Genomic DNA, 72089 nt, shown 5'->3' with positions numbered 1-72089 from the left:
CTACCTCAGCTTTGTGAGAATGTAAGGATCCTCCATTCAGCCACCATCACACATCCTCTGACACAGCGAACATTTATTTATTTATATAGCGCCTACATATTACACAGCGCTGTACTGAGAATATTTAATAATCACATCAGTCCTTTCCCTAGTGGAGCTTACAATCTATATTCCCTAGCACCTGGACACACACACATGCGTGCGCACAAAGCCCACTCAAACACGGGGAGAACATACAAACTCCACACATAGAGCCCTGGTCAAGAATCAAACCCCACTCCAGCACTGTGAGGCAGCAATGCTAACCACTGTGCCATCTAACGCCTGCTGCTGTTGGTTACTTAGGGAAGATCCCACCCTTGGGTGGCTGCTAATCCTTGCTGGTTATAAGTAAAACTCTATCAGCTGAATCAGTCCACTAATGATCTGTGTGTTGGGGATGACATATTACACGCATTCGTTCACGTGTCCACAGACTATATATATATATATGTAAGTAAATTCTTCTGGACCTCTGAGCTGTAATATAATATTATTTCTACAGGTGCACAGAGGGGCCTCTGCTGGCTTCTTGCTCCATGGTCTGGCGTCGGTCATTGTGTGTTTCCTGGTTCCTGCCGCACACGGAGGTCCTTCATCTCAGCACTTGGACTGCCAGCGTTATCGGCCTTCCTCTTCTGGTCTTTTCGTTCTTCTGGCTAAGTGGTGACCATTTTTATTCAGCCAACCTGGTCCTCATCTCTGCTCTCCTTCTGGCCTCCGCCTCGGGGTACCTGGCTGAAGAAACTATGTTTGTGGCCCCTTACTTTACCAATGCTGGGGCCACGCTCAGCATCTTGGTGATCTCCATCTTCACAGGGAACAGATATGGGGTGCTGGGCAGCCTCGCACTGGGAACCAGGGGCCTCCTGTCCTTTCTGAGTGCTGCGAGGATTTTACCTTCTTCAACAGAAATTGCCTCAAACTGTGTCCTCAGCGCGGCCTTCCTGGCCTTTGAGATGGCGCTGAGGACCCAACTCTCCAACACAACCTGAACTCATGTCTCTACTGCATGGATCACACGTGTAACATACAACTATATTCCAGCTTCTTCCAGGATAATAGCACATCTTGCCTGGGTTCCCCAGTTTTGCAGCTTTCCCAGAACACTCCATGTTTTTCTAATTAAACATCTGTAATTCAGAATCTGTTTCCCATCTTCTAACATACCTGGAAACATAGGTCTGGAACTGTTTTACAGAATCGGACACAGAAAAGGAAGCGTAGGGTAAAAATTATTTTATTATAATTTTTCATTGTAGAATGATAAAGTGTTGGTATCAGTTGTGTATCCAGGTTTTATGGCTGAGTGGAGAAGCTGATGTATAGGAGATGTCCCAGCCCTGATGTTTGTATTTATATTATACATATGTCACAGTCTGATCTCTTATTTGAGGTTATCTTATTACACAGAAGTTATTAACACCCGCTATAAAACATTCTCATCATTAGGTTTATATCATAGGATGAGGTAATTGAGCTACTGGGAATATTAGATCATTACATGAAGTATTATCTTACATCACAGATGCAGATACGTAATAACCACAAATACAAAACATAGTATCCTAGGACAGCAGCTGGGTAACAATGTATCTTTATTACATGTACAGAGAGGTTCATGTCTTTATTAGTGGTAACTACAAGGTCAGGAAAAACAATGTTAAGTAACCGATAAGTTCAATGTGACAAATTAACTGTATTTGTTCCTATGCTCCTGATACGATATGACAAGTCTTGTACGTTATAGGTTCCTTGCATCTTATCTAGAAGTCAGTGCACACTTTACATTGGTCCTTTCTATCTCAAGGCGTCTTGTACCTGAGAACTGGATTTCTCCTATTAGCCGAGTCTCAGTTCTGTTTTTCTTGAATCAATGTGAACATCCTGAATATACATATTAGGATCAGTAATCTTTATTATAAAGAACATATATAGGTAGGGACCATATGAATAACTGTTAGTAATGCAGGTTAGGGCTGAGCTGTTGGGAGAGAGGACCAGTTAATGCCAGAAGGAAAATTCGATGTGAGATAAGGGTAGAATCAGCGCGTCCATGGCATGAGAAGATAAGGGGATCACTAAGCAGCAATGACTGTAAGTGGTAACAAAGAGTAGGACTGAGAAAATGGAAATGATATTAGTACCTGGGAGTAGGGGGGTGAGGTAAGTAGTTTTATATACTAAAAGTGAGGTCACGAACAACATAAAAATAAAGGTAAGAACATTGTGATGAAGCAGTTTAGGAAGTATGGTTTGTAAACTGTTTGAGTGTCCAGGCACTGCACAGAGTAGGTGCATGAGCTGGAGGTAACAGGATGGCACAGGAGAGTGTATGATGTTGTCTTCCCGTTACAGTGTTTGCAGGTAGAGTTTTCTCCTCACCTCCTGTATAACTCTATACAATAATCCTAACATACACTTAGAAAAAAACACGCACCAAAGACTAGACCAGCTGCGCCAAAATAAATTTGGTATCACCCTGACCAGACTGCCCCTTGTTTCTCACAAAATGTGGAGTATAACTAAATGTAATTTTATAGCCCTGTTAACGTTCTCCAGAGGGCAAGTGCAGTGTCTCATTACATGGGGATAATGGCACATTGTAGCCATGTCTATACAGGAGACCTTTTCCACTATGTGTTACTCATCTGTGTGGCATTTGCATGTTCTCCATGTGTTTGTGTGGAGTTCCTCCCACACTCCAAAAACATACTAGGTTAATGGCTGCTATTTAAATTAACATTTCTATATCAGTCTGTGTGTGTGATAGACTGAGAGAGAGGAGTAGAAAGGATATAACTGTACCTTTTATTACAAAAAAAATGAACATTAATGCAAACAATAACTACAAAAAGATCTATACTTTAAATCAACACCCGAGTACTTGTGTGGGTTAAACGCTGAATCAGGTGCAGGAGTCGTGATGAAGCTGTTGAGAAACAAAACACTACACCAAGCTCAAGAGATCCAGGAACTAGACCACACCCGATCCTTACCCATAACCCCACTATGCTTCAATTTTTTTTAAGAATAATGTATGACTGTATCATTGCAATATCAACAATATATATTTTTACAATCATCAGCAGCAGCTATTTATAAAGCACCCACTAATTCCACAGCGCTGTACAGAACTCACATCAGCCCTGTGGGAAATTGAGATATTAGAAGGGTAACTTTTTTAGCACCATTCAGTTGCAGTCTTGTTTTCACACACACAACAGGAAAAGAAAAAACACCAGGTCCAGGATACAAGGAATCTGCTTAATATTTGATTGAGTCCAATGTCATCACAGTGCTGCTGATTTCTTGGTGGTGTAGACTTTAGCCTGACTGTGCCAGACTCTTATAGCTTTTGAGGCTGCCCTGATCAGTTTGCAGAAACATTCTCCTCTTCCTTCTTGCTCCCAGCAATGCCTCCCTTACAGCTTCACAGAGGGTAGCACAAGATACTTGGCTACTCGTGGACAGCTCTTAAACTGAGTACACACTACAGAAGTTTCCACCAACTTTTTATGCCAATCGATTTTACATGCGATCGATGGTCCGATCACTCGGTCCGTGGACAGCATACACACTAGCCTTGTTTAAGACGATAAAGGGAAGAGCGGACGTCCCTTTAGCGACTTTTTACAGCCATGTTGTCGTGAGCAATGATTGCAATTTGTCGTGGATCGGTCGGAAGTTTATACACACTACACAACGGAAACGAGATTGGAACGAAAATATTAAACGGTACGACCAACCAAATGAGGCGACAATCGTCCATTTGGGCAGACTTTCGACCATCGTGTCACTACACACACTGACCCGACTTTTGAACGAGTGGTCGTATGTCAGCTCATTGAGCCGATTATTGGACGAAAACCGTGTAGTGTGTACCCAGCTTTAGCAATCAGAAAGCGTTATCTTGTTTTCATCATTCAAGAGTCTGTTTTACAAAGAATGTGGAACAACTTCTGTAAGAGATAAGTCTGTATATTGTCCACACAAAGATGAATTATATTTACTGACAATTCCATTCCTTGCGACACTCTGACAGCCATTACAATGGCTAGGTCCCTTCTAGCTTTAGGTATAGACAGGAAATTAGAAACTCTCCAGGTAGCATATATAGTGCAGCTCCTCCTCTTCCCTTGTGTCTGAGCAGCTTCCTAAAGCTGGGTACACACTACACTGTTTTCGTCCAATAATCGGCTCAAACAGCCGACATACGACCACCTCGTTCAAAAGTTGGGTCAGTGTGTACAGTTACACAATGGTCAAAAGTCTGCCCAAATGGACAATTGTTGCCTCATTTGGTTGGTCGTACCATTTAATATTTTCGTTCCAATCTCGTTTCCCGCTGTGTAGTGTGTATAAACTTCCGACCGATCCACAAGTGAGTATGAAATTACAGTCATTGCTCACAACATGGCTGTAAAAAGTCGCTAAACGGGACGTTTCGCTCTTCCCTTTATCGTTGTAAACAGGGCTAGTGTGTATGCAGTCCATGGACCGAGCGATCGAACCATCGGTCGCATGTAAAATCGCTCGGCATAAAGAGTTGGTTTAAATTTCTGTAGTGTGTACCCAGCTTAAGTTGTTCATAAAATATAAGCTTAAATGCATCTAACAACATGGGTAGGAATATTGGACTGCCATGGATTATTTTGGGGAAAAGGAATTATCGTTAAGTATAATTCACCTCTTTTCTCTCTTCCATCCTCCAAGGCAGCCATTACAAGCAATTATGCAGATGACATTGCGTCCATTATCTAATGTTTGTTGACGTTGCAAATAGATAACGATCCAGCTGCTATACAATGATCCGCTGTTGAGGCCTGAGCCCTATGAGCCCAAGAATTGCCATAGCTCTCATTGAGTGAGTTTACAGGTTTCTGGTACTCTACATTAATTTCTCTTGTATGCCTGTATAATGACTTCTCTGATCCATTGCAAGATGATCTTCTTGGATGGGGCACACCCTTCCCTGGGTACTTGCTGGGATCAACGAGAGTCAGAACAACTCTATCCCTGTTTTGATGAATACACAGAGATTGCGCTAAATACAATGTGTAGCTTTCTATCATTAACTAGTTGTGAACAAAAGGATGTCAATATGATTTTTGATTAATATGAAAAGTAGACACCACTTTAGGTAAGAAAGCTGGCTTAGTCCTTAGTGCATCCTTATTTGTGCATTCAGAAAGGGTTCTTTGCACCATAAAGCTTGTAGTTCTCCAGGCAGAAGTAATTGTCACTAGTAACAACACTTTCACTATAAGCCACATTATACCCTCTTGTAAAGGATCAAAGTGATCAGACATCAGAGTGCTGAGAACTAAATTGAGATCCCATGTTGTCACAAAGAGCTTAATACAAGGACAAATCCTCTTCACTTCTTGAAAGAAAAATAAACGGATAAGGTCTTCTGAAGCTATCTTGGCATCGAGTAAGACACCGAGTGCAGATAGCTGTACTTTTAAAGATGAGGGGGCAAGACATTTCCTAAGGCCATCCTGAAGAAAATCAAGAATATGTACAAATCTAACAGGCTGGATCCACTTTAGGATCACACAACACGATGCATTTATAACAGACCGCCAAATAATTCCTTTTTCAAGCCTGTACAAGTGTCAATCACCTTCCTTGAGATTCCTTTACTTCTGGGCAGGGACCGCTCAGTCTCCATCCCATCATAGATAGTGGATTTGGATGAAAAACTGGGTTGTTGTAAAAGGTCTGGTGGGAGAGGGAGAGGCCACTGTTGCTCCTGACACATCTCCCAAGCTTCACAATGGGTTTGGTGGCCAGAATAATAACATTACTGACATGTCTCTTTTATCTTACTCAGGGTGAGCACTGCAGGGAATGGAGGGAAGAGCTGCACTGCGTGATATTGGCAGGAACTGGTACATTGTGGTGGAAGCACCTGTACAGTCATTATATCTAGGTGATGGCGGCCAGGCTGTATTGTATACAAGGAGAATCTCCTGGATGAACGTGTATTCTGCTGAGATAATTGGCTTTAACACTATGTCCTGTTTATCTGTCCATGACATAACTGCTGCTCCGTCACCATGATCCTCAGGTAACTCTGTGGTGAGCTATGAACTCGTCTGAACATACCCTGAGACACGTTCCCTGTAAGAGCATAAGACGGAGCCATACTCCACAGTACCCGCGTTTCCACAACGTTATCTGTCATTTATTTTGAACACACGCCCTGAGCTTGAGGAGCAGCCAGTCTGTGGTACACAGAGCACCGGCTATGGAGGCTCTTGTGTCTAATGTATGAGGGAAATACCCCGTGACTGGGAGACTGCCCGGCCCCTGTGAGGGTGTGAGGGTGTGAGGGCACCCCCGGGGCAGAGCCACATCCGGGACACGGGGCTCCCGCACATCGGGCCGTTCTCCTCACAGGATCAGTGAGCGGGAACTCTGGCTCTGATTGCCTATTGGTCGGTAAGGGTGACGGGGGGGGCGGGTCACGTGACGTCAGGCGGGGTGGAGTAAGATGGCGGTGGATCACGTGACGTCAGGCGGGGGCGGGGCGCGATGCGGCGGGGACGGAGGAAGATGGCGGCGGCGGGTCACATGACGTGACGTCAGGCGGGGGCGGGGCGCGATGCGGCGGGGACGGAGGCGTCTGACCGGACATGTCGGAGGAGAGGGAGGATCAGGGGCCGATGGCCTCGTCTTCCTCCGCCGAACAAGAAGATATCCCGGGGGCCCGGCTGCTCCTTCTGCCCCCCGAGCAGGACACGGACTGGCCCCCCAAGAAGAGGCTGCGGGTGGAGGCTGAGCCCGGGAGTGTCCGGCTGGAGGAGAGGCTGTACTCGGTGTTGTGCTGCACGGTGTGCCTGGACCTGCCCAAAGCCTCGGTCTACCAGGTGAGGGGGCCCGTCCTGAGATCTGCCCCCCGGGACCTGCCCCCCCCCCCCGAGACTTGTGCCCCCCCCCCCCCTGGGACCTGCAACCCCCCCCCCCCGAGACCTGCCCCCCCCCCCCCCCGAGACTTGTGCCCCCCCCCCCCGGGACCTGCAACCCCCCCCCCCCCCCCCCCGAGACCCGCCACCCCCCCCCCCCCCCCCGAGACCTGCCTAAAGTCGGTGTACCAGGTGAGGGGGCTCGTCCTGAGATCTGCCCCCCGAGACCTGCCCCTGCGCCGCCCCCCCCCCCCCCGAGACCTGCGTGCCCCCCACCCTACCCTGGTACCTGCCTAAAGCCTCGGTGTACCAGGTGAGGGGGCCCGTCCCGTGATCTGCCCCCCGAGACCTGCCCCCCCACCCTGGGACCTGCCTGAAGCCTCAGTGTACCAGGTGAGGGGGCCCGTCCCGTGATCTGCCCCTGCCCCCCCCCCCCCGAGACCTCCCCCCCCCCCCCACCCTGGGACCTGCCCAAAGCCTCGGTGTACCAGGTGAGGGGGCCCGTCCCGTGATCTGCCCCCCGAGACCTGACCCCCCCCCCCCCCCCCCCCCCCAGACCTGTGCCCCCCCCCCGGGACCTGCCCCCCCCACCCTGGGACCTGCCCAAAGCCTCGGTGTACCAGGTGAGGGGACCCGTCCCGTGATCTGCCCCCTGAGGCCTCCCCCCCCCCCCTGGAGTCACCTCAAGACCTGCCTCCCTACCCCTCACCCCGAGATCTGCCCAGAGCCTCGGTATACCAGGTGAAGGGGCACGTCCCCCCACCCCGAGTCACCCTGAGATCAGCCCCCTACCCGCCTGAGATCAGCCCCCGCATCCCGAGACCTGTCACCCCAAGACCTTCCCCCTGAGAGATGTCATCCTGAGACCTGCGCTCCAACTCCCCATGAGACCTGCCTCCTTACTTGCCTGAGTCACCCTGACACCTGCACCCCTACCTTCTGGTTTCACTCCAAGACCTGACCCCTACCCCCCACCACCCGTCACCCCGAGACCTACCCCCTCTCCTCCTTCCGAGATTTCCATATGTCACCAGATACTATTTTACTTTTATACAGCTTTACACCCCCTGATCTTCCAGTAAGCCCCACCAGACTGACCTGCCCTCCTCAAAATTCTCCCCAAATACCTCATCCCCCCCCCCCCACACCCCCCAGATTATCTTTTGAGCACTTCAGATTGCACTGTCAAGTTTTCTTCGTAGGACCCATACATATTGCCCTACACCCTGGCATCACACCCGTATATTGTTTTGGGACTTTGAAACTGGTGTATTTTCCAAACCTTGTCTGAACCCCCTGATTACGATTTACATGTACCCCTTTATTTGAGCCAACCTAATGTTCCCCACACCACCAGGGCCATCCCTACATCGGGTCTTCCATACTATCCCAGGTGATCCTGATTCCCCTCGATCTTCCCGAACCCCAGGTCTTCCCTTGGACATCCTAAGCTGCTATGACCCTCGGATATGTTCTTGTGAGCCCAACAATACTGTTCTTTTACTCCTTTCTGTTCTGCTAAACTGCCCTGATCACCCTTCCTCTGAGCCCTTCTGGAATTGTCTGTACTTTCTGATCTTCCCCTCAGCGATTCCATATTTCCCTATGTGTCTAGAACTTTTACTGAACCCCTAAAATGACCTAATTCATACGATCTCCTGAAACTGCAGTGTACCAGTGGCCCATCGTCTCCTCACTCCTGGACTGTCCAGTCCCACAGATCTTTCCTGAATTGCCCCACAATGTCCCGTACCACCTAGTCTTCCCCTCGGAGTGCCCAAATTGCTGTTTGGTTGTCACATCTTCAAGAGAACCCCCAAATGACTATCCCCCTAGATCTTCTATTGCACTCCTTCCCAAAATGCCCTGCCACCACTGGTACATGAGACATAAAAATTAAAGTGTTATAGGGAGGTTTTAGGTTCCCCTGGGGGGTTCTGAGACACCAAGTTCTCCATCTTTGCCCTCATACAATGATGGTGTCCTGAGAGAGGAAGGCCTTTGCAGCACTCCCGAGAAGCAATTCCTCTCACAAGCTCAGGCTTTCTGCTGTAGTATGTTTGCTTTGTGCATGTGCTACTTAAGCTGTTGCCAAACGTGCAGAATGTTTGTGGCAGTTTGTGTTCTCTACAAACGATAGTGCTATTCAATAAGGTAACAATTGATGAGAATTGATCCGTCAGGGAGGAGTATCCTGTTGGTCAGCGCCTGTGTTGGCTGATGGTCGTCAGCTGATATGTAACGTGTTGCTGCATGTACCTGTATTAGATCTGGCTAGTGTGTGAGATATGTCCGTGTTCGCTGGTCTGGAGACTTGAGAACAGTCACGCAGCGGAGGCAGACATTTTATTCATTCAAGTTCAGCCAATTTCGCAGATGTTATTCATGAAGTGCCTCAGTGATGTCGATGGTTCCTGGTTAATTTGCTGCATTCCAGGGATATTAGTGGCGTCCTCCACACTGCAGGAGACATGTGACGTCTTCTAAGGTATCTTCATATTCATGGAAGTTATCTCACCGCTGCTGACAGATCTGTTTATTTCCCTGGTATGACCCAAAACTTCCCTGCATACAGTAATGTCTAATGCAGAGAGCAGAGCGGATCTGTGCCTCGTCCTAGGGCTTTAGAAATAGACAACTCTGATGATATGGATGCATGGCTGGAAGGCACAGAGTGAATATATATATATATATTCTAGTAAATATGAATAGAGGGTCTGTACAAGCCAGTAAATGAGTCATTTTTAATGACCGCGTTTATGTAAAACATTGCAAATGAGACGTCCACTGTAAGAAACAATGTTCTGTTACCCTGACGATGACTGTGTGTGCCGCTATTACTTGCTGCAGGCTACGTGAGAGAATAATGTAGGCGATAAGTTGTATAAATCGGACACGGGAATAAGCTGCATCACTCATCAGACTCTTATTCCTGGTCATTATTACATACTGACTGGTGCTGAGCACTTATAAAAATATGCTTAGAATTACATCACCTATGTCAGAGTCCCGCTGTATATAGATGTGTGTGGTTTATATATTTTGCTCTATTTTGCTACTTTCTACCATTCTGGAAGTTGTACAGATGAGTTTGATTGTCAAAGTATGTTTTATTTATGAGTATAAATAAAGTCTGGTACAGACTCAATCATAATCATTAATTATCTACTGAAACATTGTTATAAAACTTGTGCAAAAATTATCTTGTGATCAGTAATGTTCATGATTGTGTCCGATAGAGATATATATATATATATATATATCACACTGCTAAAATATTATCTAACTTAGCAGAGCACAAAAAGATGAGATTCCTACCCAGATTCAAAGCACCATTAATGAGCTTACATCAGGCGCAGGAATAACCTTAGAGTCATTGCTCTACCAGAGGACTTTCCTACTCAAGGTATAGAGGACGTATTGACCCAAATTTTTAATGAGGTGCTAGATAAACCCCCTGACTAGCAGATTAGATCTAATGGGGCACTGGGCTAAACCCACAAAGGGACAGACCTTGTTATATCATTTGTAGCTTCCACTATTTAAAAAAAAAAGTCAACCAGAAATCCAGGAGATTGAATTAAATGACCACATAATTAAAATATTTCATGACGTGTCCTGGCGTAGCGTACGGCACAGTCTGTTAAAGCCACTCACAAGGGAACTATGTAAGATCCACTGGCATTAGTCTACAGGTCTGTCAAGAAGGGAAAACTAGCTGCATAATGCGGATGAAATAGGTTATCACAGCACAAGAAATGGCAAACGGCCCAGAAACCAAAAGAAGAATCACCGGCAGTCTTGCATCATTCTCAAATGAACACCTGAAAACTTTATGTTGAGTTTATAAGCCACAAACCAACTCCAGTTATTGACAAGGAACTGGATCACGTAAAGGGCATTAAACCCCACAATAGACTCGATCTTCCAAAAACAGCCCTCTGCAAAGGATAAGGCACACGCTTCATGATCACCAGTTGTTAGATTTGTGGAGAATTCAGGACCCGTAAGGAGGAGATTATACATTTTATTGATACCCATGCATAGTTTGTTTTCCTGTGAGTCACAGACATCACCACTTCTCTAACACAAATATTGGGCAACTTGGTCAGATCACGGTGCCTTTCTCATCAGTCCACTTCTTCACCACTGTTACACCTAAGACCCCACGATTATATCACCTTTAAAACTTTTCAGATAACTTCCTTTTACTGCGTAAATGCATCCAAATAGGCTCCCATCTTAACAAAGAAACCCCAAAATGCTTCAGAAAATACGCAGTCCTGAGCGTCTTCTCTCTATAGACATTTGTGGTCCACTTACTGAAGCTTTCCCTTAACAGACTGCTTGGTGATAGAAGGAAATTTGCCCCCTGCCAATGTAAGAGGTATTTTTTTTGACTGGAGAAACTGTTAGGCCCGTAGATTGCATTTACATCTATACACCCATCCTACCCCAAAAGCTTTATATCCTAGGGGTAAATTCTACCTCTGAAAAAGTTATTTACCTTCAGGAAGTATGTTTCTTTAAGATATCAGATGATTGAAGCAATTACACAATACCATTTTAGTAAGAGCCAAGATAGCTACACATCACCTTTTACAAAACCTCTAAAGACCATTTGGCCCACTACTACGGGATTTTAAAGAGATTTCTAGTCCATTATTTCTCCTAAACGTAATCCACATGGATCAATTGGGCTTTGTTCCTAGCAGGGAGGCCAAGGATAACACCACAAGGAATGTTAATCTTAACTTTTGTGTCCCTACTTCCAGCGTCCCTGCAGTAGTGCTGCCTTCTGTCCTATGTTACAATGGAGGCATCCTGGAGAATAGCGCATAAAACCTTTTCCCCTTCCCACAATTAAACTCTGAAGTTCCCTCTTGGAATTACACTCATAACTTGAACATTGGTCTCCAGATGGAGTGGGCTGGCTTATAGACATAAACGCTCTGAGTGGGAGGAGTGGACAATGTTTTAAATGCAGTAAATTTGAAGCACACATCCATTTCTCTAGTTATAGTCTTAACACCCCTTAAGCTTCTTTGCATTCCCCTTATGATCCTACAACATTATTTCTTCAATATTCAAAGTTTTAATGGACGCTTCAGCTCCTGTTCTTCACTCTTTAATAAGACTTTGAGAGCACTGGACCTCACACTACCTAGCTGCTGGTGGTCCAAGAGTTTTCAAATGGTTTGCTCTTGTGTACCAGTGGTGTAAACACTATGAACTCCTGGTAAGATGGTACAGGCGTCCAAGGCACCTACATAACATATTGCCCACACTTCCAGACACCTGTTGGGGGTGCAGTGCTGGTACCCAACTTCATATCTGGTGGAACTGTCCAAGACTATTTGTCTTCTGGAGAGAAGTAGTTTTGATTGAGACTTTGGGCACTGAGGTTTCTGATGACCCAAGTTTTTGCTCCTATTCGCAATGAAAATGCTAATGTCTAAATATAACCGATCGTAACTGATCAGCGCTTCACCACTGTTGGCTGCTGTGTGTAAATGCTGATTGGGTGGTTTGTTAGACATCTTGCCGCCCATGGAGTTTTCTCCAAGGAGCAGAGGTGGTACTGCATGCTGCTACAGAGGTGCCATTCCTCTTGCTTGGCCTCTAATATTGCCCATTAGCGGTTCTGTTCTGCAAGACACCCTCCATTAATAGTGTTTTCTCATCCTCCCGCTATCGGTGGATCAGACCCATGCACATGTCCCTGTCATTATTAGGGTTCTCTGAAAGACTGTCACATTATGACGTAGGCAGTGAGAGGGCATGCTGGGGTGTACATGGGGCCGCTTCATCTAACACGTGATCCGTTCATGCTGGAGTTTTTGCGTTGGGTAAAATGAGATTTTGGGAGTGTTTGTGTTCATCGTTCAGCAGTTACTTTGTTGTTTGTACTGGTCACTGTCCAGTAGGCTGTGAGGGCAATCTGGCAATTACTGGTTTAATTAAGGTATTGAATATACAAGTCCTGGCAACTCTATCTGTGCTCTTTTCCATTGCTTTGTATCTTGTTGGCCATAAAGTTGACTTGTAACATCTAACATTTGTAAAAGTTTAGTTATTAATAAAAATCCAATCTAGAGAAAATCGGCTATGAAACTGCACCTCCCTCTGTCACAAATGCCTTGGGTATTTCCTTTTAGCTGTAATGGGTGGAGTTCAGTGACACTGAGCTCATCTGAGCTTTCAGAGCCAATGTACTGAGAGCTGGCAGCTTGATGATGTCACAGGAAATAGGAATAGAAAGTAAAATAATGCATGGAGACACAAACATCTGAATACAGCAGCTGAGGAAGGAACCTTGTACTTACATGATCTGAAGGAAGCAGGAAGGCAGTAATTATATAATAGATGGAATAAGGGGACACCCTGTGACATTGGAGGAAGGACTATAATTCAGGAATGCCTTGGACAAACGTCTGTGTTCTCCACAGCACCTATTTCCGGGTGCTCCACCCGACTTTTTTTCATTATTATTGTAAAGTTATTACACTGCTCAAACAACTACTTGTTAATGCCACCCAGCTGGCAAAATTTTCTGGGGAGAACACTGAAGGTGTTGCGATTGTTAAGACTTCGAGTAGCACCCCCACATATACAAACACGCACAGAAAACACGGTCAAGCTATACAGACATGCAGGATTCCCATGATTTAACATTTTTAGCATTTTTCCTGGTTTGTTTCTTCAGGCTGCTATTAATGATTTATAATTCTGCAGTGTCGTGCCATGGGACTACCATGGCAACCACAGTCACATGGCACATAACAGTAAGCAGAGGCTTTGGGATGTCACTCTGAGCTCTCCTAGATGCTTTCTATCTTTCTGCCCCCACTACCATCACATTACATGCTGAGAGCTACAATCCTGTGGAAGCTATTTTTGTTTGCTATCCAGAAAGGTATTTAAAGGGAGATAATGTTCTATAGGAGGACAGCTAAGAAAACTACTAGATCCATGCTTAAAAGGTACTTGCGATTTAAAGACAGAAAACTGGGATTGCTGCTTTAATGCAAAATGCTATTATACAGTATACCACACTGTAAATGTGACATGTTAGGCGTTGTCTGTTTCATGGGGCACCTTAAGGTGATGGTGTAAGGGTTCATATCTACCTATCAGTTGTGTTTCTGTAACACATTGACACATAGGACACAATGCTCGTAGGTTTATTATACAAGCCATTGATGTCCGTCAGGACTCGTGCATTTACCCAGCTAATAAAAGGCCCAGAAACTAAATAGATGGTTGTGGACCCTAATTAATGTAGTTCTGAAATACTGTATGTTACAATGTATCCACCTACTTCCTGTTTCTTCTCCACAGTGTACCAATGGGCACTTGATGTGTGCCGGTTGTTTCATCCATCTCCTGGCCGATGCCCGGCTGAAGGAGGAACAAGCCACGTGTCCCAATTGCCGGTGTGAGATCAGTAAGAGCCTCTGCTGTAGAAACCTCGCGGTGGAGAAGGCAGTGAGCGAGCTTCCTTCCGAATGCGGCTTCTGCTTGAAACCCTTTCCCCGCTCGTTGCTGGACAGACATAAGAAGGAGGAGTGCCAGGACCGGTATGGGCCTCGTTTTATCTATCATAGTCACTGTAGTATTTATTTATATGCCTAGGTGTCCATTAACTGCATATTGGAGTCATTCTGGTCCGATTGGATTACTCGTAGTATTATAATTCTAGTATTATTATTTATAAAGCGCTGACATGCTGTGCATCGCTGTACACTAAGGAGATAATGAAATGTACACAATCAAGTTATACAATTGTATGACTGGTGTTTCTGTGCAGCTACCGGTGAGTGGATTGAGGGGGGACAGTGGGAGATGGAGACATAAAACATGAACTAGTAATTGCGGAAATCTTAAATCAGTCAGCAGCTGTCAACTATAACTGTTCTTCACTATTTATTATAACTGAACCTCCTTCCTATCCTGGTGCTAGAGGAGGCTTTACTGCTGCACGGACAGTCTTGTGGTTACTCCACAGCCTGGAGTGTCCTGTGACCGCTTTTGTCACTACTGTGGCGGCAGAGATCACCGAAGAACGAACAGAGATGGCAGCTGGATGGGGTTGGAAGGCATTAGATCTTCTTAGCTTAGAGGTCACTGATACAGTAAACACATGACTCTGCAGATGCTCCTTTCTGCCCTCAGGTCCAGCTGGTCCAGGTCCTATTCAGCAGTAACGCTCATTCTTGGTAATGTTGAAAAATGTGTGCCTTGGTCACAGCCGCTCCTCCTGTCACCATGCTGCCAAGACCAGCTCCATAAACCTTCACCGGCCTTCATCCGTTTTCGCCCGCGGGCGGTGGGGGGTTGGGGGTTTGAGAGTTGTAGTCTCCCCATCACATGAAAATATGCACTCCTGACTCTTACTCTGGTGGATTTTGCATCACACTGCAGAGTAGATTGCTGATTCAAGTCGTTAACCATGAATAATTTGAAGCATTAGAATCCGGAACCAACTTTACAACACTTGTTTGTTTCTCTGCAGAGTAACGCAATGTAAATACAAGAGGATTGGCTGCCCGTGGCAGGGTCCATACCATGAGTTGACGGTGCATGAGTCCGAGTGTTGTCATCCCACCAAGACTGGAAATGAGCTGATGGAAATACTCGATGAGATGGACCAATCCCACAAGAAGGAGATGCAGTTGTACAACAGCATCTTCGGACTGCTGAGTTTTGAGAAGATCGGTTACACAGGTAAGGTCTAAACCTGTTGCTGCTTGGACATATCACTCACAAGAGTCTGTGGGACTGCCACTGATTAGATGATACACACCTGTTCTTTGTGCATGTCACTTTTATGTTTGTAGGTGTCGATAAGGATCTCTCTCTGCAGCAGATCATCTGAAGAGCTTGGTTACCATGTGGTAGTCCAACATCTCCATCTTTCATGTTATCTTTTAGGGTAAGTGTCACCAAGGACATGAAGAGGGGCAGCTGTCATTGAGAATCAGCTGCTGATCTTTATGAAGTGACCCTCGAGTTTCGGTCTCCTTGATGGCATGTAACTCGATAATGTCCTCCGTGCGCACTATACATTTGCCATCCTGGTGAGAGGCGATGCGTCAAAAGTGTTTGTTGTCATTCTTTGATGTTGAGAACCAGGATTCAGAAGATGATGAAGAGATGCCCCATGTATAAGCAGGACTGAGCCCCCCTTGTACAGGCAATGCTTCCCCTGGTAACCCTATCCCCTTCACCAATTCAGTCCAGTTGGAATATGGATGCGTTTCAGCTTTGTCAGCTTTCTGATGGGAGGTAAGGCAGTATTATTATTTTGCGGTCCAGCAGTAATGTAACCACCTGGATGGATCCTACACGCGGGGAATGTAGAGTTATCACCACAAGTAAACAGAAGGCTGAGAGAGTCTGTTCTCTTTAGTTATGATTAGTAGTAATTAGAGGGCTATGACCTGCTATCATGTGAGCAAAGTCTGTCCAAGGAATATGTCATTCTCTATCTGCGGAGGAACCTTAGTTGCCAAGTCTTAAGCCTTCTCTTTCTCAATGGTTTCCTCTCTCCTGGATCTTTCTCTCTCTCTCTCTCTCTTATTCCATTCTGATACCTCTCTCTAAACTGATCAGTCTTCTATGTCCAACACCAGAACAGAGGTCTTGGTAAACGGGTTTTGGGCTTGTGCTCAGGTTATCATGTCCCAGAATCATTGTATTTGGAGAGGGTGGGTTGGGATTTGCTGTGCAGGAGATGGGATAGGATTCGGCTACTTGGAGGGAACAGGTAAGTGTTAGTGTAATCTTGGTAATGAAATATTTAGTGTTTTTGCTCCTTGGAAATAACCTTTTAATGTTGCCTTCTTCAGTAGGGATGGACTTTTAATTTAGTTGTCATATAACAAAGGTGAGCTGTTTGTATATATAACATAACTGCCTTGTTCTTCAATGATCTTTGGATATGTCTATGAATATACCTTTTCTACGTCAAGAACATTTGTCTGTGTACAACCTTCTCATTGTGAAATATTCCTTTTGAGTATTGTATGAACCTTAAATCTGCCTTTTTCTAGATCTGTACCACCTTCTCGTTGGAATAAACTTGCTTTATTTTCTGAAATGGATCTGTCCGTGTATTCTTACAAAATGGTTTTAAGTTATAATAAACAACTTGTGCAAGTTTGCTAACATCATATAGTTCTACAGTTGAATTTAAAAAGGAAACACCGCTATGTCTATTGAAACGTACAAACAGTCTGCACTTTATCTTAATGTAACGTATAAGGGTCTATCCAGGAGGAAACATCTTGTGGCCTTACTTAGTCCTATAACATTGTCATATTCTGCGTCTCCTATAGAAGTTCCAAATGAGATACTTACAGGTGGACTTTGAAGACTTCTTGCCCAGGAGCTATACTGATTCTTTGTCCTATTAGTGAATGTTGACTATCACCGCATACATCTAGAAAACGGGTTGTCTCTGCAGGCTTGGCACCACTTTGGGTTATAATCACAAAATGCAGGAACTAATAATGGCCGGTATATCACCATTAAACCCTGTCTGTACCTTTGTCTGTTTCAACCACAATTTACTGCTTATGTTTTGCAAAGGTAGTTAGCGCATTCATCTCCCTTTCCCCCTTTTAAGAAATAAAATCCTTTTTATGAGGCAAACCAGGTCAGAAGCAACGAGTGATCCTTCGCCGGTTTCAGGTAACGTGGTGTAGATGGGTGAATGTAAAATGACATGTCCACACAGTAACTGTTGTCCTTTTTTCTCCCCTCCGCCCTTGTCACAGAAGTCCAGTTCCGGCCGTACAGAACAGATGACTTCATAACCCGCCTGTACTATGAAACTCCGCGCTTCACGGTGCTCAACCAGACCTGGGTTCTGAAGGCACGTGTCAACGATTCAGAAAGGAACCCCAACTTGTCATGCAAGCGAACCCTCTCCTTCCAGCTTATCCTAAAAAGCAAGATCAACTTCTCCATGGAGTGCTCCTTCCTGCTGCTCAAAGGCCCCTATGATGACGTCAAGATCCACCCTGTTATCTACCATTTTGTGTTCACCAATGAGAATAATGAAACGGAGTACGTGCCGCTACCCATCATAGACTCTGTGGAATGTAACAAACTGTTGGCCGCAAAGAACATCAATCTCCGACTCTTTATATTCCAGATTCAGAAGTGAACCACAATTACCTCGGCCGCTTCCTTTGTCCAAACTCTTGTCTTCAGTCCAACTTGCGCTTCTATGGTAGACATGTTTCTTCTTTTCTTAGCAGATGGAATGTGGACAGTTGGGAAGGATTTTCTGTCTTTATTTTTAATTAGTTTGCTTTAAATTTGTAGTTTGCATGTGTATGCTAGATATTTATTCCACTTTCAGCCTTGTGTGCAGCCCTCTTATACCACATGAACGCTTACTACTAGGTGTCACCAGAGCCTGTCCGTGTCTGCTTCCTCCTCGTTTCTGTTCTCCTCTTCCTAGTAAATGTCAGTATTTTCAGTTCTCTGTTTCTGAAGTGTTAGGACTCTGGAGATGTGACCTGAGAGGGAATGATGATCATCCTGTAGATTACCTCACCCACAGTTTAGGATTTTATGTTACACTGGTGACGACACGGCTTCTATCTCCCAGACTGAGAGGTATATTTTAGTTTAGTGAATGTCTGCCTGTACTTGCTACCACAGTATGAAATAATCCTCTTCTCGCCTGTCCCATTTCCGGTCTTTCTCTTATATTTTATAGTTCTAGGCAAGGCACTATTAATGGAGTATTAATCTGTCCTGACTAACCCTGGCAGTAAAATGATGGATGACTCAGCGGGTGCATTTATGACAACTGTCTGACCGGTAACTGTAGATGAGGTGGTGTTGCCCGTAGCAGCCGGAGATGTGTTATCATTTTCTAAACTGTACAAGAAAAACACTGGTTCCTGTGGGTGACACCACTTCTACCCCTTACACAGCTATCTCCCGTCACAGAAGACCTGCAGCCTGGTCACAGCTCAATAAAATCTGTTGGCAAACCAGCAGCGTCGCCAGCCTCCAGCCATATTGTTGTGAACTCAGAGTGCTAGCCAGATATCCGCAAGTAAACGTTTCCGTCCCTGTGTCGGGATCTGTTGGCCAGATAAATGTTCATGAGTCCTCTCTTCACATATCTGTTTCTGTCCATCAGGATCCTCTTGAAGTTGCTTTTTCTCTATCTCACTTTCATTATTTGGAGCTGCCAGTGAGCTTATACCTTAGTTATCAAACATTTAGTAGTTGTGATAAACAGCAGCTTGTGAGTTCCGCTGCGGAGCTCAGTTGTTTGTCTGTAGGACGTAAGAAAGACGTAGAGTCCATTTGTAGATGAAATGTTGAATGAACGTTGTTTCTTTATCTTTGTGGTGTTAGTGGCCGGGGGTCTCGGACACGGCCAGTGAATGCTGGAGATTAGTGGAGCTGGACACTGGTTCCTCAGACATTGTCGTTACATAGAACAATTATGGTCATACATGTGGCTGTTTATACCCTCTGGGTACCTGGTGACTCTGCTGTTTTTAAACCTTCAGAAACTGGAATCCCATATGTGATATATTATGCAATTAAGATCCCTGGAGTTTCCTAAGATATGAAGCAGAAGGATATTTTTAATTTATTTTTAGTATTTGGACACGGTTTTATTCTCTGAGAAATATCCTCAGTTATAAAAAGAAACCTATGATGTACCTGATGTGTACACTGCCTCAGTCCTGTTTCTTTGGTTACCTGTGAATATAAAGGGCCAGAACTGGATTCTGCTGGGACATTAGACTTGTGGAGAATCTGTTGGACACCAGTAGATCCATGATCTGTGTCTGGGCCTGTGTATGTTTCATTTTTCTGCTGAGACATGAATAAAAATGGTTCCTGCAAACCACTAACTGGCCCGGTGTGTTCTGTGTGTGGAGAGTCTACAGATACAGGAGAAATATTCCCACCAAAAGCATATTGAAGGCCTGTCATTGTGTAATACATTACTGAGTGCTCCGCTGTCATCAGTAAACGTTTACTCAGATGACGTGGTCTATTATAGGGATCAGTGATCCCTCTGCAGTATTAGGTTCTGTCTTGTTCTTCCATCTAAACAAAGCCGAGAGAAACATGACTTACACATGTGTAAATCTCAAGAGGAGCTTGGAATAGAGATTTAGATTGAATCGGGGAGAGTCTGAGAAGAACCTGAGACAGTGACATACACCTGTGTGATTATTATTGTAGATTTGTATGTTGCCACAGTGCTCCGCAGCGCCGTACAGTAGGGAACACAGTTCATACATAAATCAGGGACATACAAGGAAGACAAAATATATACAGACATGAAATCAAAGGGTATGGAGGACCCTTCTCGTTAGAGATCTTACATTCTAAGTGGGAGGAGGGCACAGTTGAAACAAGAGGAGCTGCTCAGAGTGGAGATTGGGACACCTGTGAGGGTGTATTAGTGTGAGTATCATCAGGGATAGGGATAAGCTTTATAGAAAACGTATAAAGATTTAAAGGCTGTGGGAAAGTCTGAGTGTGGTAGGAAACTCCATAAATGGGGAGCCTAGGAGTGAGGGCCCCGGGACACCCACTGTAACCATTTTTAGAGTATTGTAACAGGAAATTGACTGCTCTACAAGTATGGCTGTAGCTGATGTAGCAAACGTTACCTCTTGGGGTAGTCATTTGTGGTTCAAGTAGGATTTGACCGTATATCGCATCCTACTTGACATTGGTCATTAACTTGGGATAGTTCGTCTTTATGAACCCCACAAATAAGTAAACTATCTGCTGAGGCATTCTGAACATCGACTGTGAATTGATCTATAGTTCTTTCATAGTGACAAAAGCCAACTTAAGTCCTCTGGGGCAGGGGTATCTGCCAGGGCCAAAATGTAGTTTTTGTTTTCCATAGTTGGTCAGGTAACTACTCTATACAAGGCATGGAGTAACCATCCGCGGTCATTACATCACTCAGGCTGTGATCACACAACTGCATAATACCCTCTTCAGAACCAGTAATATAGAAGCGGACCATATTCTTTGGAAAGAGACTATAATCTGGAGGGCTAATATCTTGAGGTTTTTTCTTTTAATCTCCATTACATTAACTCAGCTACTTGATATTCCCCACAACATAGTGGCGCTAATACCCATGTCCATGGTGCGTGCTTAATATTCATTAAGTACACAATCTAAGCCTTTGTATTGAGGATAGTTTCTCACTTAACTCCTCCAGAGAGATCACATTGCTGAACTCCCTCAATAGGTCATGAAGACTCTCATTCAATATGCAACAGGGTAGACACACCAGGAGGGGTAAAACAAATAACTGATGATCTAGGTAGACTAGAGGAATGGTCAGGAGAGTGGCAACTACAGTTTAATGTCAAAAAATGCAAAATCATGCACATAGGTCTCAAAAACGCAAAGGATAAATATAGTATTAATGGCGTTATAATGGAAACTACCGAGGAGGAAAAGGGATCTAGGAGTCACTATTTCAGACTTACAGGCAGGTAAGTAATGTAACAAAGCAATGAGGAAGGGAAGTCAGATGCTTGGTTGTATAGGGAGAGGAATCAGTAGCAGAAAGAAGTAATAATACCACTGTATAGGTCATTGTACGGCCTCATCTAGATACTGTGTTCAGTTCTGGTGGTAATATCTCCAGAAGGATATAAATACATTACAGACTTCAAAGAAGGGCAACTAAAATGGTACATGGTCATCAGCACAAAACTTACCCGGAAAGACTAAAACATCTTAATATGTATAGTTCAGAGCAGAGAAGGAAATGGGGGACATGATAGAAACTTTCAAATATATCCAGGGTTATAACAAAGTACAGGAGGGAAACATTCTACAAAGGAAGAAATATTAGAATATGAGGACATGTACTGACACTGGGGGGGAAGTACCTATAGATGTCTAAGATCAACAGATACAGTCAAGTCCATAAATATTGGGAAATCAACACAATTCTCATATTTTGGGCTCTATACACCACCACAATAGATTTGAAATGAAACTAATAAGATGTGGATTAACTGCAGACTTTCAGCTTTAATTTGAGGGTATTTACATCCAAATCAGGAGAACGGTGTAGGAATTACAACGGTTTCTATATGTGCCTCACTTTTTAAGGGACCAAAAGTAATGGGACAATCGACACAAAACCTATTTCATGGACATGTGTGGGCTATTCCCTCGTTATTTCATCATCAATTAAGCAAGTAAAAGGTCTGGAGTTGATTCTAGATGTGACATTTGCATTTGGAATCTGTTGCTGTTGACTCTCAATATGAGATCCAAAGAGCTGTCACTATCAGTGAAGCAAGTCATCATTAGGCTGAAAAATCAAAACAAACCCATCAGAGAGATAGCAAAAACATTAGGTGTGGCCAAATCAACTGTTTGGAACATTCCTAAAAAGAAAGAATGCACCAGAGAGCTCAGCAACACCAAAAGACCCGGAAGACCACGGAAAACAACTGTGGTTGATGACAGAAGAATTTTTTCCCTGGTGAAGAAAAACCTCTTCACAACAGTTGGCCAAATCAAGAACACTCTCCAGGAGGTAGGTGTATATGTGTCAAAGTCAACAATCAAGAGAAGACTTCACAAGAGTGAATATAGATGGTTCACCACAAGATGTAAACCATTTGTGAGCCACAAAAACAGAAAGACCAGATTAGAGTTTGGCAAACAACATCTAAAAAAGCCATTACAGTTCTGGAACAACATCCTATGGACAGATGAGACAAAGATCAACTTGTACCAGAGTGATGGGAAGAGAAGAGTATGGAGAAGGAAAGAATCTGCTCATGATCCAAAACATACCACCTCATCAGTGAAGCATGGTGGTGGTAGTGTCATGGCGTGGGCATGTATGGCTGCCAATGGAACTGGTTCCCTTGTATTTATTGATGATGTGACTGCTGACAAAAGCAGCAGGATGAATTCTGAAGTGTTTCGGGCAATATTATCTGCTCATATTCAGTCAAATGCTTCAGAACTCATTGGACGGCGCTTCACAGTGCAGATGGACAATGACCCGAAGCATACTGCAAAAGCAACCAAAGAGGCTTACAAGTGGAATGTTATGCAATGACCAAGTCAATCACCTGACCTGAATCCGATTGAGCTGCATTTCACTTGATGAAGACAAAACTGAAGGGAAAATGCCCCAAGAACAAGCAGGAACTGAAGACATTTGCAGTAGAGGCCTGGCAGAGCATCACCAGGGATGAAACCCAGTGTCTGGTGATGTCTATGCCTTCCAGACTTCAGGCTGTAATTGACTGCAAAGGATTTGCAACAATGTATTAAAAAGTGAAAGTTTGATGTAGGATTGTTTAGTTTGTCCCATTACTTTTGGTCCCTTAAAAAGTGGGAGGCACATATAGAAACCGTTGTAATTCCTACACCGTTCCCCTGATTTGGATGTAAATACCCTCAAATTAAAGCTGAAAGTCTGCAGTTAAAGCACAACTTGTTTGTTTCATTTCAAATCCATTGTGGTGGTGTATAGAGCCCAAAATATGAGAATTGTGTCGATGTCCCAATATTTATGGACTTGACTGTATACTGTTAAGATCTAGAAATAGATTGCAAAGATCTACCTATGCACTGCTAGGATATAGATTACTGGGATCTCCCTATACGCTGCTAAGATTCCCTATATAGATTGCTGGGATCTCCCTATACGCTGCTAAGATCTCCCATATAGATTACTGGGATTATTGTTATTATCTTTTAATTTATAAGGCGCCACAAAGGGTCCGCAGCGCCGTACATGACATATACAGAAAACTGAGCCATGATACAGAAAGAACAAAAAAATGGAACAAAAATATATACACACACACAAGTAGCATGGTGAAAATCAAATTATTTCTGGGACAATGAGTGAAAGTGATGGTAGAAATCAGCGAGAAGTAGGCCAAAGCTTAAGATTCCCTATATAGATTGCTGGGATCTCCCTTTATGCTGCTAAGATCTCCCAGATAGATTACTGGAATCTCCCTATACGCTGCTAAGATCTCCCAGATAGATTACTGGGATCTCTCTATACGCTGCTAAGATCTCCCAGATAGATTACTGGGATCTCTCTATACGCTACTGGGATCTCTCTATGCTGCTAAGATCTCCCAGATAGATTACTGGGATCTCTCTATATGCTGCTAGGCTCTCCCAGATAGATTACTGAGATCTACCTATACGCCACTAAGATCTCGCCGATAGATTACTGGGATCTCCCTATACGCTGCCAAGAGCTCCCAGATAGATTACTGGGATCTCCCTATACGCTGCTAAGATCTCCCAGATAGATTACTGGGATCTCTCTATACGCTGCTAAGATCTCCTAGATAGATTACTTGGATCTATCTATGCTGCTAAAATCTCCCAGATAGATTACTGGGATCTGTCTATATGCTGCTAACATCTCCCAGATAGATTACTGGGATCTCTCTATACGCTGCTAAGATCTCCCAGATAGATTACTGGGATCTCCCTATAAAATGCTAAGATCTCCCAGATAGATTACTGGGATCTCCCTATACACTGCTAAGATCTCCCAGGTAGATTACTAGTATCTCCCTATACAATGCAAAGATCTCCCAGGTAGATTACTGGGATCTCTCTATACGCTGCTAACATCTCCCAGATAGATTACTGAGATCTCTCAATACATTGCTAAGATCATCCAGATAGATTACTGAGATCTCCCTATACACTGCTAATATCTCCCAGATAGATTACTGGGATCTCCCTATACGCTGCTAAGATCTCCCAGATAGATTACTGGGATCTCCCTATACGCTGCTAAGATCTCCAAGAGAGATTACTGGGATCTCCCTATACACTGTTAATATATCCCAGGTAGATTACTGGGATCTCCCTATACATTGCTAAGATCTCCCAGATAGATAACTGGGATCTATCTATACGCTACTAAGATCTCCCAGATAGATTACTGGGATCTCTCTATACATTGCTAAGATCTCCCAGATAGATTACTGAGATCTACCTATACGCTGCTAAGATCTCCCAGATAGATTACTGGGATCTCCCTATACACTGCTAATATCTCCCAGATAGATTACTGAGATCTACCTATACACTGCTAAGATCTCCCAGATAGATTACTGGGATCTCTCTATACGCTGCTGTCAGAGATGACCTAAACGGGTCCTTTCTCCTGAACTCCGGCTGCTATACCTTGTGGGTATCGATCGATAGAGAGACAGACAACTTCAGATGTTAGGCTGAAAATGTATCTGGTTCTGACCAGCCCTAAGTCAGAGTAGCTTTATTTATACATAGTTACACAGAAAAAGAGAGATAAGGAATACAAGGTTTCTGAAGGCATCTTGTCCATGTCAGCAGTTTGTGGGCATGATGTACAGCAGATGTCTTATCTCAGTCACGTAGGCCTCAAGTGGGGGTCGTGGGCTCCTGGTACCGAAGCTGCTGGATGTGCACATTCTTGAGAAGAGACATGTTGACTAAGAGAAAAGAATGTAAGGCAAAGTTCATAGAGAATATTCTGCAAGCTGCAGACTATTCTTTCAGCAGTAATTATACAAAATGCATTACTTTAAGAAGTTCATAAAATGTATATCTCTCACACTGCTAACATCTCCCAGATAGATTACTGAGATCTACCTATACGCTGCTAAGATCTCGCCGATAGATTACTGGGATCTCCTTATAAGCTGCCAAGATCTCCCAGATAGATTACTGGGATCTCCCTATACGCTGCTAAAATCTCCCAGATAGATTACTGGGATCTCTCTATGCTGCTAAGATCTCCCAGATAGATTACTGGGACCTCCCTATAAAATGCTAAGATCTCCCATAGATTACTGGGATCTCCCTATACACTGCTAAGATCTCCCAGGTAGATTACTGGGATCTCTCTATACGCTGCTAACATCTCCCAGATAGATTACTGAGATCTACCTATACGCCGCTAAGATCTCGCCGACAGATTACTGGGATTTCCCTATACGCTGCCAAGATCTCCGAGATAGATTACTGGGATCTCCCTATATGGTGCTAAGATCTCCCAGATAGATTACTTGGATCTCTCTATATGCTGCTAAGATCTCCCAGATAGATTACTGGTATCTCCCTATACACTGCCAAGATCTCCCAGATAGATTACTGGGATCTCCCTATACGCTGCTAAGATCTCCCAGATAGATTACTGGGATCTCTCTATATGCTGCTAAAATCTCCCAGATAGATTACTGGGATCTCTCTATACGCTGCTAAGATCTCCCAGATAGATTACTTGGATCTCTCTATGCTGCTAAGATCTCCCAGATAGATTACTGGGATCTCTCTATATGCTGCTAGGCTCTCCCAGATAGATTACTGGGATCTCTCTATACGCTGCTAAGATCTCCCAGATAGATTACTGGTATCTCCCTATAAAATGCTAAAATCTCCCAGATAGATTACTGGGATCTCCCTATACACTGCTAAGATCTCCCAGGTAGATTACTGGGATCTCCCTATACACTGCAAAGATCTCCCAGGTAGATTACTGGGATCTCTCTATACGCTGCTAACATCTCCCAGATAGATTACTGAGATCTCTCTAAACATTGCTAAGATCTCCCAGATAGATTACTGAGATCTCCCTATACACTGCTAATATCTCCCAGATAGATTACTGGGATCTCCCTATACGCTGCTAAGATCTCCCAGATAGATTACTGGGATCTCCCTATACGCTGCTAAGATCTCCCAGATAGATTACTGGGATCTCCCTATACACTGCTAATATCTCACAGATAGATTACTGGGATCTCCCTATACGCTGCTAAGATCTCCTAGATAGATTACTGGGATCTCTATATAGGCTGCTAAAATCTCCCAGATAAGATTACTGGGATCTCTATACGCTGCTAACATCTCCTAGATAGATTACTGGGATCTCCCTATACGCTGCTAATATCTCCCAGATAGATTACTGGGATCTCCCTATACGCTGCTAATATCTCCCAGATAGATTACTGGGATCTCCCTATACGCTGTTAAGATCTCCCAGATAGATTATTGGGATCTCCCTATACACTGCTAACATCTCCCAGATAGATTACTGAGATCTACCTATACGCTGCTAAGATCTCCTAGATAGATTACTGGGATCTCCCTATACGCTGCTAAGATCTCCCAGATAGATTACTGGGATCTCTATATAGGCTGCTAAAATCTCCCAGATAAGATTACTGGGATCTCTCTATACGCTGCTAAGATCTCCCAGATAGATTACTTGGATCTATCTATGCTGCTAAGATCTCCCAGATAGATTACTGGGATCTCTCTATATGCTGCTAGGCTCTCCCAGATAGATTACTGGGATCTCTCTATACGCTGCTAAGATCTCCCAGATAGATTACTGGAATCTCCCTATAAAATGCTGAAATCTCCCAGATAGATTACTGGGATCTCCCTATACACTGCTAAGATCTCCCAGGTAGATTACTGGGATCTCCCTATACACTGCAAAGATCTCCCAGGTAGATTACTGGGATCTCTCTATACGCTGCTAACATCTCCCAGATAGATTACTGAGATCTCTCTAAACATTGCTAAGATCTCCCAGATAGATTACTGAGATCTCCCTATACACTGCTAATATCTCCCAGATAGATTACTGGGATCTCCCTATACGCTGCTAAGATCTCCCAGATAGATTACTGGGATCTCCCTATACGCTGCTAAGATCTCCCAGATAGATTACTGGGATCTCCCTATACACTGCTAATATCTCGCAGATAGATTACTGGGGTCTCCCTATACGCTGCTAAGATCTCCTAGATAGATTACTGGGATCTCCCTATACGCTGCTAAGATCTCCCAGATAGATTACTGGGATCTCTATATAGGCTGCTAAAATCTCCCAGATAAGATTACTGGGATCTCTATACGCTGCTAACATCTCCTAGATAGATTACTGGGATCTCTCTTTACGCTGCTAAGATCTCCCAGATAGATTACTGGGATCTCCCTATACGCTGCTAAAATCTCCCAGATAGATTACTGGGATCTCCCTATACGCTGCTAATATCTCCCAGATAGATTACTGGGATCTCCCTATACGCTGTTAAGATCTCCCAGATAGATTACTGGGATCTCCCTATACGCTGCTAAGATCTCCCAGATAGATTACTGGGATCTCCCTATACACTGCTAATATCTCGCAGATAGATTACTGGGGTCTCCCTATACGCTGCTAAGATCTCCTAGATAGATTACTGGGATCTCCCTATACGCTGCTAAGATCTCCCAGATAGATTACTGGGATCTCTATATAGGCTGCTAAAATCTCCCAGATAAGATTACTGGGATCTCTATACGCTGCTAACATCTCCTAGATAGATTACTGGGATCTCTCTTTACGCTGCTAAGATCTCCCAGATAGATTACTGGGATCTCCCTATACGCTGCTAAAATCTCCCAGATAGATTACTGGGATCTCCCTATACGCTGCTAATATCTCCCAGATAGATTACTGGGATCTCCCTATACGCTGTTAAGATCTCCCAGATAGATTATTGGGATCTCCCTATACACTGCTAACATCTCCCAGATAGATTACTGAGATCTACCTATACGCCACTAAGATCTCGCCGATAGATTTCTGGGATCTCCCTATACGCTGCCAAGATCTCCCAGATAGATTACTGGGATCTCCCTATACGCTGCTAAATTCTCCCAGATAGATTACTGGGATCTCTCTATACACTGCTAAAATCTCCCAGATAGATTACTGGGATCTCCCTATACGCTGCTAATATCTCCCAGATAGATTACTGGGATCTCCCTATAAGCTGCTAAAATCTCCCAGATAGATTACTGGGATCTCTCTATACGCTGCTAACATCTCCCAGATAGATTACTGAGATCTACCTATACGCCGCTAAGATCTCGCCGATAGATTACTGGGATCTCCCTATATGCTGCTAAGATCTCCCAGATAGATTACTGGGATCTCTCTATACGCTGCTAAGATCTCCCAGATAGATTACTGGGATCTCCCTATACGCTGCCAAGATCTCCCAGATAGATTACTGGGATCTCCCTATACGCTGCCAAGATCTCCCAGATAGATTACTGGGATCTCCCTATATGCTGCTAAGATCTCCCAGATAGATTACTGGGATCTCTCTATACGCTGCTAAGATCTCCCAGATAGAATACTGGGATCTCCCTATACGCTCCTAAGATCTCCCAGATAGATTACTGGGATCTCTCTATACACTGCTAAAATCTCCCAAATAGATTACTGGGATCTCTCTATACGCTGCTAACATCTCCCAGATAGATTACTGGGATCTATCTATACATTGCTAAGATCTCCCAGATAGATTACTGAGATCTACCTATACACTGCTAAAATATCCCAGATAGATTACTGGGATCTCCCTATACACTGATAATATCTCCCAGATAGATTACTGGGATCTCCCTATACGCTGCTAAGATCTCCCAGATAGATTACTGGGATCTCCTTATACGCTGTTAAGATCTCCCAGGTAGATTACTGGGATCTCTCTATATGCTGCTAACATCTCCCAGATAGATTACTGGGATCTCTCTATACACTGCTAAGATATCCCAGATAGATTACTGGGATCTCCCTATACACTGATAATATCTCCCAGATAGATTACTGGGATCTCCCTATACGCTGCTAAGATCTCCCAGATAGATTACTGGGATCTACCTATACACTGCTAAGATCTCCTAGATTGATTACTGGGATCTCCCTATACGCTGTTAAGATCTCCCAGATAGATTAGTGGGATCTCTCTATACCCTGCTAAGATCGCCCAGGTAGATTACTGGGATCTCCCTATACACTGCTAAGATCTCCCAGGTAGATTACTGGGATCTCCCAGGTAGATTACTGGGATCTCCCTATACACTGCTAACTTCTACTAGATAGATTACTGGGATCTCCCTATAGGCTGCTAAAATCTCCCAGATAGATTACTGGGATCTTTCTATACGCTGCTAAGATCTCCCAGATAGATTACTGGGATCTCTCTATACACTGCTAAGATCTCCCAGATAGATTACTGGGATCTCTCTATACACTGCTAAGATCTCCCAGGTAGATTACTGGGATCTCCCTTGTCGAAGTCAGCAAATTGGATAAAGTCATTTCAATTAAAGTCGAGCAAACTTGGTTGTCTTTGTCTGAAAAGATGCGTACGGTACACTACGACGTACAAGGGCACGCTACGGCGTGAAAGGGCGTACGCATCCACTACACGTGGCAGCAACAGTAATTGGTCTTTTACCATACATTCGCACAAACACGCATACTAATAAAATAGTACACATTAATGGTAGTTGCAACACATAGTCAGTTATGTCGAAAAATAGTAGTATTTATATGTTATATTAGAGTTACATGCATATTAGTGAAATACACGGAACAGGTTGAAGGAATCATATCATGAGTGGTATCATAATAAACCTCTTTACATATCCTACTGTTTGGTTCACTCTGCGAGGGAATCGCAGAGTGCATACACAAGTTATGAATGATAGGGAATTATGAACTACTTAAGACTAAGAAATCTTGCCGGGAAGAGCAGAGCATACCCCCTGGAGAGGTGACCCCCTCCTTTGGATTCCTTAGGATGAACTAGCCAATGATTGACAACCCCTTGGACCTTCCTGAGACCTGGACCAATAGAAGCAAGCTATACCATCTTCATTGTATTACTGTATTACATTGTGTATATAAGCAGCAGCTTCACATCCAGTGTTCAGACATCTTGTCCCCAGACTTCAGGATTGAATGACTGCACTGGATCCAGAGCGCCTGCGATAAGTAACGGCTGTATTTATTATCACTTCGCTTGAGCATATTATTCTACTTATTGCGAATAAATCTTTGTGCGTTGGAAACACAAATCGAGGTTCGACAATCGTTATTGGTTAGCGACAATACGCACATAACAATTTGGGGGCTCGTGAGCTTTGGAGGTTTCGTTGCCGATGATATGCAAGACCAATGGATTTCGGTTCCGCAACAAAGGGTGGAGACGCGTCATATACGGGTAAGAACGCATTGTGTTTAAAACCTGAATTTTACTCTGTGTTGTGAAACCGAATGTCCGTTTTGCATTATCTAGGGCACGCTAACTAGAACCTAGGGACAAAAGAGAAAACTGTTTCTTTTTTCTGTCATTGTGCGTTTTAACTGTATTGCATTGCTTAGCGTATGTGTATTTCCTGCTGTGCGTACGCGAACTTCCGGTAGATTTGCCACGTGGTTAAACAATCGTCTTGATAGTTATTATATGTGCATAATATAATTACTTGTGAAAACCTCTGGGACATTATTACTATTATTGGGAATTCTTTTATTTTCTGCGCAGAAAAGGTGTATGTCGTGTGATTTGTTGACTTTAAATACACTAAGGTTTTATCTATTGTAAAATAGAGTGTCAGTTGCTGTTTGACGAGGCAGGTGCCCAACTGGTGTACGGTATACAGGGCAGGTATACCGGGGGGCGGAAACTGAATAAGTTTTCGCGACGTACACCCAAGGGTAATCGTATCGCTTACAGACTAGCTTTAAGCGTTGCGATTGCACCGCACGGCAAGGAAAGACGTGATTGCGACTTGGGGGTAACGGGGAGGAATTACGTTAGTAAGGCTGGTAATTGACTTTACCGGATGCTGCCAAACGTAATAAACTCAACAGATTTTGTTGGAGAGTCAGGGGTGATCAGGAAGCTGATAACTCTTTAGTCCGCATTGATATTTCTGTATTAGGGGTCCTTGTTTAATACAAGAGGAAGCGAGTGGACGCGGCTTGTAGCAAATACGTCCACAGGCAAGTAAAATATCTCTAGCGGTAGTGTTGAAAATTAGTGGCTGAATATTGTGTTATTTCTGGAACCCTATTTTGTGGCAGAATATTGTGATATTTCTGGGACCCTATTGTTCAATATGGGTGCTAAGCAAACGCTAGAGAAGGCCAAAGTACTGCCTAAGGAAGGTCCTATTGGTTCAGCGAGATTTCTCATGTGTAAGAAATATGGTGCATACGCAACTGCGTATTGCGACACATGGGTCAAGATGACCAAAGGTTGTGATAGGCCTTTCCCAACAATAGGGAGTTTTAATGCAGAGGTACTAAATACTGTAAAAGATAAAGTATGGTTGATTAACTCAACGAAAGTGGGGAATAAACATAATGATTGTTTAAAATTGTGGTAAATGGAAGGTAACACGTGGCAGAGCAGCGAATGCAAAGCGGAAGTAGGCGTGGCTAAAAGCGCACGCACAACGGAAGTAACCGTTGAGAAGCGTGCCGAACTCAGCGCAAGCGCGCCCCCGCCACCTTATGTGGCGGGAGCGGTAAGTACAGCCGGTATTAAAACTGAAAAAAGAAAAATTGCTAAATTGTATCCTGTTTTAAGCCAGTTTAAATCAAGTGTATCTGAAGATGAAGACGAACCCACTGTGATTTCGGCCATTGCCCATGCTGTTAGTGTACTAGAGGCTCAGCGCAAGTATGAGAAAATGGCTGAGATAGGTGAGAATAGCGTGATCACTAGGAGTGAAAGCGTTCTAAATCTTGAACCAGCAAATCCTGTAGTGTCCCCTGAAGTCAGTGAACCAGAGGGTGCGTACCCAGTCCGCACAATATCAGTTCCCAATGGGAAACCGGACAAGGATGGTGTAGTTCCTTTAAGAAATGTTACAATGCATTGTCCCTGGACTAGATCAGAATTACGTTCCATTATGACTGAATTCCCAGATCCTAGAAAGGAGTTAGCTAAATGTCAGAAATTTGTTAAAGACTTAGGAAATGCCCACGAACCAACCAATAAAGAATGGCGTGTAGTGTTGAGGGCATGTCTTCCTCCCAATACTAACATACAAAAATTTATTGAAGATTGTTTGTTGGAGGAAGATGACACCTTGACTGATGAGATTAACCAAAAGAATATAGAAAGAATTGTCAAACACTTAGCCATATATTTTCCAGTAGTGGTAAATTGGAGTAAGATTTTCACCATAAAACAAAAAGACAGTGAAACTGCAGCGGATTATTTTGGTAGAGCTCTTGCATCAATGACACAGTTTACGGGGGTATCAGATATAAGGGAGAAACCACATCATAGGGAAGTAGCGGTAACAGTACTGATGGATGGTTTAAAAGAAAATCTAAAAACAAGAGTACAAACCTCAACCCCTGGTTGGAGAGGCAGCACGGTAGATTCTCTTAGAGAAGTTGCTGTGGAACATGACAAAAATATCTTTAGGAAAAGGGAAGAAAAGAGTGACAAGTTGATGACGGTGAGTATACAGGCATTAGGGGGAATGCATACACGACCACCAGCATATAACCCACATAACGGGAAACGCAGAATGTTGAGATGTTACAATTGCAAAGAAGAAGGACATATGAGAAAAGATTGTACAAAGGGAAGGTATAATCCTAATGAAGGGTCACATAGATATCCTCCAAGGAGGGATTCACATAGACTAGAAGACTCACATCTACCCGCGCTTATTACAGCAGCAAATGCTGCGCGGGAAATCAATAGTCAGCACTAGGGGTCAGGTCATAGCTGTAGTCTGCAGCCAGTGAGGTTAACTGAGAGTCAGAGTGAAGAACCAACAATGATAGTTGACATAGCTGGTAGGAAAGAAACTTTTCTTGTAGATACAGGGGTGGCCAGATCTGTGATAACCTCTCCTTTCAATCTACAGGTGACCAGCAAAACTATTCCAGCTATGGGGGGTGACGGGAAAAGTGTTACATTATCCTCTAACTAAACCCGCTGAAGTTACTATCGGGCCTCTGCATACTAAGCATTCATTTCTCTTGGCTGCAGCGGCTCCTACTAACTTGCTAGGAAGAGACTTGTTATGTAAAATGGGATGTGTCATATACTGTACTTCTGATGGTGTGTTCTTCGATATGCCGGAGAAGGTCGCACATGAGGTACAGGATATATTGGACACCCCTCAAAGGTTAATGTTACACTCTCCTGTTATAGAACAAAGTCCATCTCAAGTAAAGGGGATGTTGCTGGAAATACCAGGTTCACTATGGACCAGAGATGGACAGGACACTGGACTGATGGCAAACGTAGCCCCTGTCATGGTCAATCTAAAAAGTGGTAGGATAGCTCCAAAAATCCCACAGTATCCATTAAAACCGGAGGTGGAACTAGGGGTATATCCTGTTATTGAGAGGCTGTTACAACAAGGGATTTTAATTTGTACAGCCAGTACAGCAAATAGTCCCATTTTCCCTGTGAAGAAGAATGGGGGGAGGGGCTATAGATTAGTCCAGGACTTAAGGGGAATTAATAAAGTTGTTGAGAGCCAATTCCCTGTAGTGCCGAATCCAGCTGTCATCCTCATGCAGATTCCACCGTCTGCCAGTCATTTTACTGTCATTGACCTATGTTCTGCTTTCTTCTCAGTCCCTCTTCACCCTGACTGCCAATACCTTTTTGCATTCTCCTACAGGGGAGTGCAATACACATGGACCAGACTACCCCAGGGGTTCATTGACAGCCCCAGTATTTTTTCCCAAGCCTTACATGACTGTTTGCAATCCTTTCAACCCCACAATGGGTCTGTTCTAATTCAATATGTGGACGATTTGTTGTTGTGCTCTGATTCTTTTATGTCATGTTTACATGATACTAAATTGTTGTTGCTTCATCTTTCACAAACAGGGCACAAGGTGGCAAAGGATAAATTACAGCCATGTCAGACTAAGGTCAAATACTTAGGACACTGCCTCACTAAGGGGCTAAGACACCTGACAACCGACAGAATTGAGGCCATACAACACATGACTCTGCCGCAGAGCCAGAAGCAGATTCGTACTTTCCTGGGGATGTGTGGATACTGTAGATCCTGATCCCAGGTTTTTCTATTCTGGCATTACCATTGCAGGAGCTAGTCTCTTCCTCGAAACCAGAACGTGTTGTACACACAGAAGAGTCAGAGCAAGCGTTCTTTAATCTTAAAGATAGTCTGACTAGAGCACCTGCATTGGGAATACCTGATTATGAAAAACCTTTTGAGTTATACTGTACGGAAGCTGATGGTTGTGCAGCAGGTGTCCTCACACAGAAACATGGTGACGCTAACAGACCGGTAGCATACTACAGTGCACAATTAGACAATGTGGCAAGATCACTCCCAACATGTCTCAGAAGTGTAGCAGCAACTGCTCTTCTGGTAAGTAAGAGCGAGGACGTAGTATTAGGACATAATTCAACTATCTATACACCCCATGCTGTATCAGCTCTGTTAAATTCAGCCCAAACCAGACATGTTTCTTCAGCTAGATTCACAAAGTGGGAACTAGCCCTGATGGCACCCTCAAACATCACCATCAAACGATGTAGCACCTTAAATCCAGCTACATACCTTCCGTATGTGTCTCTAGAGACACAAAGGGTGGGAGGTGAGGAGACCCTGGTTGATGATGAGTTAGGCAAGAATACTGACACGCATGATTGTATGGAACACCTGAATCAGACCTTTACTGCAAGGCCCGACATACGTGACACCCCCTTAGAAAATGTAGATTTTACGTTTTATACAGACGGAAGTTGCCATAGACAGACAGAGACAGGAGAGCTATGTACTGGTTACGCTGTTATAGACGATCAGGATGTGGTAGAAGCTGAACCCCTTGGTCCACCTCACTCAGCCCAGGTGGCGGAACTAGTAGCACTAAGGAGAGCGTGTGAATTGGCAGAGGGTAAATCAGCCAATATATATACTGACTCTAGGTACGTCTTTGGGGTAGTGCACGATTTTGGGGCCCTTTGGCGTCTTAGCAGCAGGTACGCCAGTGGCACACTCACAACACATAAAAGGACTTCTGACAGCGATACAGTTACCCAGAACAGTAGCCGTCATAAAGTGCAAAGCCCATACCTTTGAAGAAGACCCAGTGTCATTGGGCAACAACAGGGCAGACGAAGCTGCTAAATGGGCAGCAGGGCAACCTATGACTGTATCGACCGAGACTATGATGGTTTTTCAGACATTAGACATGCAGAAATTAATTGAAATGCAAGATTTGTGTTCCCTGCAGGAAAAGGCGGTCTGGAAGGCGAAGGGATGTGGTCAAGAGTCCTCAGGACTCTGGAGGGATGGACAAGGTAAGCCTGTAGCTCCCCGAACATACTATCCAAGCCTGGCTGAAGCAGCACACGGCCTGACTCACCTGGGTAAAGAAGGTATGTGCAAACTGGTAAGAGCATACTGGTGTGCTCCCGGATTTTCCTCTCAGGCTGGTAAGAAAGCAATGTCATGTCTTACTTGTTTGAGGAAAAATGTTGGGAAAACTATTCCAACTGAGCCATCCCACATCCCTCCTACAGACGGACCTTTTCAGGTAATACAAATTGACTATATCCAATTACCACCGTGCAGGAATCTAAAGTATGTGTTAGTGTGTATTGATGTGTTTTCCGGTTGGGTAGAAGCATATCCGGCAGCCACTAATACTGCTGTGTTCACTGCAAAGAAAATTGTACAAGACTTTGTGTGTAGGTTCGGTATCCCTAGAATCATTGAAAGTGATAGGGGTACCCATTTTACTGGTGATATCTTCCAAAATATGTGTAAACTCATGGGAATCGGTAGCAGACTTCACACCCCTTACCGACCACAAGCCAGTGGTAAGGTGGAGAGAGTAAACGGTACTATAAAGAACAAGCTTGGTAAGATAATGGCTGAAACTGTGTTGGCATGGCCTGAGGCTTTGCCATTGGTCCTCCATAGCATTCGAACCACTCCTAGACCTCCTCTTAATCTGTCCCCCTTTGAGATACTGTTCGGACGACAACCTCATTTGATCGTGAGTCCACAAGACGACTTGAAGTGTAATAATGAAGTGACTGTACAATATCTTATAAGAATGAGTAGACAGCTAAAACAACAACAAAAACTAAAAATGCTGTCACCTGGTATGCCAGAAACGAACTGTCATGATGTTGAACCTGGAGACTATGTTAGGATCCGCAATTTCTTACGTTCAGGTTGTTTAACAGACCGTTGGGAAGGCCCGTACCAAGTGCTGCTGACCAGTACCACATCACTGAAGGTTGCAGAGAGAGACACTTGGGTCCATTCCACCCACTGCAGGAGAGTCCATAATCCGGAGAAAGTGCAAGATAAAACTAAGACCGACGACATAGAGCTGTCACTTGTGAGCCTGTTCCGGGAGACCTAAAGCCTACAGTCGAGACACCTGAACCAGAGACGTTGCCTCAGAACTACCTTTCCAGCGATGGAGTGGCGGTTTATGTTTTTCTTTTGTTCCAGGATTTTCCTTGTTTTTACTCTTTCTAGGACATTCTATTTTTGTGAAGGAGGATGGAGGACGGAGGAGAGTTCTGGGAGTGATAAGGATGAAATGGAGGCAGAAGAAAAGTTATTAGGATACTCAGAGCAGCCCATTATCAAACTTGGTCCGGGGGTTATGAAAAGGTCTGCTAGCTCAGGAACTCGGAGGCAGTGTGAGGGGCTATTGTCTGATGAGTATTGTATCTGCAAGTTCTGCGACTCCCTAGTTGAAGAGAGATGCATCCAACGATGCCAGTCCCCCAGTACTCTGAATATAGACGGGCATCCTTTGGAGGATTATCACTCCCTGGTGGGTAAGGTGCTAAACCAAACCGAGTGTTGGGTGTGCTCTCACGTGCCGCAAGGGCAGCATAATATAGGACTAGTGCCATTCCCGCTAAACATATCCGAAGTACTCGAATTAAGGGGTGGGAGGCCCATAGAGGGGAGGTACAATAACACTAGGTCCCCTAGTCTGACGCTTCGACAATACTCCATAGGCAGATCTTTGCTGTGCCTAAACATATCTCATGCAAAGCGCCTGGAGAATTGGGAGGCTGACCTATCAGATCAGACAATGGCACGCCACACTCATTTAAGAGGGAGACTCACAAGGTCACTAGTAGGCAGGAATGTTGATGGAAGTCACAAATTAGGGCGTATAACCAAACATAAGAAGGTATCCATTGGAAAAGTCTCTACAGATAAATGTAAAAATGTCATTAATGCCGACACGTGTCTAGAGCAAATGGAGACACTAGGCATGGGTAGTTTTATCAAAACTCTGTGATATAATTAATGGGCATACTGTTCCTTATGTTCTCCCTGATGATGTGTATTTTGTTTGTGGGAGGAAAGCTTATTCCTGGGTGACTCAGAGTTCCAAGGGCTTGTGTTTCCTAGCTAAACTGGTTCCTGAAATCATGACTATTACTCATGAAGAAATGGTTGGTATTCACAAGACTACATCACCACCATACATACACACACAGTATGAACACCGTGGCAAGAGAAATATGATTCCTGGTGAGGAGCCCATAGCTACAAAATTGATTAGTGAAACTGCTGGTTTCCAAGTTATGGTTGCTCTAGATCTCACCAGGACCGCTCGGGGAACATTAAACTTTAAATATATCCAAGACCTAGCTAAATTAATAGATAATATCACCGAGATGTATGATGACACTTTCAGGTATACTGCAAGGGAGCTACAAGCGTACAAGGAGTTGGTGCAACATAGACTGGTACTAAATTATCTCACCTCTATTACTGGTGGGTACTGTGTGACACTGGCCACCCAGTTCGGTGTCAAATGTTGCACGTACATTACTAATAATACGGATGACCCTAAAGAGGTTATAGACCGGAAGATGGATGAAATTTTGCAGCTGAAATGGGAATTTCCCTATACACTGCTAACATCTACCAGATAGATTACTGGGATCTCCCTATACACTGCTAACATCTACCAGATAGATTACTGGGATCTCCCTATACGCTGCTAACATCTACCAGATAGATTACTGGGATCTCCCTATACGCTGTTAAGATCTCCCAGATAGATTACTGGGATCTCTCCATACACTGCTAACATCTCCCAGATAGATTACTGGGATCTCCCTATATGCTGCTAACATCTCCCAGATAGATTACTGGGATCTCCCTATATGCTGCTAACATCTCCCAGATAGATTACTGGGATCTCCCTATACACTGCTGGGATCTCCCAGATAGATTACTGGGATCTCCCTATACACTGCTAAGATCTCCCAGGTAGATTACTGGGATCTCCCTATACACTGCTGGGATCTCCTGGTAGACTAGATACACGTGACTTGAATTGTGGAGCGGTCACGTGTCTGTGTCATGTGACCCACCTGGTGTCGGCGTCCTAGTAACAGGTTGTTGGATGCTGCTGGGTGAGGGGATTGACCAATCTGCTGCATGAGAACGCGCATGCGCATTACTCCCGGCGAGTCACTGAACTGTATAGGTTGAAGGGAACCGCCCAGGTGTTTGAATGGCAGCCGTGTCCTCCAATCGATGTACCAGCAAATCCTCAAGTGTCCAACCGCAAAAGTCGCTAAAAGTTTGTGGGCGGGAGATGTTAGAAGTTAGCGCGGGAGGGTGAGAGTGTTCCGGGTACTGGAGGATGAGTGACCGGGAGATCAGACGTAAGTACCGGAGTCACTCACCGTTCCCCGGTATCCAGAGCCCATATGTATGTCCCGATCCTTCCTGAGTGGGCGGGAGATCTAATGCGATCCCTTCTGATTGGGGGAGGGGGATTTGATGTGATCCCTATTGATTGGGGGAGGGGGATCTAATGGTGATCCCTTCTAATTGGGGGAGGGGGATCTAATGGTGATCCCTTCTAATTGGGGGAGGGGGGATCTAATGGTGATCCCTTCTAATTGGGGGAGGGGGATCTGATGGTGATCCCTTCTAATTGGGGGAGGGGGATCTGATGGTGACCCCTTCTGATTGGGGGAGGGGGATCTGATGTGATCCCTATTGATTGGGGGAGGGGGATCTAATGGTGATCCCTTCTAATTGGGGGAGGGGGATCTGATGGTGATCCCTTCTAATTGGGGGAGGGGGATCTGATGGTGATCCCTTCTAATTGGGGGAGGGGGATCTGATGGGACCCCTTCTGATTGGGGGGAGGGGGATCTGATGGTGATCCCTTCTGATTGGGGGGAGGGGGATCTGATGGTGATCCCTTCTGATTTGGGAGGGGGATCTGATGGTGATCCCTTCTGATTGGGGGAGGGGGTTCTAATGGTGATCCCTTCTGATTGGGGGAGGGGGTTCTGATGGTGATCCCTTCTGATTGGGGGAGTGGGATCTGATGATCCCTTCTGATTGGGGAGGGGGATCTGATGGCGATCCCTTCTGATTGGGGGAGGGGGATCTGATGGTGATCCCTTCTGATTGGGGGAGGAGGATCTGATGGTGATCCCTTCTGATTGGGGGGAGGAGGATCTGATGGTGATCCCTTCTGATTGGGGGGAGGAGGTTCTGATGGTGATCCCTTCTGATTGGGGGGAGGGGGAGCTGATGGTGATCCCTTCTGATTGGGGGGAGGGGGATCTGATGGTGATCCCTTCTGATTGGGGGGAGGAGGATCTGATGGTGATCCCTTCTGATTGGGGGGAGGGGGAGCTGATGGTGATCCCTTCTGATTGGGGGGAGGGGGAGCTGATGGTGATCCCTTCTGATTGGGGGAGGGGGAGCTGATGGTGATTCCTTCTGATTGGGGGGAGGAGGAGCTGATGGTGATTCCTTCTGATTGGGGGGAGGAGGAGCTGATGGTGATTCTTTCTGATTGGGGGGAGGAGGATCTGATGGTGATCCCTTCAGATTGGGGGAGGAGGATCTGATGGTGATCCCTTCAGATTGGGGGAGGAGGATCTGATGGTGATCCCTTCTGATTGGAGGGAGGAGGATCTGATGGTAATCCCTCCTGATTGGGGTATGGGGATCTGATGGTGATCCCTTCTGATTGGAGGGAGGAGGATCTGATGGTAATCCCTCCTGATTGGGGTATGGGGATCTGATGGTGATCCCTTCTGATTGGGGGGTGGGGGATCTGATGGTCTGATGTGATCCCTTCTGATGGGGGAGGGGGATCTGATGGTGATCCCTTCTAATTGGGGGGGAGGATCTGATGGTGATCCCTTCCGATTGAGGGTGTCGGGGGGGGGGGGGTGATGGTGTACCTTCTTGATTGGTGGGGGGGTCTGATTGGGAGGGGGGGGGTCTGATTGTGATTCCTATTGATTGGTGGTGGGGGTTCTGATGGTGATCTCTCCTGACTGGGGAGGGGGGGCGGTCTGATGGTGATTCTTCTATCTCACTATTTAACCTCTTACCATTGGAGTTTAGAACAGAGTCAGTGAGGTACTGTAATATTTCCACATAGTCAAACTAACACTGTTTGGTAAGGGTAGAGTCTATATTATACAGTGTATGGAACAAGCCGCCCTCAGATTATACATCTCCTATGTTCATATAATGACCAATATCCAAAATAACTTCCATTATTTATCCATATAATCCTTTGTCATATTAGTCCCCAGTAATGAATTCTCTATAAAGTCATCTGGTTCCCTCTTCCTTTTACTAGGACAGGTAGGGGGCACTATCGAAATCAGCACATGTTATTCTGGGAACTGTGTGCTTGCATCATCAGACCTCGCCATAGGGGATAGCAATCAATCCAGTTGTGAGAATACTGTAAAGCCGTACATGCGTTGGGACCTCCAGGTCTCTGGCAGTCAGTCACTTGCTGGAAGGCTAGTTTACAGACTTTATCACATGGTCTGGGTCTGTGTGGCGCACGGTCTGTGTGGCGCACGGTCTGTGTGGCGCACGGTCTGTGTGGCGCACGGTCTGTGTGGCGCACGGTCTGTGTGGCGCACGGTCTGTGTGGCGCACGGTCTGGTTCTGTGTGGCGCACGGTCTGGTTCTGTGTGGCGCACGGTCTGGTTCTGTGTGGCGCACGGTCTGGTTCTGTGTGGCGCAAGGTCTGGTTCTGTGTGGCGCACGGTCTGTGTGGCGCACGGTCTGTGTGGCGCACGGTCTGTGTGGCGCACGGTCTGGTTCTGTGTGGCGCAAGGTCTGGTTCTGTGTGGCGCACGGTCTGTGTGGCGCACGGTCTGTGTGGCGCACGGTCTGTGTGGCGCACGGTCTGGTTCTGTGTGGCGCAAGGTCTGGTTCTGTGTGGCGCACGGTCTGTGTGGCGCACGGTCTGTGTGGCGCACGGTCTGTGTGGCGCACGGTCTGTGTGGCGCACGGTCTGTGTGGCGCACGGTCTGTGTGGCGCACGGTCTGTGTGGCGCACGGTCTGGTTCTGTGTGGCGCACGGTCTGGTTCTGTGTGGCGCACGGTCTGGTTCTGTGTGGCGCACGGTCTGGTTCTGTGTGGCGCACGGTCTGTGTGGTGCACGGTCTGGTTCTGTGTGGCGCACGGTCTGGTTCTGTGTGGCGCACGGTCTGGTTCTGTGTGGCGCACGGTCTGGTTCTGTGTGGCGCACGGTCTGTGTGGCGCACGGTCTGGTTCTGTGTGGCGCACGGTCTGGTTCTGTGTGGCGCACGGTCTGTGTGGCGCACGGTCTGGTTCTGTGTGGCGCACGGTCTGGTTCTGTGTGGCGCACGGTCTGGTTCTGTGTGGCGCATGGTCTGTGTGGCGCACGGTCTGGTTCTGTGTGGCGCACGGTCTGGTTCTGTGTGGCGCACGGTCTGTGTGGCGCACGGTCTGTGTGGCGCACGGTCTGGTTCTGTGTGGCGCACGGTCTGTGTGGCGCACGGTCTGGTTCTGTGTGGCGCACGGTCTGGTTCTGTGTGGCGCACGGTCTGGTTCTGTGTGGCGCACGGTCTGGTTCTGTGTGGCATGTTTTCTGCTGCATAACAATGTTCTGGTATTGCAGAGCTCGAGAAGGCAAAATGCCAAGCTCAGCGGAGCCGCAATCTGAAAGAGGAGGCCACAGTCTGCAACCAGCTGGGAGAGATACTGGCCAAAAGCGGTGAGTGTCTGAGTCTACATCCTTCATTCCTATTAGAAATACCGTCTTCTAGTCTGGCATCGGTCCATCGGGCAGACAGACGTACTGCAATGTGTGGCATCAAGGGGAAATCTTACCCACATCAAAGTTTGAATATTTGGTCTTGGTTGGGATGTGTGAAGTTCCCTTCTCTTGGGTGACATCTGCTGTGCATTGGCCTCTCCGCCTGGTAGACAGGAGCATATATCACAATGTCTGCCGCGCTCTCCTCACTCCTGTTATTCAGGCAGGCACCATCTGTTGCCAGTGAGGCCCACAGGGTCACACAGGACTCGCTGGGTCTCCTAAGTACATTTTTGGCAGGTTGTATAATTTCTGATATTTCCTTCTGGAGTTTCCTGTGAGGAGATCATGAAAGCTCCTCTGATACATCCCCAATATGTGATCTAGTGTATAGATTATAATTGAGGTTTAGGGGGATAGCCAATATAGAGTTCTTGTTGAGAAGAAGGGGTGCAGTGTGTTGGGGGCTATTGACCGTTATCTCCTCTGATCCACAGGAAGATTCCAAGAAGCCATTGAGGAACATCGTCAGGAGCTGGGGATTTCTGAGGGTTTGGGGGATGTCATTGGTTGTGCTGTGGCCAATCGGAAGATCGGAGAGTGTTTTGCAGAGTTGGGGCAGTATGAGGCTGCTCTTAAGGTCGGTCATTGGGTACATTTCATAGGAACTATAATTATTTTTTATATTGTCTGAGCTTCTTCAGGATATCATTCTGGAGGCATATGATGTATGTACCGTATAAATGTCAGATCAGATTTGGAACTATTTGCAGAAATCAATAAGTTAAGGTTATTATTATTATACTTTATATGGCGTCGTATATAATGCAAACAGTTGACCATACGGGGTTAACAGTACAGAACAATGAACAAGTAAAACCAAGACTCCCATAGCTCCAAGCAGAGCTGGTACAGTGACGTTGGAGGAGAAGAGATGGTACAGAGACAGAAGGGAAGAGGGCCCTGCTCAGAAGAGCTTACATCCTACAGGAGGGAAAACAGACTGTAGTCACAAGGGGGAGGCAGTGGAGGGGATCACGCAGGAGAGGAGCGCGTATATGGACAGGAGAGGGGTGAGGGGATCAAGCATGTATGGATGTATGTATGTATGGTTAGGTGGATGGGCGTAAGATGGTCCGGGGGAACAGATGAATTTTAAGTGCCCGTTTGAAGGAACGCAGATCAAGGGACTGTTGGATGGAGCGTGGGAGGTCGTTCCAGTGGACGGGGCAGCTCAGGAGAAGTCTTGAATTCTGGTGCGGGATGTGGTGATCAGAGTGGAGGAGAGACGATGGTCATCGGCTGATCACAGGGATATTTCCATATTCTCATCAATACACGCAGTGCGGCGCGGGCCGTTATACATGACATACGTGTAGATGGGGCAGACACTGTGTGGGCCTATTAATAAATCAGATAATTACATAACAGGAAATTACAGTGCACAATTGATGATGGTTTCATGGAAGATTTCTGTTTCAATTAAGGTTACTGAACATCAATAATAGTAGCAAAGGTCATTATTTGTGATAAATGGCATGATTACTATGTTCCCAGGTTATAGATGGTCAGCGTTACACTATTGGCAATATTACAAGTCTTTACAGTTAGCAGTGATTGATCTATAATTAGTATTCTGACTGATTACGGCAGTTCGTTCCTCAGTTGATCATATTTACTGACGGGTGTCTGTCCCTTTATCTGCTCCGAGTCCAAGGTTTCCCTTCCCCCATCCTCCAATCTCTCCAACAGATGACATTTTCAGAATTCTCCTCAATGTCAATAGATAATTGTAATAGATGTAATAACCTGTGAGACTTAGTGACTTCTTCTCGTGTGCATGAATAAGAAACATCTCTGATCATAACCTGTGGGGGATGGTATTAGATATGTTCATTGAGGTGACTGAGACCTTCCAGACTCGATGGGGAGCTCGGCATACCAGAGGCGACTAGCCGGCCCGCCTAGGCTGAGGACAGACTGCAGTGTGTGACTAGCGGAGCCGCCTAGGCTGAGGACACACTGCAGTGTGTGACTAGCGGAGCCGCCTAGGCTGAGGACAGACTGCAGTGTGTGACTAGCCGGACTGCAGTGTGTGACTAGCCGGCCCGCCTAGGCTGAGGACACACTGCAGTGTGTGACTAACGGAGCCGCCTAGGCTGAGGACAGACTGCAGTGTGTGACTAGCGGAGCCGCCTAGGCTGAGGACACACTGCAGTGTGTGACTAGCGGAGCCGCCTAGGCTGAGGACAGACTGCAGTGTGTGACTAGCGGAGCCGCCTAGGCTGAGGACAGATTGCAGTGTGTGACTAGCGGAGCCGCCTAGGCTGAGGACAGACTGCAGTGTGTGACTAGCGGAGCCGCCTAGGCTGAGGACAGATTGCAGTGTGTGACTAGCAGAGCCGCCTAGGCTGAGGACAGACTGCAGTGTGTGACTAGCGGAGCCGCCTAGGCTGAGGACAGACTGCAGTGTGTGACTAGCAGAGCCGCCTAGGCTGAGGACACACTGCAGTGTGTGACTAGCGGAGCCGCCTAGGCTGAGGACACACTGCAGTGTGTGACTAGCAGAGCCGCCTAGGCTGAGGACAGACTGCAGTGTGTGACTAGCGGAGCCGCCTAGGCTGAGGACAGACTGCAGTGTGTGACTAGCCGGCCCGCCTAGGCTGAGGACAGACTGCAGTGTGTGACTAGCGGAGCCGCCTAGGCTGAGGACACACTGCAGTGTGTGACTAGCGGAGCCGCCTAGGCTGAGGACACACTGCAGTGTGTGACTAGCGGAGCCGCCTAGGCTGAGGACAGACTGCAGTGTGTGACTAGCGGAGCCGCCTAGGCTGAGGACAGACTGCAGTGTGTGACTAGCGGAGCCGCCTAGGCTGAGGACAGACTGCAGTGTGTGACTAGCGGAGCCGCCTAGGCTGAGGACACACTGCAGTGTGTGACTAGCGGAGCCGCCTAGGCTGAGGACAGACTGCAGTGTGTGACTAGCAGAGCCGCCTAGGCTGAGGACAGACTGCAGTGTGTGACTAGCGGAGCCGCCTAGGCTGAGGACAGACTGCAGTGTGTGACTAGCGGAGCCGCCTAGGCTGAGGACAGATTGCAGTGTGTGACTAGCAGAGCCGCCTAGGCTGAGGACAGACTGCAGTGTGTGACTAGCAGAGCCGCCTAGGCTGAGGACAGACTGCAGTGTGTGACTAGCAGAGCCGCCTAGGCTGAGGACAGACTGCAGTGTGTGACTAGCAGAGCCGCCTAGGCTGAGGACAGATTGCATTGTGTGACTAGCGGAGCCGCCTAGGCTGAGGACAGATTGCAGTGTGTGACTAGCAGAGCCGCCTAGGCTGAGGACAGATTGCAGTGTGTGACTAGCAGAGCCGCCTAGGCTGAGGACAGATTGCAGTGTGTGACTAGCAGAGCCGCCTAGGCTGAGGACAGATTGCAGTGTGTGACTAGCGGAGCCGCCTAGGCTGAGGACACACTGCAGTGTGTGACTAGCGGAGCCGCCTAGGCTGAGGACACACTGCAGTGTGTGACTAGCAGAGCCGTCTAGGCTGAGGACAGATTGCAGTGTGTGACTAGCAGAGCCGCCTAGGCTGAGGACAGATTGCATTGTGTGACTAGCAGAGCCGCCTAGGCTGAGGACACACTGCATTGTGTGACTAGCGGAGCCGCCTAGGCTGAGGACACACTGCATTGTGTGACTAGCGGAGCCGCCTAGGCTGAGGACACACTGCAGTGTGTGACTAGCGGAGCCGCCTAGGCTGAGGACACACTGCAGTGTGTGACTAGCGGAGCCGCCTAGGCTGAGGACAGATTGCAGTGTGTGACTAGCGGAGCCGCCTAGGCTGAGGACACACTGCAGTGTGTGACTAGCGGAGCTGCCTAGGCTGAGGACAGACTGCAGTGTGTGACTAGCGGAGCCGCCTAGGCTGAGGACAGATTGCAGTGTGTGACTAGCGGAGCCGCCTAGGCTGAGGACACACTGCAGTGTGTGACTAGCGGAGCCGCCTAGGCTGAGGACAGATTGCATTGTGTGACTAGCGGAGCCGCCTAGGCTGAGGACAGATTGCAGTGTGTGACTAGCGGAGCCGCCTAGGCTGAGGACAGATTGCAGTGTGTGACTAGCGGAGCCGCCTAGGCTGAGGACAGATTGCAGTGTGTGACTAGCGGAGCCGCCTAGGCTGAGGACAGATTGCATTGTGTGACTAGCGGAGCCGCCTAGGCTGAGGACAGATTGCAGTGTGTGACTAGCGGAGCCGCCTAGGCTGAGGACAGATTGCAGTGTGTGACTAGCGGAGCCGCCTAGGCTGAGGACAGATTGCAGTGTGTGACTAGCGGAGCCGCCTAGGCTGAGGACAGATTGCAGTGTGTGACTAGCGGAGCCGCCTAGGCTGAGGACAGACTGCAGTGTGTGACTAGCGGAGCCGCCTAGGCTGAGGACAGACTGCAGTGTGTGACTAGCGGAGCCGCCTAGGCTGAGGACAGATTGCAGTGTGTGACTAGCGGAGCCGCCTAGGCTGAGGACAGACTGCAGTGTGTGACTAGCGGAGCCGCCTAGGCTGAGGACAGATTGCAGTGTGTGACTAGCGGAGCCGCCTAGGCTGAGGACAGATTGCAGTGTGTGACTAGCGGAGCCGCCTAGGCTGAGGACAGATTGCAGTGTGTGACTAGCGGAGCCGCCTAGGCTGAGGACACACTGCAGTGTGTGACTAGCGGAGCCGCCTAGGCTGAGGACACACTGCAGTGTGTGACTAGCGGAGCCGCCTAGGCTGAGGACACACTGCAGTGTGTGACTAGCGGAGCCGCCTAGGCTGAGGACACACTGCAGTGTGTGACTAGCGGAGCCGCCTAGGCTGAGGACAGACTGCAGTGTGTGACTAGCAGAGCCGCCTAGGCTGAGGACAGACTGCAGTGTGTGACTAGCGGAGCCGCCTAGGCTGAGGACAGACTGCAGTGTGTGACTAGCAGAGCCGCCTAGGCTGAGGACAGACTGCATTGTGTGACTAGCGGAGCCGCCTAGGCTGAGGACAGACTGCAGTGTGTGACTAGCAGAGCTGCCTAGGCTGAGGACACACTGCAGTGTGTGACTAGCGGAGCCGCCTAGGCTGAGGACAGATTGCATTGTGTGACTAGCGGAGCCGCCTAGGCTGAGGACAGATTGCATTGTGTGACTAGCGGAGCCGCCTAGGCTGAGGACACACTGCAGTGTGTGACTAGCAGAGCCGCCTAGGCTGAGGACAGATTGCAGTGTGTGACTAGCGGAGCCGCCTAGGCTGAGGACACACTGCAGTGTGTGACTAGCGGAGCCGCCTAGGCTGAGGACACACTGCAGTGTGTGACTAGCGGAGCCGCCTAGGCTGAGGACAGACTGCAGTGTGTGACTAGCGGAGCCGCCTAGGCTGAGGACAGATTGCAGTGTGTGACTAGCGGAGCCGCCTAGGCTGAGGACACACTGCAGTGTGTGACTAGCGGAGCCGCCTAGGCTGAGGACACACTGCAGTGTGTGACTAGCGGAGCCGCCTAGGCTGAGGACACACTGCAGTGTGTGACTAGCGGAGCCGCCTAGGCTGAGGACACACTGCAGTGTGTGACTAGCGGAGCCGCCTAGGCTGAGGACACACTGCAGTGTGTGACTAGCGGAGCCGCCTAGGCTGAGGACAGACTGCAGTGTGTGACTAGCAGAGCCGCCTAGGCTGAGGACAGACTGCAGTGTGTGACTAGCGGAGCCGCCTAGGCTGAGGACAGACTGCAGTGTGTGACTAGCAGAGCCGCCTAGGCTGAGGACAGACTGCATTGTGTGACTAGCGGAGCCGCCTAGGCTGAGGACAGACTGCAGTGTGTGACTAGCAGAGCTGCCTAGGCTGAGGACACACTGCAGTGTGTGACTAGCGGAGCCGCCTAGGCTGAGGACAGATTGCATTGTGTGACTAGCGGAGCCGCCTAGGCTGAGGACAGATTGCATTGTGTGACTAGCGGAGCCGCCTAGGCTGAGGACACACTGCAGTGTGTGACTAGCAGAGCCGCCTAGGCTGAGGACAGATTGCAGTGTGTGACTAGCGGAGCCGCCTAGGCTGAGGACACACTGCAGTGTGTGACTAGCGGAGCCGCCTAGGCTGAGGACACACTGCAGTGTGTGACTAGCGGAGCCGCCTAGGCTGAGGACACACTGCAGTGTGTGACTAGCGGAGCCGCCTAGGCTGAGGACAGACTGCAGTGTGTGACTAGCGGAGCCGCCTAGGCTGAGGACAGATTGCAGTGTGTGACTAGCGGAGCCGCCTAGGCTGAGGACAGATTGCAGTGTGTGACTAGCGGAGCCGCCTAGGCTGAGGACACACTGCAGTGTGTGACTAGCAGAGCCGCCTAGGCTGAGGACACACTGCAGTGAGTGACTAGCGGAGCCGCCTAGGCTGAGGACAGACTGCAGTGTGTGACTAGCAGAGCCGCCTAGGCTGAGGACAGACTGCAGTGTGTGACTAGCGGAGCCGCCTAGGCTGAGGACAGATTGCATTGTGTGACTAGCGGAGCCGCCTAGGCTGAGGACACACTGCAGTGTGTGACTAGCGGAGCCGCCTAGGCTGAGGACAGATTGCATTGTGTGACTAGCGGAGCCGCCTAGGCTGAGGACACACTGCAGTGTGTGACTAGCGGAGCCGCCTAGGCTGAGGACAGATTGCAGTGTGTGACTAGCGGAGCCGCCTAGGCTGAGGACAGACTGCAGTGTGTGACTAGCGGAGCCGCCTAGGCTGAGGACAGATTGCAGTGTGTGACTAGCGGAGCCGCCTAGGCTGAGGACAGACTGCAGTGTGTGACTAGCGGAGCCGCCTAGGCTGAGGACAGATTGCAGTGTGTGACTAGCGGAGCCGCCTAGGCTGAGGACAGACTGCAGTGTGTGATTAGCGGAGCCGCCTAGGCTGAGGACAGATTGCAGTGTGTGACTAGCGGAGCCGCCTAGGCTGAGGACAGACTGCAGTGTGTGACTAGCGGAGCCGCCTAGGCTGAGGACAGACTGCAGTGTGTGACTAGCGGAGCCGCCTAGGCTGAGGACACACTGCAGTGTGTGACTAGCGGAGCCGCCTAGGCTGAGGACACACTGCAGTGTGTGAATGTGAGAAAGTCTGAGGAGAATGACGTTGTCTCCACCTTTCCCTGCACAGCACCAGCGTCTTCATTTGGACTTGTCCCGTTCCGTCTCCTCTGACATCGAGCAGCAGAGAGCCCTGGCAACCATTGGTCGCACTTACCTGTATATGTGTGAGGTTGGACAAGTGGAGGCCCGACGAGCAGCTGAAGAGTCCTTCCTGAAGAGCCTGGCCATCGTGGATGAGAGGCTGGAAGGTGAGGATCGTCCAATAGAGATTCTGAATGATTTCCCTTCTTTCTGATCTTTGTTAGCAGGAATCTTATGTCCTGTACATACTCACATATCAATATATCTTTCCTAGACTACAAAAACATATTTTTTTACTAATATTGGTGTCTGTGGATGTACATTAAATCTTCCAGCGCTTGGTTCTCTGTGACTGACGCCCTGTAAGTTTTTTAGGCTAAAATATACAGCAAACCGCCCCAGGTTCTTCTTCATTAACCCCGTCAGGCTCCTTCCTGCAGGACCTTTCCTGGGCGATGCCTTTGCAATGTAATTCACCCCCTCAAATGATCACACGCGCTCTGGAGATACTTCAGACTACAATATCCACATAATTCCAAGCTTAGCCGACCACCTGCAAATCTATACCCAGAGCCCAATCCGTGTACATATCCAGGGTCACAGGATTAGGGAATGTTGGCAGATGTTTGGCCTGAATAATATCTTGCTGGTCTCTATTCCGCTTAGATTGTAAGCCTATGTGGATAGACTGATCACTGTATGCCTCTTGTACTCTCTGGTCTGAAGGTGATGAATGCTATAGACCAGGTGTAGGCAACCTGCGGCTCTTCAGGTGTTGTGAAACTACAAATCTCAGCATGCCTTGCCACCTATGTGCTGGTTATCTACTGGCAAAGCATGCTGGGACTTGTAGTTTCACAACACCTGGAGAGCCGCAGGTTGCCTACCCCTGCTATAGACTATTCATACGGCCATATAAGTTCTTATGTGCAATCGACCTCTTTGTGTACACGTGACTACACCTCCTACTGTGCATTCTCATGGCCACAGAAGGCCGACCGTTGTCCTTGGTGCTGTCCATGAAGCTTAGTAGTTTATATGCACTCTGCACCGAGGGAAATCACCGGGCGTGTTGGTGTCTTCCAGGCAGAGTATCGGCGAGAGAGCTGAGTGAGATGAGAGCGCGTCTGTTCCTGAACCTGGGCTTCCTGTTTGATATCATGGGCGAGAGCAACAAGTGCAACTTCTACATCAGGAAGAGCATCTTCATTGCAGAGTAATTCCGGCCTCTCCGTCTAAATCTACCGACGGTTGGAGGTCTTCTGTTCTTCTCACTCTCCACCTCTCTCTCCCACAGACAGAATCAGCTCCATGAAGATCTCTACAGGGCCAACTCCAACCTTGCCAGCATTCATCTGCGCAATGGGGAGCAGTCCAAGGCCATCCGCTGCTGGGAGGCGGCCCGGGAGTGCGCCCGGCGAATGCGAGACAAATACATGGAGAGTGAATGTTACTGCAGCATTGGCCAGGTGAGGACATGAGCTTAGTACACGGTCTCTGCACAGGTCTTGCTGTCTGTGTACACACTGACTTACTCTTTGTCTTCTCAGACACTGTTGTCACTCGGTGACCTCTCTGCAGGTAAACGATCACTGAAGAAGGCCTTCCTTTTGGGCAGCCTACAGCAGTCTGACCGGGACAGTGTGCGCCGCAGCCTTAAACATGGTAATTCTTGGTGGCCTGACTCCATCTCTGTGCTGTGTGTCCGCCCTCAGCCCTGGGCAATGAGGGATCCCTCTGCTGATTCCCTCCACGGCCCCAGGCAGAGGGCTGGAGGGTGTATTAGTCTTGTGACCCCCAACACACTCAGTCCAGATACTTTATCACTATATTGTGCCTGTGTCTTTCAGCCATTAAGGGTTGTCAGTTGGAAGAGGCGTTATCTGAGCTAACTGAAGGCGACCAGCAGGGGGCGCTGACTTTGTATGAGCAGCTTGGAGATCTGTACTGTAAAGTGAGCTGTTACACTAAAGCCGTGGACTATTACAAGATGCAGGTGAGGACTGTCGCTGGTCAGCATGGAAGGCTGCAAGCGAAGTGATAAGTCCATGTTAGTTATGTAAGTGGCATAGCCTGAATATCTTGCTGGGTCTTCTTCCTGTCTACAACCCTTTCCCTGACCACCCTCCGTCACATCACACAGACTCCTGGCACTTCCGTTCTGTCGGTCTTCTGAGCACAGGTTGTGGTCATCTCCCACTAGATACGTACAAGATCCATAGGAGCTGACTTCCCCCTGTGCGGAGAGCTGCAGACAGAGGCTGGGGGTAAATCCATGTGTTACTGTCTCCATTATATCTCCATTCCCACCCTCTTCACAGCTCCGGTGCGCTGAGTCCCTGGGCCGGCCGGACAGGGAGCTTGCAGTCATCCATGTATCTCTTGCTGCGACCTACGGTGATCTAAAAGACCACAAACGGGCTGTGAGCCACTACCGGGCTGAGCTGGACCTGCGGAAAGGGAACCCTCATGAGGTGAGGGGGTAGAAGTTGTTCAGTGAGGGGGGGGGGGTGGGATGCGGAGCTGGAGGCCGTTCTGTGGCTGGGGGGAGGTCTTGGCCACTTGTATTCAGTCAATACGTAGATACCTGGACTGCTCCTGAGACGTGGACCCAGCTGATATTCCTCTATTCTCTGGGGATATTTGTGGGACGCGGTGGGAAACTTTCCCTTCCTCTACAGGGTCGCAGTTGTAAGGTTCCAATAAAGCCCATTTGAGCAGCCAACAAGTTATTAATATTCTTCCCCACATCTGATGGGAATCTAGGAGACGGGGGGAAGGGAGCAGAGTTGTGGATGTGGAAGTGGAGACGACCAGTTAACCGGGTATGAATTGATAGTGGGTGAATTGAGCTTTTAGGGGGACGTCCGGGATTTGCCGCAGAGGGTTTTGGAGTCTTGCCCTGTAGGGTACGGCCTGTGAACATTACTTTACAGATATTTGCATGTTGGTGATTTTAATAAGAATCTCCGGGTTGCTCTACTTGCAGGAGTGTAAAACGTGGCTCAACATGGCCGTGTCGGTGGAAGAGGATGGCCTGGGGTTCGGAGAGGTGCAGAACTGTCTCTCCAATGCCTTGAAGTGTGCGCAGGAGGCAGGAGCTTCCCTGCTGCGGGTGAGTCTGCGCTCCCTGAAGTATGTATCCGTGGAGCGAGGTTAGGGTTACATAGCGCAGAGCCAGGAATGTACCTCTGATAGCCGCATATAATTCTAACGCGCTCTCGCTGCCAGCGCATACGGTCTCTCTAGTTGTCCTTTCTCTTGGCATATGAGCTGACATCTCATATTGCGAAGGTACATCATTTATATATCGCCACCAATTCTGCAGCACTGTACAGAGGATATTTGACAATAACATCAGTCCCTGCCCCCATTGGAGCTTACATTCTAATTTTCCCGACACACAGACTAGTATTAATGTTGTCAGCAGCCGATTAACCTACCTAGCTCCTACAATTATTCTGTACCTCCAGAGGAAAGTCCTCCACCAGCTCCTCGCTCTGCAGAAGAAGTGGGGGGCCCCTGAAACCGAGGACACAGAGACAGAGCTACGAGAGTTGTGTGAGGGCTCCGAGGGCGAGAGCAGTGAAGAGGAGGAGATGGAGAACAGTGAGGCTCTGCAGGAGAGTGACCTGGAGCTGTCACAGAGCGGTAAGTACATGTCCTGATGAGTCCCTATGCTGACTGTGAAATAATCTCCAGTGTTACTCTGACATGCTCCTCTGTAAGACAGCGTCCTGATGGAATCTGGTGCAAAATGCTGAGTCAGTAAAATTACTATAATATCATTGGCCCTATGTATTAATACACCAGTCTACGCAGTGCATTTCTGTAGAGCAAGGTTGGGAAGCTGTCACTCACTCTCTGCCTGCTCAGTTAGAGAAGCCCCTCCCTCCTAACATGGTGCAGATGACAGAAAGCGGAGTATAAACCCTTCATTCATGTTGTTCAGCTCCCAGCATTTCATATACAATGTCAGTTAGTGGCTTTATAATAAAGCAACGTGGATTACTTGTAGAGTAACCCTAAATCTCACAACACTCCGCAGAGTTCTCCCACTCTGTCTGCAGCAATAACATTACACTGAGGACACTCGCATACAGCGATTGTTTGGTTTGTATTCTGTGTTTCTAATAAGACTTTATATAAAATGTATAACGATCCAGTTACTGGCTGCACAGAGTGTACAGCGTCCGGGAGAGTTACAGCGCAGAGGAGAGAAATAGGAGCTTGAAGACCTGGAGACATTAACCCTGTTATGCACAATGATGCTTAGAAACGTCCTATCTGACCGCAGCTCCTGTCACCCGACCCACCAGCTTCCCCTCTCTGCGTCACCAGGGGCTCTACGGCCTTCCTCTGGGCCGCTCTCACTTCCTTACACCGTAGAACTTGTGTAGTCCTTGGACCTGTGCAATAACTGTGCCCTCTGACAAGTTTGTCTTCCATGTGTGTTGGTACTGAAGTATCTCCCAAGCCGTGACGTAGTTACTCATTTCCAATGGATCCATTAGTAGAGAAGACCTGACTCCTAGCGGTCTCAGTATACTGGTTTCTGCCACTATGACTGTAAGACCCCAACTAATAACACAAATACAGGGAAGTATCATTATTATAAAGGGGAATGTATGTGTCTGTGTATAGATCTCTATTTATACTACTCCTGTCTGTTTCTCCCTAACCAAAGGATATAAAATGAAATCTTTGTCTATTTCAAAAGAATCCCCTAAAAATAGAACTTGTGTGGGTCTGTTGAAGAGTAGACACAATGCAGAACCGTGAGAATGGGTCATAGAGGTTGGAGGCACTTCTGGCCTCCTGCACTGACAGCTGTACACACTTACTTACTTGCCCCTTCATAACCATACGTACACCATAGTGACCATACGTACACCATAGCGACCATGCGTACACCATAGCGACCCTGCGTACACCATAGCGACCCTGCGTACACCATAGCGACCCTGCGTACACCATAGCGACCCTGCGTACACCATAGCGACCATGCGTACACCATAGCGACCATGCGTACACCATAGCGACCATGCGTACACCATAGCGACCATGCGTACACCATAGCGACCATGCGTACACCATAGCGACCATGCGTACACCATGCGTAAACCATAGCGACCATACGTACACCATAGCGACCATACGTACACCATAGCGACCATGCGTACACCATAGCGACCATGCGTACACCATAGCGACCATGCGTACACCATAGCGACCATGCGTACACCATGCGTAAACCATAGCGACCATGCGTACACCATAGCGACCATGCGTACACCATAGCGACCATGCGTACACCATGGTGTTCAGTCTCCTCAAGCATTTACCAGGAATTACGTTTGATTTTTTTTCTACCCAAATATTTTTTATGTTGCTATTGAGCTTTTTACGTTCAGTCGATGCAAATAAACAGACACGAAAACCATGAACAAAATACTTGTGTATCTATTCAGTGATAATATGGTCTTATCGGCAGGAACATGCATATGAGGGTCTGTATTCAGTGACAAGTCTCCCATGTTCTCACTAGTAATGGATCCAGTGTAAACGATTTGATTAACCACTGACTGTGAATGTGGAGAAGTTACTTGAAATATTATCCTCCAAAACGCACGTCCCCAATTTGAGGATTTTCTTATGTAGATATCCAAGACTTGTGTCTAATCTGCCTTCAAAATAGTGTAATGAGGGAAGAGAGAATCTCTTCCAGCGGGTGATGCCCCCCGGGGGGGTTTCTACAGATTATATCTGAGTCTTGTTGGAGAGGGTTCGGCTACATCTCCGTATTATCACCATCTGGGCCGGCTGGGGGGACGTACTGGTCTTCTTGTGGAAGAAGGAAAATCATCCCGCTGAGACTAAACCAGAATCTACAGCACTGGAAGGAAGAATTGGGCCTACAGATATCATCTGTTTCTGCAGTGAGGACGTCTGTACAATAATCTTGTGGTTATGGGAATCCTCCCAGCAGAACGTCTCCTGACTACGGCGAGATCAATGAATGTTTTGACTTTACATAAACAATGTCTCATATCTCATTGTTTTCTTCTATAGACTAAGAAAACCATTGAGTAACTTTCAGTTTGTTTAACTCTTTCCATCAACCTTAGTTACGATTAGATCCATGCCAGCTTGTATCTATTAGTAACGCCGGACACGTGGTGACATCGCTGTCACATTGGGTACATAATGACCGGTGCGTCCTGCGTCACCGCGGTGTGGCCACTGGTTACACAGCGATTATTGCTGGTTATCGGTATAAATTATAATCCTCCCTCAGCAGATTAGGACTGTTCCCACTTATACTAATAGCAGAGTCCCAGAAATGAGTTTATTGATGTCCAGTGTAATCAGAAGTTGACATCTAGACGGTGCTGCAGCCGTCACCTCCACCTTTGTATAGAATATGGAGCAGACGAGTTCTGATACTTCTGTATTCCTGTGATCGGAGCTTGTGGCTGACACCTGCCCTACGGGCGACATATTCATGAATATGGTCTGAAGGGTTAAAGGTGACTTCTCCTAAAACTGAAATGTGCGGTAACACGTTGTCCATCCAGAACCAGACTGGTCTCCATGGGTTACTGCACATTACTAATCCTACTGACCTCTCCCCCATTCCTCATCTTACATCCCGAGCTTTGGGTTTACTTTCAGGGGTTATCACTACGACGGGGAGGTGGAGCTGGGATCTTTGTTTAATATCCAGGCCATAGAATTAAGGTTCTGTGCAGACTTCTATTTAAGTGTTTATCGCTGTATTACAGACGACGAGGGTGATCTGGAGGGATACGAGAAGTCTGTCCCAGGGAAGAGAAAGGCAAATCAGGTGAGTGGATACAGTGTCTGTATAGATGAGACAATCCCTGTTCTTAAGCCAAGATCCATAGAGACTGACAGGAGCAGGAACTGGGAAAATCCAGAGAGAATAGATTGTTAGCTCATCAGTCAAGGCTTATTTTACTGATTTTATGTTATTTCTCAGTTTAATCGTCGTAACGAGAAGGGGGAGACTGTCCTGCATCGGGCCTGTATCGAGGGGAACGTGAAGCTGGTCCAGTGCCTGTTGGAGAAGGTAAGACGGGGACGATCATACCCGGTGTTCCGGTATGTGGGCGGGTTCACTGCTACTTACGGCTCAACATCTGCTTCTGAACAAGACAAACCCTTCACGCTATTCTTATATGATATATACTGACCTAGTCCTCGTCCTTCCCAGTCTCCCCATATAGGAAGGGGCTCATCCAAACCGGGTAACATGTCGCACTCGTCCAGCAGCTGGGGGGGGGGGGGTCTGTTCCTTAATAGAGCAATGCTAGATCTGGTCATTAACCCAAATTTGTCATCACTAAGTGTGAAACCAACACTGTACGACTGAAGCAGAGACTCCTGGGATCCATCGCCCCTTTCTGTGTACTCTGAGCTGTCATCTCGCTGCGTTACAGTTTGTCATTTGTTCTTTCTATGTGGTCGTTACCATGTGTTACTGTATGTTGTGTGTGTATATTAATGTTAGACAAGTTCTTCTTAAATGTGGCCAGATGGAGTTCAGGGATAAAAGAACAATAGGTCTGGTCAAGGTTAAACAATTGGCCTATGCAGATACTATCAACATTTTCATGGTTGGCCGAGGTCATTGTATACTAGTCCCCTGGATTAGACTCCTCGGCACCTTCTCCACAGGGAGCCAACAGCCCCCAACCCCCAGAGGGGTAAGTCTTTCCCGCCCCCTATCTACTATTGCCCCTAATCTGCCCACCACAGTGGGAATATTGAAGGGGATGTAACCTGTGTCTTGGGACTGTAGTGTGTGACTAGGAACTGGGCTTCGGTCAGTGTACGCTGGGATCGCCGGTTGGTATCGTCATCTACGAAATAAACTGCGTTTTGGTTGCAACACTCTGCCGAGGTGATTTCATCGAACCCACCAGACGCGCCGTCCTCACACTGTCAGGTTCTCAGTATAAGGAGAGGACTATATGCAGAGTGTGCGGGGAGAGAGGGCGTCTGATGTGTCCTTTAATTTACTGAGCGGAGTTGATAATGTTGTATCTGTTATAACCACTATTTATAAATTACAGGGGCACCCTCTGAACCCCCGAGATTACTGTGGGTGGACACCCCTCCATGAGGCCTGCAACCACGATCATCTGGGTGAGACCATGTTATGTTGTAGTATGGAGCTGTCTGTATGATCTTATCCATAACTGTGACAGCGCTGATCCCCCCCCTTCTTTCCTCCCCAGTCCTGCTGATCTCCCCCCTTCACACGGCTTTCACTGCTCACCCTCCTCCTGCGACCGTCCCGCCCTCGCTGCTCACCCTCCTCCTGTGTCCCTCCTGCCCCGGCCTCACTGCTCACCCTCCTACCGCAACCGTTCTGCCCTCGCTGCTCACCCTCCTCCTGTGTCCCTCCTGCCCTGGCCTCACTGCTCACCCTCCTACCGTGACCTCCACCCGCCCCCCGCCCTCGCTGCTCACCCTCCTCCCCTGCCCGCCCCCCGCCCTCGCTGCTCACCCCTCCTCCCGTGCCCCCCCACCCGCCCCCCACCCTCGCTGCTCACCCTCCTCCTGTGTCCCTCCTGCCCCGGCCTCACTGCTCACCCTCCTCCCGTGACCCCCACCCGCCCTCGCTGCTCACCCTCCTCCTGTGTCCCTCCTGCCCCGGCCTCACTGCTCACCCTCCTCCCGTGACCCCCACCCGCCCCCCGCCCTCGCTGCTCACCCTCCTCCTGTGTCCCTCCTGCCCCGGCCTCACTGCTCACCCTCCTACCGCGACCGTCCTGCCCTCGCTGCTCACCCTCCTCCTGTGTCCCTCCTGCCCCGCCCTCGCTGCTCACCCTCCTCCCGTGCCCCCCACCCGCCCCCCGCCCTCGCTGCTCACCCTCCTCCCGTGCCCCCCACCCGCCCCCCGCCCTCGCTGCTCACCCTCCTCCTGTGTCCCTCCTGCCCCGGCCTCACTGCTCACCCTCCTCCCGTGACCCCCACCCGCCCCCCCGCCCTCGCTGCTCACCCTCCTCCCGTGCCCCCCACCCGCCCCCCGCCCTCGCTGCTCACCCTCTTCCCGTGCCCCCCACCCGCCCCCCGCCCTCGCTGCTCACCCTCCTCCTGTGTCCCTCCTGCCCCGGCCTCACTGCTCACCCTCCTCCCGTGCCCCCCACCCGCCCCCCGCCCTCGCTGCTCACCCTCCTCCCGTGCCCCCCACCCGCCCCCCGCCCTCGCTGCTCACCCTCCTCCTGTGTCCCTCCTGCCCCGGCCTCACTGCTCACCCTCCTCCCGTGCCCGCCCCCCGCCCTCGCTGCTCACCCTCCTCCCGTGCCCCCCACCCGCCCCCCGCCCTCGCTGCTCACCCTCCTCCTGTGTCCCTCCTGCCCCGGCCTCACTGCTCACCCTCCTCCCGTGACCCCCACCCGCCCCCCCGCCCTCGCTGCTCACCCTCCTCCCGTGCCCCCCACCCGCCCCCCGCCCTCGCTGCTCACCCTCCTCCTGTGTCCCTCCTGCCCCGGCCTCACTACTCACCCTCCTCCCGTGACCCCCACCCGCCCCCCGCCCTCGCTGCTCACCCTCCTCCCGTGCCCGCCCCCCACCCTCGCTGCTCACCCTCCTCCCGTGCCCGCCCCCCGCCCTCGCTGCTCACCCTCCTCCTGTGTCCCTCCTGCCCCGGCCTCACTGCTCACCCTCCTCCCGTGACCCCCACCCGCCCCCCCGCCCTCGCTGCTCACCCTCCTCCCGTGCCCCCCCACCCGCCCCCCGCCCTCGCTGCTCACCCTCCTCCTGTGACCCCCACCCGCCCTCGCTGCTCACCCTCCTCCTGTGTCCCTCCTGCCCCGGCCTCACTGCTCACCCTCCTCCCGTGCCCGCCCCCCCCCGCCCTCGCTGCTCACCCTCCTCCCGTGCCCCCCACCCACCCCCCGCCCTCGCTGCTCACCCTCCTCCTGTGTCCCTCCTGCCCCGGCCTCACTGCTCACCCTCCTCCCGTGACCCCCACCCGCCCCCCGCCCTCGCTGCTCACCCTCCTCCCGTGCCCGCCCCCCGCCCTCGCTGCTCACCCTCCTCCCGTGCCCCCCACCCGCCCCCCGCCCTCGCTGCTCACCCTCCTCCCGTGCCCCCCACCCGCCCCCCGCCCTCGCTGCTCACCCTCCTCCTGTGTCCCTCCTGCCCCGGCCTCACTGCTCACCCTCCTCCCGTGACCCCCACCCGCCCCCCCGCCCTCGCTGCTCACCCTCCTCCCGTGCCCCCCACCCGCCCCCCGCCCTCGCTGCTCACCCTCCTCCTGTGACCCCCACCCGCCCTCGCTGCTCACCCTCCTCCCGTGCCCCCCACCTGCCCTCGCTACTCACCATTAAAGCTGACGTGTGATGCGTGTTCTCTCCAGATATTGTGCAGCTGCTGTTAGACCGCGGAGCCAACATTAATGATGCGGGTGGTTCGTTGTGTGAGGGGATCACTCCGCTCCATGATGCTCTCTCCAATGGCAACTTTCACGTAGCTCAGCTGCTGATCAACAGGGGGGCATCTGTCACCCAGAAGAATGGCAAGGTACCTATCTCACTGTCCTCAGATGTCTCCTCTGCGTAGTCCCTCATCGCAGATCACACATCGCTGCTGTGTATTACTGTATATCCCTCCGTGTGTGCAGGGAGCGACGCCTCTGAGCAGCCTGCAGACCTGGAGTCAGATGTACGGGAGTCACCTGGACCTGGAGACCAGGAGGAGCTGTAAAGAGACTGAGAATCTGCTCCGAGAAGCTCTGGCCGGGAGGGGTAAGACGAGCGCTGAGCTGTTGTCATTGCGGCAAAAGACAAAGTAAAAGTAACAGAAAACGCTACAGATGCAGCAACAATGATACGTGAGGAATTTGTATTCACATAAAGTGACCACCTACCATCTGTATAACAGTCTAGTCCGTAATAAATGTCATCTCCAATGTTAATGGCAAGTTTACCCTGTGTTAGTCTGTATAACGTTACCTGTTACTGACATGAGGTAGACATCACCTTAATCTGCTGTAGAACAGTGACCTGATCAGCAGCTGAATCACCCGGCAGTAATATCCCCATCATGGCAGTCACTGTGCTTTAATGGTCGGATGATCCATATATAGTAATATATGAGCTGTCTGTTCTCTGAGATCTCTGGTCCAGGAGTACAATGGTTTATAGCGCGTATGTGGGATTATTGCCGTCTCCTGAGTAAATGGCATGGTTTGTTTGTTTGTCTTTCCAGTGGCTCCTGCCCCGCGACCTGCTCCGGACCTCCAGGACAGTGAGCTGTTTGATGCGGAGGAGTCTCAGCCACAAGAAGAGATCCCTTTCTCTTCTTCCAGGAAGCGTCGGGAGATTTCTGCATATCAGAAGGACACGGCAGCCACTGGGAGATTATCATCACTACCCAGGATCCTGCCGGGATCAGAGGAAGAGGAGGGGGATTTTGCTTTACATCAGTCACCCCCACTGAGGGGCAGCACTCAAATCAGCAGACAGGGGGCACTCCATGAGGAAAACCCCGAGCACCTTCTGACTCCTCTGAAGCCGGTGAAAAAGAGGCCCCGATTGAGGGCTCCTTGGTCACTATCGGATTCTGAGGCTTCTAGAGAAGTAACGGAGGTGTCTGATCCGTCGTCCTCTACACATCACCCCAGAATGTCCGGGATAGAAGCGTACCAGAAAGCAATCCATGGCTTGGGTAGTGCCAAATCGCGTCTACTTATGCAATCCTTGTCACAGCAAGAGAACCTGTCTGAAGACCCTGTGTCCAAAGGGGCTCTGGTGCCCTCAGAGGAGTATCTGGGCGATGACTGGCTGGAAGATGACTTAAAGGAGGAATCGCGCTTCAGGAAAAGGGGCCGCAGGTCCCCCACTGACTTTGAGATTGAAGAGGAGGAAGAACCAGAGGACGAGCTGTCTGAGGAACTTCCACAATGGAGAGAGAAACCAGCTCCCCGCGCCCTGTCACTGTCCCGAAAACGCTCCCGTCAGACCAAGCTGACGCAAATTGTAGACCGAGCCGTAGTGGGACGTACAAAGGGCGCCAGGCAACACAACGTCTCTATCCCACGTGTAACGGACAGCGTCAGAGCACTGAACAATACGATGGACAGTGGAGGAGCCGTACCTTCTGCCTTCCCTCAGGTCGGTCACTGGAGGGGGCTCTATATACAACTTTCTGCACAATATATTTACAGACGGGGAGGGGGGGGCTGGGCCTCTGTGCTTGAGATAGAGGTCCGCATTTTATCCATAAGACCCATATTGGGAGACAGAAGGAACTGTCCCTGGGATCTGTCCTATCAGAATAAATCTTATTCTTCCTTTATTACTAAATCAGCAGTTGCAGATTCCCTGAGCTACAGTGATCCGTAGTAATTGCTCTTATCCATCTTTTCTCCTTCAGACTCCAACGGTGACTGTGAGCCCCTCTCTCCCTCCACCAATTAGAGTGCGGGTCCGAGTTCAAGATAACGTCTTCCTCATCCCCATCCCTCACAGGTAGGTGCTCAGTCCATAATCCCACCTCCATGGTCTATTCTATCAGCTCTGATCTATGCCGGGTTATTGGAATACAATCGGGTCTGTGCTGTTCACCATTGTGTCGTCTTCTAATATTGGGATCTTCTGTCCTGATTACGGACTCGATGCTGCTTTAGGAAACATTTCTCACGAGGGTTCTGGGATGGTCATAGGACTGTGTGTGGGATGGTGGGTGGGCTCCCTGGCTGTAACTCTCTCTCCACTGCTTACAGTGATGCAGACACCCGAGCCGTCTCCTGGCTGGCCGACCAGGCCTCACAGCGGTATTACCAGAGCTGTGGTCTGCTTCCTCGCCTTACTCTGAAGAAGGAAGGAGCCTTGTTAGCAGCACAGGACCTGATTGTCCATGTCCTACAGAGTAACGAGGAGGTCAGTCATATCCCAGAATGATCTGATCACCATCATGGTAATACCCAGAATAGATGTCATGGCAGCTGTGTCTTCTCTCAGGTCCTGGCTGAGGTGCACTCCTGGGACCTGCCGCCCATAACTGACCGGTACAAGAAGGCCTGCCAGAGCCTGGCTGTAGGTAAGAGTCGCTCATAGTTCTACCAGGAGACCTGTCCTTCCTGCATCCTGTCATCCTCTGTGTGTCTTGTAGAGGAGAACCGCTTGGTGCTGAAGGCCCTGGAGCTGCAGGAGATGAGCCCAAGCATGTCCTTGTGTCGCCTGTCCCTGAGAGCCCGGGATCTGTGTCCATTAATACGCTCTCTGAAGCTCCAGTCCTCCCTGCGCCAGCTGCACCTCAGCGGGAACGTTCTAGGGGACCTAGAGGTGGAAGAATTACTGGGGATGCTGGGCACCATGCCCAACTTAACCCACCTCAATCTGTCCTGCAACCAACTGACCCATGAGGGCATCAGAAAGCTGGTTCCAGCGCCAGGCACCCAGGATAATAAGGCCTTTGAGGTGAGAGACTGATCTGTGAATGAGGAAGTTAATCTGTTATTGTTGTGTCACTGACTAAACCAAGACTAATAGTTCTGTGTCTGCTCTAGAACCTGGAGGAACTGGACCTGAGCATGAACCCCCTGGGGGATGGATTGTCACAACCTCTGGCTTCTCTGGTCCACCACTGCCCAGTGCTGAGCACCTTGCACCTTCAGGCCTGTCAACTGTCCACCAAGTTCATGCAGCAGTATCGTCTTCTACTGGCTGATGCCTTCAGAGGTCAGATCCGCTGGTCTTCTCCCTCTTACTGTAACAGTATCATCCAGTGTTTAATGTTCACAGCCTCTCGTAGAGACCCCGTTACTTAACCACACGTAAAACGTCTACAAGACCCTCCTGCCCAATGCACCCAATCGTTGCATCTTCTGATATAATTTACCTACAGTGTTATATATTCTCTGTAGTGTCCACTACACTATACTCCCACTCGCCCCCTGCAGACTTCACCCCCTGCTCTTAGCCCCTACACCTAGAGGCTGCACCCCCCCCCCACCTCTGCTCCCCCCAGTCATCTACTAATGCTATATCTCATAGATTGGACGTTGGGCTTATTAAGTCACTGAGTCAGTATGTCCTCATGAAGGGGAGCTGGAGCTGGGTTTAACCCTTTGGTTACATGAGAACTAATGTATGATCCTCCCATCAGGTGCCGTTCACTTGAAGAACCTGTCTCTGTCCCATAATCCTCTGGGCTCTACTGGGGTGGAGTTTCTCCTGAAGACTCTTCCTCATGAGACAATCTCCAGGCTGGACCTTGGGGCAGTGACTGCGGGGGACAGTCTGATCATGGAGCCGCTGGTTAGATACCTGTCGCAGGTGAGTGTATGTGGCTATAATCTCGGGGACCTGAACGCGGAACAAGCGGCCGTAGCAGGCACGTCCCTGCTGTGATATTATAATACACTTGTCTCTTCCTTTCATCTCTGCAGGACGGCTGCGTCTTGTCCCACCTGACCCTCTCCTCCAATAACCTAACGGATGAGTCTGTGCGAGACTTGGCCAGGTAATGTTCTGCGGTCTCTTCTGTTTCATCACCTGTCTCCACGATGGTCTGACTTATAATGATGATGCTTCTCCCCCCCAGGTGTCTCCCTGTCTGTCCCTCGCTGACCGCTCTTAATCTGTCTGCAAATCCCAAAGTGGGGACTACTGGATTTGAATGTCTTTTGAGCGGGATTTGGGAGAGAAATTGTGAAATGGCTGAACTCAACCTCACAGGTAACATCTCTGGGGAACGCCAACCACAGAAACTGGGTGTCTGGGGAAACAGTGTGTTGTTATGGTTGGGGGTTACACCAGATGATTGTTTTGGTGACTGCACCCGCGGTGAGGTCAGAGGTGACTGCACCCGCGGTGAGGTCAGAGGTGACTGCACCCGCGGTGAGGTCAGAGGTGACTGCACCCGCGGTGAGGTCAGAGGTGACCGGCTCTTGGGATAACATCCTGATTTTAAATAGTACAAACTGGCAGCATTTAGTGATCTCTTACATACGTGGTCTCGGTTCTTATTACGGTCAGACTCTGCCATGTGCCTGTGAGTCCCACCCGCCTCCATAGTCACTGACTTGTGTATATAAACTGCCCTGTTAGTAGTACTTTATATACTATTTACCTCCTTTGCCTGTTTATAGATCACACAACAAAGACTTTTCCATTGATAGAATTGTCTTTGTCAGGGAGGCTGAGACCGTGCGGTAACAATGAGCGCAGACATCATGGCTGCTGCCGGTCAGGAGAAGGTCTCATGTGTTCATATAAAATACACATTAACCGCCTTCATTGGTGTGAGCAGGCAGTGTATCTATGTATTCAGTGTATTGTCTGTAAATAAGCTTAAAACATGTCAAGACCATATATATATATATACACACAAATAAATTTTGTACACACACAATCATTAACTGAACCAGAAGCGCTAAGTTGCGTCTATGGTCCTCAACGCTGCGTGTCTTTGTGCTTCTTCAAAAGAGCTTGAACAGCACATCTTGAAACCCCAGTCTAGTGTGTGTGTGTGTGTGTGTGTGTGTGTGTGTGTGTGTATAATCCCACGCACCACCTTTGTCACAGCAGACATAGTGAGAAGTGTGACTTGTGTGTCTCTCAGTGAGTGGATGGTTATGGAGGGGAAGCAGTCACCCGTCTGCAGACATTGTGATGTACTTTGTGTGTGTTCTTGGTTGGCAGCAGGTACAGGGTCTGTGAGATAATACACAGAGGGGGCACCTCCTGCACAGACACAGCTGGAAGGAGGGGGGTGGAATCACGTTTGAGGATGGATAAATAGCTCCTGCACGCACACTAAGCGCTGCTTCACCTCTGTCTGGCCCCCGGGACACCAGAGGGCTTCTATCTTACTAAGAGCGAGTAGACTCTACAGCCGACAATCAGACTACACTGTGGGTTACGTGTTATTTAATAACTGGTGGCTAATGCGAGAGGTCTCAACCGAGCAGTGTGTGGAGACGTTGCTGTAAGAACAGCCTATAAGATTGTGTGATTACTTCATTTACTGTTGTTGTCATATTGCTGATGATGGGGCTTCAGCACTAACAGCAGTAACAGAATCGTCTTATGGTGTGTTAGATGCAGTTCTGATACAGCCCAGCAGAGGGCACCACACTCTGATGTACTAATTACTATGTTCCTATCCTAAGGGTTTTCTTGTTACAGATTCCGCTTTGTTCCTTCTGACAGGTTGCAGTATCAGCGGGCCCCTAACTAGCACCTCCATGGATGTGCTCTCCTCCCTCCTCCAGGAGCTCCGGCTGGCCTCCCACAGCCTCTCCAAAAAGGACAGAGAGGTTCTGTCCCAGGCGTGGGCTGGGGACACCATAGTTTTGTCTCGTCAACACAAGCTTTTCTTTAAGAGACTAACATGAAGATTCGGAGGTCTGCTGTCCCCTGCCGGTGACGTCCGTGTCCACTGGTAGAGGACCAGCGGTCAGAGTCGGCCACGGCTGGTGTCTGGCGCGTGCAGATGATGGATATAACACTTAGGGATTCAGGTTCTGTTGGCTGATAAACGTTGAAGCCAGAGACCTTTATTCTACTGGATGGTGCTCTGAACAATCCTGAACGTCTCTACATAGACCAGGAAATTATGTGTCATGTTTGTATCCTGCACCCAACATTCTGGATTCTTGGCCCTGTCTTACTGAACAACCATTACTATGAAAACGGAGTTTGTGGCACTTTATAATTATAAGTTTGTGTTTCTCCTGCAACCCTCACGCCGGTCCCGTGCTGCTATTATTGGTGATTGGTGCAGACGTAGGAGCGACACTAAGTGCTCACATATCAGCCAATGACTGATGTATTCAGTGGTGGAGCCACACAGATCCGGTGATTCAGGTGCTGACAAACTACAGGACAGCAGTATGGAGACTGCTGAACACGCTCCCCAAACACATTGGGTTAGTCAGTGACCAAATAATAGGACAAAGTAACACACTGGTCACAATTATAGTTTAAATAACAAACGTTAAAACCTCTGTCCTCAGTGTAAGACGTCCGAAATCTCCAGGTACAATACAAATTGCAGCGTCTACTACGTGTAGTATTTTTATTCAATATCTCACATCCCTGTATTATACCTACTAGTTTTATCTGTAATGATCACACGTACAGCTGCTCTATGGTGAATTCTGTCCCTTTTTGTGTATTTATTTGTTGTTTCTCTGTAAATAAACAAATATAATAAATAATAAACCGATATTAGATAATTGTGAGGCTGTATGATTTCATGTGCGAGATATTCTTTCCCTAGAGCGGAGAACACAAAGGGGAGGGTTGTCCCTAGCGCTAGAGCTGTGAACACAAAGGGGGGGTCGTCCCTAGCGCTATTGCGGGGAACACAAAGGGGGGGTCGTCCCTAGCGCTATAGCCGGGAACACAAAGGGGGGGGGGGTCGTCCCTAGAGCTGTGAACACAAAGGGGGGGTCGTCCCTAGCGCTATAGCGGGGAACACAAAGGGGGGGGGTCGTCCCTAGCGCTATAGCGGGGAACACAAAGGGGGGGGTCGTCCCTAGCGCTATAGCCGGGAACACAAAGGGGGGGGGGGGTCGTCCCTAGCGCTAGAGCTGGGAACACAAAGAGGGGGGGGTCGTCCCTAGCGCTAGAGCTGGGAACACAAAGGGGGGGGGGGGGGGGTCGTCCCTAGCGCTAGAGCTGGGAACACAAAGAGGGGGGTCGTCCCTAGCGCTAGAGCTGGGAACACAAAGGGGGGGGGGGGTCGTCCCTAGCGCTAGAGCTGGGAACACAAAGGGGGGGGGGGTTGTCCCTAGCGCTAGAGCTGGGAACACAAAGGGGGGGGTTGTCCCTAGCGCTGGTGTTTAACGTGTAGCATCCCTGGACATTGGTTCAGGATTAGTATACTGGACGTACGGACTGGTGTGTTCTGGGGGTTGGCATTGCTGCCTCTTTACTGGGGCTATGAGTCTGACCAGGGCTGTCCCCGTGTGGGTTTCTTCCTATAGTCCAAAAACATACAGCTAAGGTAATTGCTTTCTGAAAAAATGACCCGAACCCTAATACCCCTAAAATAATACATGACATAAATGACAGTGGGGTCCACCCATCGCAGCTTTAACACGCGGTCTCTGATGACGTCATCTAGTAGAGTCGTCCCATCTGCATCCTGGTACGTAGTCTTTCTTGCAGGACGCTGTAGTATGGAATCGGACTCCTCATGTTGTTTTCTTTGGTGGCAGAGTAGTCAGTACCGTTACACTGAGCACCAGCGATAGAGATAAACGTGGCCGATAGGAACACGAGATACACAAACAAAACTCTTAGAGCTATGTGAGCTAATACTAGGGGCATAAGACATAAAATCCCAGAACTAAGTGTGATAATGACAAGGGCTGATCTGGATAGTGACTAGTACGTAGTCATGGTGCAATGGACATTATAGCTGGGACATATCTATACTGGGATATACTTTATTTAGGAAGGACATAGTGGAAAGAATCAGGAACAATATATGTGATTAAAGCATAAATACTACTTTAATACAAAGTAGTGAAGAAAAACCGAGGCCCTTTGGGTGACCATAGGAATGGGGGACAAGGCCGTTCTTCGTAGTGGGGGGGAAGAGGAACTGGACAGGAACTTACTGCAGGAGATCAATAAAATGGCTTTAAAATGAGAGGTAATAATCATGGGAGACTTTAATCTACCTTCTGTTACCTCGGAGGGGTCTTCTGCTAGTTCCACGAGCAATAGGGACATTCAGGGTCCATCTGTCGTGGTGAGGGAGCCACTCACAAAGATGCAATATTAGACTTAACACCTACAAATGGTGGCAGAATATGTAAATGTGGGTGAGACCCTAGGATCCAGCGACCATCAAGCAGTATGGTTTAGTATAAAGACAGAGACTGACTCATACCGCACAAACACAAAGGTGTTAGATTGTAGGAAGACTGACTTTGTAGAGATGGAAAATGTGTAAGTGGCTCTTTAGCAGAGTGGAGGAACTGGACAATGAGTGCAGGAGAGGTGGGAAAAATTAAAAGTGCAACAGGCCTATGTATCAAAGGGGGTTAAGAAAAGTACAAGCACATTTACAGAGGAGCTCTCAAAACTGAGTGGATAAATTAATGGTCCAGATGAGATCTATCCAAGGATACTAAAAGAGCTTAAAGGGGAGCTGGTAACACCATTAACAGAATTATTCTATCAGTCACTGGCTACAGGAGTAATTCCAGAGGACTGGACAAGATCCAATATAGTCCCACTACACAAAAGTAGAAGCAAGGAAGAGGCAACTACAGACCAGTGAGCCTGACATCAGTAGTAGGAGATTGGTGGAAACCATCTTAAAGAAGAGTTGTAGAATATCTCAAATCCAGTAACTTACAGTATCCCTAACATCATGGATCTACTGGGGGAGATCATGTCAAACAAATCTTATTGACTTTTTTGACTGGGTGACTAAAGTAATAGATCAAGGAGGCAGTAGATGTAGCTTATCTAGATATCAGTAAAGCTTTTGACACGGTCCCACATCACAGACTGTTAAATAAACTGGAAAGCTTGAGATTGGATTCAAAGATTGTTGAATAGATACGATCTTGTTTGCAGGACAGAAACCAGAGAGTTACAGTAAATGGAGAACATTCACAGGAGGGAAAGGTTACCACAGGAGAACCCCAAGGATCTGTACTTGGACCAGTGCTTTTTAATATATTTATTGGAAACATTGCAAAATGGTGTTGAAGGGATAGTATGTCTTACTGCAGATGACACAAAGATATGTAACAGGGTAGACACACCAGGAGGGGTACAAACAAATGATTAATGATCTAGGTAGACTAGAGGAATGGTCACGAGAGAGGCAGCTACAGTTTAATGCCAAAAAAATGCAAAATCAGGTCTCAAAAACCCAAAGGCTAAATACAGTATTAATGGCACTATAATGGGAACTACTGAGGAGGAAAAGGATCTAGGAGTCACTGTTGCAGGTGACAAAGGCAGGTAAGTAATGTAACAAAGCAATGAGGAAGGCAAGTGAGATGCTTGGTTGTATAGGGAGAGGAATTAGTAGCAGAAAGAAGTAATAATACCACTGTGTAGGTCATTGTACGGCCTCATCTAGATACTGTGTTCAGTTCTGGTGGTAATATCTCCAGAAGGATATAAATACATTACAGACTGTACAAAGAAGGGGAACTAAAATGGTGCATGGCCTACAGCACAAAGCTTACCCGGGAAGACTAAAAGATCTTAATATGTATAGTTCAGAGCAGAGAAGGGAACATGATAGAAACTTTCATATATATCCAGGGTTATAACAAGGTGCAGGAGGGAAACATTCTACAAAGGAAGAGAAGTATTAGAACACGAGGACATGTACTGACACTGGGGTGAAGAGAAGTATTAGAACACGAGGACATGTACTGACACTGGGGGAAGAGAAGTATTAGAACACGAGGACATGTACTGACACTGGAGAGAAGAGAAGTACTAGAACACAAGGACATGTACTGACACTGGGGGGAAGAGAAGTATTAGAACACGAGGACATGTACTGACACTGGGGGGAAGAGAAGTATTAGAACACGAGGACATGTACTGACACTGGGGGGAAGAGAAGTATTAGAACATGAGGACATGTACTGACACTGGGAGGAAGAGAAGTATTAGAACACGAGGACATGTACTGACACTGGGGGAAGAGAAGTATTAGAACACGAGGACATGCACTGACACTGGGGTGAATAGAAGTATTAGAACACAAGGACATGTACTGACACTGGGGGGAAGAGAAGTATTAGAACACGAGGACATGTACTGACACTGGAGAGAAGAGAAGTACTAGAACACAAGGACATGTACTGACACTGGGGGGAAGAGAAGTATTAGAACACGAGGACATGTACTGACACTGGGGGGGGAAGAGAAGTATTAGAACACAAGGACATGCACTGACACTGGGGGGGGAAGAGAAGTATTAGAACACGAGGACATGTACTGACACTGGGGGGAAGAGAAGTATTAGAACACGAGGACATGTACTGACACTGGAGGTTCAGAGATTTTACTGTAATAACCAGGGGCGGACTGGCCGTACTGATGGCTAGATGGGCCGGTCTGCATGCCTGCTGAGCAGCAGCACCTCCCTGCGCGCTGCTCGGCCGATGGAGACGCAGTGACTGCCGCCTATGCAAGTAACAGGTGCCGTCCCATGCGATTACTTGCATAGGTGGCACGTCACTGACTCCGTTCGCTGACCAGCACGCAGGGAGGAGGTGCTGCTGCTCGGTGAGCATGCGGATGGCTGGATCGGATGTAACAAGGTAAATGTCTGTCTATGTGGCCCCGTGTCCCTATAGTGTGCATTTGCCCATGTTCATATAGTGTGCGCGTGCGCAGTATTTTAATATAATTTGTGAGGCAGGCAAGGATCTTACTATAGCGTGGGAGGTAGGCTATTTAATGATGAAGTAGTCTAGGGATATCAATTGAATATGGGGCTGATTTGGGGGAGGAGCGCTATTAAATGTGAATATGAATTATTGCCGGGGATGGTTGTGGAAAATGGCTATATTTATTAAACTTTAATGCTATTTAATTTATTGCTGGGACTGGAGGGAGGGAAATAGGTCTACTTATTAAATGTGAGTATTATTGTGGGGACTGGAGGGAGACCTAATTATAAAACGTCAGTGATATTGTTTTTAACACCGGTGCTGGTTGGAGTCTTCTAAATCTCATGTACCCATTTTTTTTTTTTAAAAATAGGGCATCCCATATTCCAGCATCAAGACAAGAATGAACTGAGCTAAAGAAACCAGCAGCCACAGGTGGTAAAAGTGACCAAGACAGGTAGGAGAGAGCAGGACTGTCTGCCAACTGTCCTGAATCTGGTGGGGCAGTCTTGAATTTGGGTGACTGTCTCACTTAGTCACGATTTGGTCCGACTGCAAGGACAGTTGGGCGGTATGTCCCACTTCACACTGTACTGTTGGTGAAGACAGAGCTGTGGGCTTCTAACATTAGTGCTCACAGTATTGCCTGTGTATTTG

The 72089-nt window shown here is 48.0% G+C and overlaps 2 protein-coding genes across 2 annotated transcripts; both read left to right on the top strand.

Moving 5' to 3' along the window:
* The first annotated feature begins 6625 nt into the window (after window positions 1–6625).
* Window positions 6626–19845, top strand: ZFTRAF1 (zinc finger TRAF-type containing 1). The gene is made up of 4 exons (XM_075194568.1): window positions 6626–6917; window positions 14295–14533; window positions 15469–15680; window positions 17735–19845. The coding sequence occupies exons 1-4, from the start codon at window positions 6684–6686 to the stop codon at window positions 18124–18126; spliced, it is 1077 nt and encodes a 358-aa protein (XP_075050669.1). The 5' UTR covers window positions 6626–6683; the 3' UTR covers window positions 18127–19845.
* Window positions 19846–39418: 19573 nt separating this feature from the next.
* Window positions 39419–67283, top strand: TONSL (tonsoku like, DNA repair protein). The gene is made up of 26 exons (XM_075194576.1): window positions 39419–39505; window positions 42763–42858; window positions 43398–43540; window positions 50049–50229; window positions 51149–51278; window positions 51360–51531; window positions 51613–51727; window positions 51913–52058; window positions 52384–52536; window positions 53052–53177; window positions 53536–53713; window positions 56848–56909; window positions 57066–57155; window positions 58162–58234; window positions 60456–60619; window positions 60720–60843; window positions 61307–62211; window positions 62474–62568; window positions 62823–62979; window positions 63061–63139; window positions 63212–63519; window positions 63609–63780; window positions 64208–64377; window positions 64491–64564; window positions 64646–64779; window positions 66256–67283. Exons 1-26 carry the CDS (start codon window positions 39484–39486, stop codon window positions 66438–66440), a joined length of 4254 nt encoding a protein of 1417 aa, XP_075050677.1. The 5' UTR covers window positions 39419–39483; the 3' UTR covers window positions 66441–67283.
* The last annotated feature ends 4806 nt before the right edge of the window (window positions 67284–72089 follow it).

The sequence above is a fragment of the Mixophyes fleayi genome, unplaced genomic scaffold, assembly GCF_038048845.1.
Source record: "Mixophyes fleayi isolate aMixFle1 unplaced genomic scaffold, aMixFle1.hap1 Scaffold_62, whole genome shotgun sequence".
In the NCBI taxonomy this organism is placed as follows: Eukaryota; Metazoa; Chordata; class Amphibia; order Anura; family Limnodynastidae; genus Mixophyes; species Mixophyes fleayi.
This window is presented reverse-complemented; position numbering and strand designations above follow the sequence as displayed.

Excerpts from the sequence above, each read along its gene's own strand:
- ZFTRAF1 (XM_075194568.1), top strand. The coding sequence starts at position 6,684 with ATGTCGGAGGAGAGGGAGGATCAGGGGCCGATGGCCTCGTCTTCCTCC. Across the intron at positions 6,918-14,294 it reads CCAAAGCCTCGGTCTACCAG|TGTACCAATGGGCACTTGAT; the intron begins GTGAGGGGGCCC and ends TCTTCTCCACAG. Across the intron at positions 14,534-15,468 it reads AAGGAGGAGTGCCAGGACCG|AGTAACGCAATGTAAATACA; the intron begins GTATGGGCCTCG and ends GTTTCTCTGCAG.
- TONSL (XM_075194576.1), top strand. The coding sequence starts at position 39,484 with ATGAGTGACCGGGAGATCAGAC. Across the intron at positions 39,506-42,762 it reads GAGTGACCGGGAGATCAGAC|AGCTCGAGAAGGCAAAATGC; the intron begins GTAAGTACCGGA and ends CTGGTATTGCAG. Across the intron at positions 58,235-60,455 it reads CTGCAACCACGATCATCTGG|ATATTGTGCAGCTGCTGTTA; the intron begins GTGAGACCATGT and ends TGTTCTCTCCAG.